The sequence below is a fragment of the Hibiscus syriacus genome, unplaced genomic scaffold (assembly GCF_006381635.1).
Source record: "Hibiscus syriacus cultivar Baekdansim isolate YM2019G1 unplaced genomic scaffold, ASM638163v2 tig00117016_pilon, whole genome shotgun sequence".
In the NCBI taxonomy this organism is placed as follows: domain Eukaryota; kingdom Viridiplantae; phylum Streptophyta; class Magnoliopsida; order Malvales; family Malvaceae; genus Hibiscus; species Hibiscus syriacus.
In genome coordinates this window covers 1,889,245-1,961,333 of record NW_024063525.1, presented here as the reverse complement: position 1 = coordinate 1,961,333, position 72,089 = coordinate 1,889,245, and the positions used below count along the sequence as shown (strand labels likewise).

At 34.1% G+C, this 72,089-nt stretch overlaps 2 protein-coding genes across 2 annotated transcripts; both read right to left on the bottom strand.

Annotated features, from left to right (window-relative positions):
• Positions 1-29,245: 29,245 nt before the first annotated feature.
• Positions 29,246-31,594, bottom strand: LOC120195606. The gene is made up of 8 exons (XM_039197577.1): positions 31,291-31,594; positions 31,082-31,218; positions 30,927-31,002; positions 30,748-30,831; positions 30,317-30,643; positions 30,200-30,226; positions 30,067-30,123; positions 29,246-29,370 (listed from the first exon to the last, which is right to left on the bottom strand). The coding sequence occupies exons 1-8, from the start codon at positions 31,592-31,594 to the stop codon at positions 29,246-29,248; spliced, it is 1,137 nt and encodes a 378-aa protein (XP_039053508.1).
• Positions 31,595-49,765: 18,171 nt separating this feature from the next.
• LOC120195604 (NDR1/HIN1-like protein 13) lies at positions 49,766-50,590 on the bottom strand. The gene has a single exon (XM_039197576.1). It carries the CDS (start codon positions 50,588-50,590, stop codon positions 49,778-49,780), a length of 813 nt encoding a protein of 270 aa, XP_039053507.1. The 3' UTR covers positions 49,766-49,777.
• Between the last annotated feature and the right edge of the window lie 21,499 nt (positions 50,591-72,089).

The window sequence follows — 72,089 nt, the reverse complement described above, 5'->3', positions numbered from 1 at the left end:
GTCGCAAGGATTGGAGCTTAAAATTAATTGATGTCTTATGGGCTTATCGAATTGCATATAAATGACCTATCGACATATCGCTATATCGCCTTGTATTCAGTAAGCCATGGCATTTTTCAGTCGAGCTGGAACACAAGGCATATTAGGTTGTAAAGCAATGCAATATGGAATTGGAAGTGGTTGGCGAAGCACGAAAGTTACATATAAAGGAACTTGAGAAATCCGAAGAGATGCTTACGACAATTTCGAAATATATAAGGACAAAACAAAAGAACTTCACGATCAAAAAATTGCTTTTAAATCTTTTTCTGTCGAACAAAATGTTATTCTCTTTAATTCAAAGTTGAAAATTTTCAAGTAAACTTCGATCAAAGTGGATTGGACCTTATACGGTAACTGAAATTTTTCCTCATGGCGCATTCGAACTTGAAGATGATTCGAGAACTCGATTTAAAGTCAATGGTCACTGATTAAAACCGTATTATGTGAATAGTCAGGCTTGCTTAATTGAACATCTCGACTTGGAAGAACATGTAGTCTAAACTAGGTTGTCGAGTTAACGACGTTAAACAAAAGCGCTTCGTGGGAGCTAACCCATTTTTTTTTAATTCCTTTGCATTTTTCTTATTTTATTTTATTTTATTTCGAATAAGTAAGCTTCATTTTATTTTTATTTTTATTTTTCATGGGCCAAATATTTTTGTTCAAGCTTAATCGATGAAGTTTCGCGCAAATTATATTCGAACAGTGCAAAAATGGACCCCAGGAGCAGTAAAAATCACGCAAAGCATTGGAAAAATATGTTCCAAGGCAATGCATACCGTTTCATTAAAGACGACTCACGTTAGCATTCCCCTTGATGGCCGACGCATGTTAGTCGATCCCAAATCAACATTCCCCCTTTTTGTGAGACATTATACCGTCGCACATTTCATCCTCACATCTTATTTCTTTTCTTTTCCCTATGGTACCACCTCTATCCTTATCATTTTCTTTTTAAATTTTAAACACTTTTTAGTTTTTTTCTTTATTTTATTAAACCCAATTTCACTCTAATCACAATACCCCCATGTGCCCTTTAAATACAAAAAAAAATCCCTATTCTCCAAACTGGTTACTCGATCTCATCGCACCACCTCCTTTGTGCTTCTATGCGTCCGGTGCAACTCACGATGGTGCACATAAGGAACCAAAAAAATAACGATGTTGCTCCTCCGCCAATCATCCAGAGGGATGCCGCCGCCTCAATGCGCCATCTTTTTTTGCCATACCATGAGACTCTGACTCTATTCCGTCGCCACCTGCTCCTCGTCGGACGCGAGGTCGAGGCCAAGCACCAAACGATCCACCCTCGTCTTATTACTAGGCGTTTGCACCTAGCGCTTCACTTCGCCCCAGGCCGAGCTCTACTAGTCGTTCCTCTCCGTCGTTCCTGTCTATGCCAACTGTAGACACTTCTTTGGTGTCATCCGACAATACACTGAAGGTAAATTCCGCTCCAATTTTGATTCAACCATTGCTAATGTACCACCAAATTTATGGTTTTACAGAATATTTTGATGCTGGTTTTTTGCCCTTGGAACCATCTTCTGTAACCACTAGTTCTCGGCATCAACACGGACAGCCCACTTCACCTACCTATTCCTCTAGCCCAGGTGATTTCCCTGCTTCTAGAAGTTCGCCGCCTGACATGAGAATCTTGAACGTAACCGACGTGATCGATCGTATGATGTTCCTGTCGAAGATACTTTGGAAGGTTACTTATAGTTCACTAACGAGGAGTTGGTACGTTTTGAGTCGATAAGACATCGTCCGTTTCATGTAGGTAAATATATTCTGACTCGAACCTTAGAAACTTTGCACTTACGTGAATTTGTACATGCTTATTTTACTTTCATTGGTTAGATGTTATATCTGATGATTAATTGTGACATTGAGATTGATGAATGAATGGATGTCACAACTATATTTACCTTGTTCCAATTAGTGTTGTTCAATTTATTGGTGTCTTGACTTGGATGATTAATGTGGTCTCTACTTACATTGCTTCCTTTGATGTGAGACTTGAAAAAGTAAGGTAAATTGAGTTTTTAGTTGATTTGATTGAAACATACTTGAGGACTAGCATGAGACAAGTGAGGGGGAATTTGATGAGTGTTCTAAATCGATAGAATTTGCTCGTTAATTCTTCGATCTTATGGATTTATTATTGCTGATTTGGTTGTATTGTGCTTATTTTTGTGCAAGATCTTTTTTTTCCAGAATTGTGAGTAAAAAGGGTGCATTCTATATTTTTTTATTAATTGGTCACGGATGGAGACATGTGCACGACTCTAGGAATGACATGGTCTGACGTGGCAGTTTTTAGAAGGTCCATTCAGCAGTAGTTTTCTAGAAGATCTAGTCAGCACCTTCTGGAAGGTGGATGGACAGATATATCTTAGGAGACTTTTTTTTTAATTTTAAAGTTTGAATTTGGAAAATATTTGGAATTATCTTTAGGATTATTTTTCTTTTAATTTCTATGTTTATCTCTAGGTTTTTAGAGGCTATAAATACCCTCTTGAGGTAAACCTAAACACAACTCAGAATTTACTCTTCTTTTTCTTTTTAGTTTTATAAAGTTATTTCTTTTATTTTCTTTTCAAGTTTTCATTTTTATTTTATTTTAAGTTTTATTTTTAAACATGCTAAGTATGAATTTTTTCATGCTTAGCTAATTTTCTCATAAGCCAAGAGCTAAAGCGATGACCCAATTCCAAAGTGAGAATTAAAAAGCACCTTAATAACTTTGGAATATCTCTCTCAATCTATGTACTTATTTTCAAAATCAAAACAACTTTCAAAATCAAAGATTGACTTTGGTCAAGATGTTGTTGCGATTAAATGTGTAGGATGAAGGATCAGCTTATTGAAAGTACACTCGACTTCCTGGGAACACATTTGGCAAGATTGTCTTGCCAAGAGGGAATTGATAACGAAATTAGTAGTTATTGAAACAACAATCTGAGTCGGTCTTCACAAACTTAAATGGTTATTGATCTATGACAATTGATGTTGATCATATCAATTTTCGAAGTTGGAATCAAAGATTACCTTGGGTATTTGATATACAAAGAAGAGTCACGAGGATTGCCTTTGTAGACAAAGTAACCGACGTAAATTCCGAAGGAAAAATCTAATTCGATTATCTGAAGGAAATTGAGTCAAAATGAGGGTTGAGGCTATTTTTACCATATTCATTTTCAACATTCAATTTTTATTTTCTTTATTTTTCTTTAAATCACTTTTTATTATTTAATACTTTTTACCAAAACCCCCATTTTACTACTTATCGCCTGATTTAAGCAATTCAAACAGAAATTTGAAATTTTCTAAGTCCTTGAGGATCGACCTTTACTTCTCTTTAGTATGTATTTCATTTATTTATTAACTAAGAATAATAAATTTATTTTGACATCAAAACGACATTTGTGAAGGTGAGATCCATCTAGTTTGTATTCTGTCCGCAGTGGCTACATGTGACTTATTAATCCTGATTTAGGATCCTCCGGTGATCCTAATGCTCTTGAGGAGAACTGGTACAATAAATTGTGTAAATCTCTCTGGTCTCTTTCTCTACCCGCCAAGATGAATTTTTTTTTTTGGCGCTTCATGCACAATTTACTTCCCACTTCTATGAACCTGCGATTGAGACATATTAATGTTACTCCTCAATGCCTACTTTTCCATTCTAACGAAGAATCTACTACACACTTTGTTCTTGATTGTGTTTTTGTGCAACAAACTCTTTTGGGATTGAATCTTTCTATAAATGATATTCCTGATGATCAATACTTCATCTTATGGATCGCCAACCTTTTTGAGTCTTTTTGTTCGACTAAACAACGAAAGTTCGTAGTGATTTTATGGGCTATTTGGGGCGCCAGAAATAAGCTATTACATGATGGGATTTCTCAATCTGTGGCAGAGATTGTTAGATTCTCTAATATTTTTATTCAAGAACTGCATGTCTCAAAACCGTCTCTATCAATAGGTCCCACTTTTAGACTAGATCGTTGCTCACCTCGTACTGCAAATTTATTAAAAGCGAATTTTGATGCTAGTTTTGATAATACATTCTTAACTTCTGTTTCAGGAATAATTATTCGTAATTCAGAAGGCTTGATTATGGCTGCAGGAACTTACCCAAATTCTTATGTGGCAAATCCGGAACAAGCTGAAGCAATTGCTTGTGAGCAGGCCCTTATCCTTTCGAAGGATCTTGGTTCAAAATGGTTATCGTTGAAGGAGATTCCTCATCTGTTATCTCTAAACTACGGCTTCCTACAAAAGATCGCTCTATTCTTAATATCCATCTGGGTAACATTATCAGAAGAGTGAGTGATTTTGATTACCTCCTGTTTCTGCATGTTTATCGCGGAAGGAATAAAGCTGTTCATATCCTCGCTCGTGTTAGTAGATCTTTTTCCAAGCCTAGATTTTGGCTTGAAGAAGCTCCGTCGGTAGTTGAAGCGGCGGTGTTGCAGGATCGATGGTGGGTTGATCCCCCAGATTGATTTTCATTTTCCTTGTTTTTATCGAAGTATTCTAGATTTTTGAACTCCGATTATATCAAGGCGTTACCCCTTCACCCTCATCTTCTTTATCCAGACCTGTTGGTTTGCTTCAAAGGGGTTTCGATTGGTTCAGATGATACCTTATTTATCTAGCTTTTATTTTGTTCTTAAGGAGCTGGTTTATAAGTTCATGCAGGGATTTAAATAGCGTTCGTGGTCGCGTTTTCGATCGTGTTACGTTTATTGCGGTTGCAGACATAACGGATATCATCGCGGTCACTGCGGGTGCCGCCGTCGTAAATTATTTTAAATTTCACACAACTTATCATAAAACATAATAATTATAATTATAATTATAATTATAAGGAGTCATTTTTAATGATTTTTTAGAATGTTTTCTAAACTAAAATGACATATATATATATATATAATATAGTTTAATCATATAGAAGACTTTAAAATTCCGGTAATAGGATAAGATAATAATTCATGATAACATTGTGAACACATTATTATTTAAATTACTGAAATTAGGACTAAATTAAGCAAAAATTAAAGTTTACATTCTAAACTATAGATTAAACTATAAATTTTAAAAAGTGGAAGTATGACAAATTAGTATATTCCTTAAAGATATATTATATAAATTACTAAAAAAAATAGGCCCAAAATGTTTTGTTTTAAGCCTAATAAATCCTAAAATATTTTAATCCTCATATAAAGTAAGAATTGCCACATTCCCTTTCGCTCGCCACAGCCTCCCTACTCAAGAATTAGCCTAACGTTCTCTCCTTTCTTCCTCATTTCTTCCCACTCTCTTTTCTCAACACTCAACATGCATATCTCAAAAAACAGGTAAAAAACCCCAAAATCATAACATGTTCTAGCCTAAATTCAGGGCATGAATTCTTTTCTCTTTTTCTTCAACAATCTTAAGCTCCGACGAAGATTCCTTTCTCTGATTACAGTGAATTCCATTATGGCGAGACCCACAAAACAAGTTCGTTCTGCCTTTTTACCATTCCATTTTCTTTTTCCTTTTGAATCTCAACATGCATGTATAAAAAACATGAATTTGAAAAGAAAGAAAAAAAATAGGCTTGGTGGCAATGAACACAAAATAATCATCTTTCCTTAGTTTTTTTTTTTTTTGCAGTAACGGTTGGATTAACTATGATTGCGTCCCGTTATCGGTGCAATCGTCAGTATCCCGTTAAATTGTGGGCGCAATCGACCGCGATCTGTGTGAATCTGTGACCCATCGCAAAAACTATAAATAAAGGTTTCGGACGGTGAAGCGACCACAATATTGCGACCGCTATAGCGTTTTCGGAACGCTATTTGATACCCTGAGTTCCAATTTTACTTTTTCATTTGTAATGTTATTTTGTTTTCTCATTAGTAAATATCAGCTTTACCGGTTAAAAAAAAGTCACTAAAACTTCTTTTTTAAAAAATATACTACTAAAAATTATTAATTTTAATTCAGTAAGTATGATTGGTAACACAACATTCAGGAGAACGTAACTTCGAGGATAGGAGTGACAAATTTCGAATAGAATCGATATATTTTTGACTCGATTCAATTTGAAAAATTTTGAACATCTTGATTCGACTAAAATTTATAAATTCGACTAAAATTTTTTTAAAATAAATTTTGAATTATAAAATATAACTTAAACTCAAAATTTTCTAAATCGAAGGAATCTCAATGTATGACTCTCTTCAACCCTTGCCTGAATCCGTCGCAACCAAGAAAGTGAAACTCAAGGAGGCCGCTGATGATCCCCTCAGGATTTCCAGTTGGTCATCGATGGTCAAGAGGTTCCTCAACCTACTTATGCAGACATACTTGCGGGTCTAGCGATCAATAAACCCATCTGTGCGGAGGAAGAAGTGGACATGGCTGATTCTTTTGACCTTGAGGATAAAGACTTCATTACCGATACTAGGCTTGGTGTTTCGTCAATCCAATTCTCAGAACATGCATACAAGAAGATGGAATTGAGTATGACTCGGACCGTGGTTCTTAAACTCCTCGGGCGTAATATCGGTTTAAATGTCTTATTAAACAGAACTTTTACCTTGTGAAAGCCGGTTAAACCCTTCACCCTTATGGATCTTGAGAACGGCTACTTTCTTGTCCGGTTCCAATCCGGTACTGATTATATGAAGGTCCTGGCGGAGTGACTCTGGATAATCTATGGACAATATTTGACGGTTCAACCGTGGTCGTTTGAATTCAGCACATCACAACCTTATCCTTCCATGGTGATTGCCTGGATACGGTTTCCTAGACTTCCGGAGTACAAGTATCATGAAAAGATCCTCTATAGTATTGGAAAGCTTGTAGGAAAGGTTGCTAAAATTGACTTTCAGAAAGGGACGAGCAATAGGCGACAATATGCGAAGGTGGCAATCTATGTGAACCTAAATGCTCTTCTCGTATCTCAGTGTTCATAGGTAATCGCTTACAAAACGTGGAGTATGAGAATTTACCGACCATTTGTTTTGCTTGTGGCAAGTTCGAATATCTTCAAAACGCATGTAGCCACAATGGTCATTCGCAAGTTCACTCTGATACAAATCAAGCTCCAAAGAATAAAAAGTCTTCCAGTTCTACTTGTAATCCCACCAAGACATCTGATAACAATGTTTCTGATCCAGAGGAGGGCGCTTATGGCCCGTAGATGGTGGTGGAGAGAAGGCGTCAACGAATGCAGGGGAAGGATACAAAAAAACAAGGAAATTTCTGCGATCCCTAGAGAATCCTGCTCAAGATTTGCTGCCTTGAGTGTGGACTGGAGCAATAATGGAAAGGATAGCAATCCTGGTGGTGGGAATACAGGAGGAAATAAAGTTGAACTAGCCGTTAAAACAACTTCCAAAAACACAAATAATCACAAAATTTCAGCCAGTCTCCTGCCGTTGTAATACAAGGAGTCAGCTCTCTGCCACGTGGAAACTCGCGCAGCATGTACAAAGATCCACTTGTCACACGGTGATCAAGCTGCGCATGAGGTTTGCAACCCATGGGTCAACACACCTTTTTCGTCCTACTAGGATTCAAACTCTAAAAAATAGGATAGAATTCTGTTAGGATTCAACTCCTAAAATAGGATAGAATTTTGCTATGTTTTAAACTCCTAAAGATAGGATCCACAAGTACTATAAATAGCCATTGTAGCTCACTATTGTAACACACTATGGGCATACGAAATTACCAGGAAAAAAAATACGAGCAAATAGATTGTTTTGAAACTATTATAAACAATTCAGGAGCAATAAAAGGTGAAAGCTTTTACCTTTCGCATTCTTTTCTTCACTTGCATGTGTTGTTATTCGTCTTTGTGCTTGGAAAAAAAACAGTTTTGGCCGAGGAAAAGGGGTTGTCGTTCGAAACTTTTGTTTTAGATCTACACAACCCCAAGGCCGTTTTGGAAAAATACTAGAATATTTAAAGCGAGGGAAGGAAAGGCTTTTAAAAATCAATTTTTTTTTCGAGGTTTGCCGCCGATGAACGGTCCCTTATGTATTATTTTTATATTTTTATTTATTTCTTTTTGATAATTCGTATTATTAAGTATATATATATATATTAATTATTTTTATTCTATATTTTAATATTTTTTAAAGTTATTATATATATATTTATAACTATTATATTATTACTATTTTACTATTAACGTATATAAATATATTTTCTCTTTTGCTACTATTATTATCATTATATGTATATTTTTTATTGTATTTTATTTTTTATTTATACTTTTTTTTAAAACATATGCATATATATACATTTAATTATATTTTATATTTTATAATTCTTTATTTTTTTATTTTCATGTATTTATATTATATACATTATTATTATTTTACTTTATTAAATTATTTTTTTCGTTATTATAATTATATATATATATATTATATCATAATGTTTTTTTGTTTATTCATTCTTACTATATTATAGGGATACATCACACTCATTTATTAACTACGGTCCTACCCCTTATCGTCTTTTTCCTTCCCGACAGTTATACTTTACCAAACCTTGACTTTCTTTTTTTACTTTCTTTTGGTGTGATTGCTTTTTTTTTTATTTTACTACTTATTATCATTATTATTATTTTGCAATTAATATTTATATATTTTATTCCTATTTTAGTTTTTCATCATTTTTTTATTTTTTCCCTTCTATTTTCTTTATTTCATTTACTCTTATTTCCTTTTTCCTTTAACGCGTTTCTCGACTTTTTAAGGGTACTCTTTCAAATTGATCGGAGGTAAGTAATTTTGGATCATATGTTACCTTTAAATTTTAACTTTCGATTTTCTTAATTAAAAACAACTGGAAATTACGTAGTACCGAAAGGGTGGTTCAAGGGTGCTAATCATTCCTTGACCGTAATCGACTCCCGAATCCGATATATCTTTGGTAAGACGCAGATCAGGTAAGATATAAGGTATCCGATTAACCTATTTTTTTAAAATAAATAATCGGTGGCTACTCCAATCACATTTTTCAAGTCGAAGCCCAATTCCGTGGCCCAACCGAAAGACGGTTACGACAGCTTGGCGACTCCGCTGGGGACACAGATAAGTGAGTCAGACTAAGGTAATTTCCAGTTGTCTTTTTAACAAAAAGGTAAGTTTAAATTTTAAGGTAACATTTCGATCCTTATTACTTACATTTGATTATATTTTTTTTTTGAGTAAATAGTTGAACTGACCGTTTTCTAGTGATTTCAGCTTTCCAAACTTTTTCATTCAAGGCTCTAAACCCGAGCTCCGAACCCGTTTTAAGTGGGGGTGAAAGCGACGCATTCGTGTGAATTTATTCACCGCATATGCCAAGCAAGTAGCCTTCGGGATTCATATACCTTATGTTTTCGTGTGAATTTATTCTCCGCATAGACATAAGGGAATGTGTCCTCTCGAGTTTAACGTAGTCCACACAAGCCTGTGATGAGTTTAGGACTAAGGGTCTGGTAAGCCCAAAGGGGCACCAGCAAGGAGAACTCGGGTACCATTTTTTTTAGAATTTAAACCGGGAGACTATGGAGAATTAGAGCCCACCCCAAAACCTCACTTTAAACCCTAGGCTGCTTTATTTCATGCTTTACTTTCTGTTCAAAGCATGCGAACTAGACAAATATGCGGTTAGGATTTGTTTGAAATTAGCATGCGGGATAGAGATCATGTCCGGGTAGGAATAATAAGCATGTGGGGTAGATATCATGTGGGGTAGGACTTTCATTTTTATGATCGTTTTTTATTATTTTTCACCTCACTAACTCTTTTGATCTTTATTTTATTTTATTTTATTTTCATCACTTGCATCATTAAAAACAGGGCATTGATCCACTAAAACGTTTTTGTTAAAACTCGAATAATCTGAATCCATGGACAAAGGTGTTGTAATACAAGAGATGAAAATACAGAGGATAGTCTACAAGGCGACTATGTGTCACATTCAATCCAGAAGACATGGTGCCCACAATTGAAGAGTATATCACTCTGCTGCATTATAAAAGACTCAAAATGAACCGGGTCTACATCAAGCACAATGAAAGCTTATCTTTGAAGAACTGACTGATAGAGGTTGCAGGGGCAAGATGAAGGTTATGTATCTCGGAAGTCCCTTTGAACACAACAATGTCAAAATGATAGCTGAAATTGGAGACCATTGCTGGCGAATTCAAGAAACAGATTAATGAACTTCACATAGTTCCTATCAATTAAGGGCTCCAATGACGAATTCGATGGGAACAGGCTCAACAAAAGTAAATGCTCGAGATGCGATCATTCGAGACTTCTTGGACCAGTACAAAAAACAACTCAACATTTTCACTGTTCATCCAGAGACGCCGGAGCGATTCGACAGGTTATTCAACCGATGAAAGACGAAACCAGAAGACTAGTCAACATGTCAGAAGCTGTCAGGATATTTTTGTCTCTTAAAAGACAAAACATTTTTGTCCCCAATAAGGATTATTCATAATAACAATCATATTTCTTGGATCAATGCCTCGAACATTTCATGCATTCTTGCATTTTTTTGCATCTTCATCTACATTTTTAAGCATTTTCATAAACATGAAATTAAATCACGGAGGATTCGATGAAGTGGTCTTAACCACATTACACCACATGGAAGCCAAATTTTAACAATTAAAGAAAAACTGAAATCAGTACAGGGGGAGCTGGATCAGCTGATTGTAGGACTAAGCCTGCCAGGATGATCTGAGAAAAGAGTACCCATCTCCTAAGGGCTACGATGTTGAAGTTGTTGCCACATAAGGATTCCCAAACATTCTTCTGAAAACTGTAAGGCGCTTGCCGAAGAAGGGGGCATGACATATACTATTTGCACTTAGAGGATTATTTTGTTTGAACACATCTTTTAAACGATTGAATTCATGTTACTTTCTAAGGTGGAGCAATTGAACAAATTTTAATCTTTAGTTCTTTGAATATTAAATTAATTAAGGATTCTTTCAAGAATTATAGATTTTTGACATATGACAAGATTAGACCTTTCTTACCCTGTCTCAAACCCTAGAATAAAACACCTTGATTCTTTACCCAAAATAACTCATGGTCATTATCAAAAAACCAAATTTTGACATTACCTCCATTTGAAATTCTTGAACATTACCTTTATATTTTGATACACCACACCTTTCTTTGAGTCAATAAGATCACACAACTGTCTTTTAGACTCAAAATTAACCTTTTTTACCATTAAACCAAGGCATTGAGTTGTTCATTTGAACATGAGCATTCTTCCAAGATACAGTTTGGGGCATCTCGCCAGGAGCCTGAACATTGAGACATGTTGGGAGCAAGGAGCAGAAAAAATAATTCATTCGAAATAATTCTATCATGCATTAATTGCACTGTTTTCATGTGAATAGAATTAATCCTGAAAATCTATCCCCCTGGGGATACTCTTCTGTGAAGACCTACATGTATGAAAATGAACGGCTTCTTTCTTTATCCCTCACAACAGAAAATATATATCCCTTGCGTCCCTTTTGAGCCTATAGTATTTTTTTTTCTTCTGATTCAACCCTAACCAATGATCACCCTCCACACTGGGGGGCAAGGTGGAGAAAATCTGCTCACATGAGTAAAGACATTGATTCAAATGAGATACCGTAATGTGAACCAAATGCCAAGTGCGATGATTCAATCAAAACAAAAGGGGCAAAAGAAAAAAGAAAAGAAGCAAAAAAGAAAAAAGAACAAAAATAAAAAAGGAACAAAAAGCACATGCAAAATTCCCTAAAGACAAATGGTGCATCAAGCTTCAATGAGATTGATCAAGCACAATCATTCCGAATCACTGAATCCCTTCACTCGAAGATCATAGAGCATCAAGAGAAAGAGACATTTTGAGCAAGACAAGATCGATGGCATCAGAATGAATTGATCATTGGTTCAATACCCTGAAACACTTGTTTGGGCCTATTATCCTTTTCTTTCATAACACGAACCTGGCTACATTACGTGCCTAAAAGTCCCTTCTAATCATACATGGATTTCTAAACGAAGAGATTATCTTCATATTTCATCCCGCCCATCAGGATTAATTTGTTTGCAAAAAAATAATGTAATTAATGTATGGTAGAGAAAAATAACAAAGGGGGTTCAAGACGTAATCCTGTATAACGTCTTGAACCAAAGGAGGATTCGAGTTGAAAACCTGAAAGGCGGCTCGAATATAAAAATTGTGCAACTGAGGCGATCACACAAATTCCTTGATAAGACTTTTTATCCTTTCCTTACTTGACCAATCACACATTCCTTGATAAGGCATCGCACAATCCGAGTGTGGGTTGGAGTCAGAGAACACTTCCAGTAGGAAGCATGCAAGATACCCCATCAATCCTTTGAGCATCAAATGCCAAACCTTTGACCAAAACACAATGACCGAGACTTTTTATCCTTTCCTTACTTGACCATCTCTCAAAGATAGCTTGATCTTGACACTTGTCAAATAGCTATAATTTATTGAAGGATTAACATTGTAATTAATTCTTTGATCCAAACTCTAGTTTTATGATTTGTCTCAATTGTAAAACCGTGAAAGGGGATATTTTTAAAACTTGGGATTAAACTTTTTTTGAAACTCTTTTAATTGATATAAAGAGAAAGAAAAACATTTTTTTCAAACAAGACAGTCTCTCTAGAGTGGATCTTGGTAAATGACCATGTGACTCTTAGATACAAAACTCATGCTCAGAATCATGCTGAAGCAAGAAATGAGGAACATTTGGGCATCTTTGAAGATTCAACATGAATATTGGAGCATTTATTTGGGCATCTTTGGGATTCAACATCCTAATGTGAATTATCAGGCCTTTTTCAAGAGATAAAATAACCAATTCATGTTATATGCATCTTATGCATATATTTTAGAGCATCATTTTTTCCCACATACATAATTTTTGCAGCTTTTAGAGTCAAGTTTCGACTTCAAGATTAAGGATACTCGAATCAAAAGCACCTTTAAAGATGATGTTGGTTGCTTTCAGCAGCAAGAAGCTACACTTCAACCAATTTGACATATTGAAAGATCGACATCTTAGAATCAACTTCAGACGAGTTCGAGAATTCAGAGAACCGATCCAGTTCGCATTTTCAAGTTGGATTTCAACTTCACGATGAAGGATCCAATTCCTGGCTCACTTCACGACGAAGGGGCCACCCACGATTTCAACTTCACGACGAAGGGAATCGTGCTCACCATTGTCTCTCTTGAGACAGTTTCCCTTGAAACAAAATTTTTCTCCCTTGAGACAGTTTCTCTTGAAACATAAACATTGAAAACATTTTCCTTGAAATGAGTTTTGTCTCTCTTGAGATAGTTTCCCTTGAAACAAAATTTTTTCTCCCTTGAGACAGTTCTCTTGAAACATAAACATTGGAAACATTTCCCTTGAAATGAATTTTGTCTCTCTTGAGATAGTTTCCCTTGAACAAAATTTTGTCTCCTTGAGACAGTTTCTCCTGAAACATAAACATTGAAAACATTTCCCTTGAAATGAATTTCGTCTCTCTTGAGATAATTTCCCTTGAACAATTTTGTCCCTTGAGTTTCTTTGAAACACAAAACCTTTGAGATTGTTTCCCTCGAAACAAATTTGTCCCCATGAGACAGTTCTCTTGAAACACAAATCTTTGATTTATCTCCCTTAAAAAAAATATCGTTTCTCATGAACAACAGATATCTTTGAAATCGTTTCCCTTGAAACGAATTATGTCGCTTTTGAGGCAATTTCTCTTGAAGCATCTTTGAATATGTTTCCTTGGAACTAATTTCATCTCCCCGTGAGACAATTTCTTTGGAACTAAGTTTTGTCTCTCTTGAGACAGTTTTTCTTAAAACAAAATTTTGTCTCCCTTAAGACCGTTTCCCTTGAAGCAACAAATATCTTTGAGATCGTTTCCCTTGAAACGAGTCTGTCTCTTTTGAGACAATTTCTCTTGAAGCATCATCTGAATCGTTACACTCAGTTCAGGCACATATTTGGGATGCATTTCTCAAATCAAAAATAGAATGTGCACATCAGATTTGAACATTTGAAGAATTGAGACCAGGATCAGAACTTGAAGATTCCAGAGCCAAGATTCCAGAAAAACAACGGAGATCGAGATTTTCTCTCCTGAGCCCAAAAATAACATATGTTGCATATGCATTTTAGGCATACCTAAGAGCATTGCATCCATCTCATCACATATATGCATAACTTTTTCAGTTTTAGCTAGAGTCAAGTTCAACTTCACAACGAAGGGACGTCTAGTGCCAACAACAATTTCCCAATTTCGGAACCGATTTCAACTCCACGACGGAGGATATCGTGCTACCGAGACAACACAAGTTCAACTTCACAACGAAGGGACGGCTGGTTGTCAACGAACAACTTCCCAATTCCAGAACCAATTTCAACTCCACGACGGAGGATATCGTGCTACCCGAGGAAAACACAAGTTCAACTTCACACGAAGGGACGACTGGTTGTCAACGAACAACTTTTCAGTTTCATCCGCGATTTTAACTCCACGACGGAGGATATCGTGCCACTCGAGACAACACAAGTTCAACTCACAACGAGGGACGGCTGGTTGTCAATAAATATTTTTCAAATTTCAGAAACTTCGCAGCGAAGGATATTGGACTCGAGACAACACGAGTCAATTTCATCTTCACAGCGAAGGATATTAGACTCGAGACAGCACAAGCTCAACTTCACAGCGAAGGGCGGCTGACTGTCAACAAACAATTTCCCAGTTCCAACCAATTTCAACTTCACAGCGAGATATTGGACTCGGAAAATATTTGGATTTCAACTTCATGGCGACGGATATCCAATTCTCAGGCTCAACTTCACGACGAAGGGCCCTGTACGATTCCAATTTCACAAACGATTGACCCAACTTCACGACGAATGAGTCATCTGTAACGCATCAACACCGAAGTCTTCAGTCAAGTTTCACCTTCACGACGAAGTATCTTGATCCAGAAGACGATTCAAAGGCCACTCGCCAAAAGCTTTGAGTTCGATTCCAACTTCACGACGAAGGATATAGTGCTCAGAAGCTTCCAGATGAACTCGACTTCACGACGGAGGAGTCATCCGTAACTCAATTCGACAGGGAGTTATTGAAACATCATAGTCAATTTTCAACTCCACCGAACGAAAAGTGTGTCTTTCAATCTTTGCCCTATCCCCGTTACACGACTATGGGCAAAGAGTGGCAGCTGTCAACACACCTTTTTCGTCCTACTAGGATTCAAACTCTCAAAAATATGATAGAATTATGCTAGGATTCAACTCCTAAAATAGGATAGAATTTTGCTATGTTTTAAACTCCTAAAGATAGGATCCACAAGCACTATAAATAGCCATTGTAGCTCACTATTGTAACACACTATAGGCATACGAAATTACCAGGAAAAAAATACGAGCAAATAGATTGTTTTGAAACTATTATAAACAATTCAGGAGCAATAAAAGGTGAAAGCTTTTACCTTTCGCATTCTTTTCTTCACTTGCATGTGTTGTTATTCGTCTTTGTGCTTGGAAAAAAAATAGTTTTGGCCGAGGAAAAGGGGTTGTCGTTCGAAACTTTTGTTTTAGATCTACACAACCCCGAGGCCGTTTTGGAAAAATACTAGAATATTTAAAGCGAGGGAAGGAAAGGCTTTTAAAAATCAATTTTTTTTCGAGGTTTGCCGCCGATGAACGGTTCCTTATATATTATTTTTATATTTTTATTTATTTCTTTTTGATAATTCGTATTATTAAGTATATATATATATTAATTATTTTATTCTAATATATTTTAATATTTTTTAAAGTTATTATATATATATATTATAACTATTATATTTATTATTATTTTACTATTAACGTATATAAATATATTTTTCTCTTTTGCTACTATATTATCATTATATGTATATTTTTATTGTATTTATTTTTTATTTTTACTTTTTTTAAAACATATGCATATATATACATTTAATATATTTTATATTTTATAATTCTTTATTTTTTTATTTTCATGTATTTATATTATATTACTTTTATTATTTTACTTTATTAAATTATTTTTTTTCGTTATTATATTATTATATATATATATTATATCATAATGTTTTTTTGTTTATTCATTCTTACTATTATAGGGATACATCACACTCATTAACTACGGTCTTACCCCTTATCGTCTTTTTCCTTCCCGACAGTATACTTCACCAAACCTTTACTTTCTTTTTTTACTTTCTTTTGGTGTGATTGCGTTTTTTTATTTTACTACTTATTATTATTATTATTTACACTTAATAATTATATATTTTTATTCCTCTTTTAGTTTTTCATCATTTTTTAATTTTTTCTCTTCTATTTTCTTTATTTCATTTACTCTTATTTCTTTTTTCCTTTAACGCGTTTCTCGACTTTTTAAGGGTACTCTTTCAAATTGATCGGAGGTAAGTAATTTTGGATCATATGTTACCTTTAAATTTTAACTTTCGATTTTCTTAATTAAAAACAACTGGAAATTACGTAGTACCGAAAGGGTGGTTCAAGGGTGCTAATCCTTCTTTGACCGTAACGACTCCCGAATCCGACATATCTTTGGTAAGACGCAGATCTGGTAAGATATAAGGTATCCGATTAACCTATTTTTTTTAAATAAATAATCGGTGGCGACTCCAATCACATTTTTCAAGTCGAAGCCCAATTCCGTGACTCAACCGAAAGACGGTTACGACACCATGCAATGTAACCAAATAGCTGGAAGCAAAGAATCGGGGCAACCTCCGGAAGCTTATCACGTGCCTGGCCCTAGTTTGAAACCGATGATGAAAAATACTGTAAGTCTTAATGGAACTGAGTTTTCTTTGAGTCATAATCCTATATTTGATAGTTCCACAGGTTTATCGGCCCAATTATCACTTCTCTGGACCCGAAGATAAATAAGGTTGTTATCTTCTGTGATGGACAACCACTAAAAGATGGCAACGCTTCTCACTCTAACTAGAACCAAAGTAATCGTTCTATGTCAAAAACTAAAGAACGTCCCTCTCCCAATGGCATATGTAACAAAGGGCTTAAAATAAAGAACAAGCCTACTTGAAAGCCTAATCTTAAAGACAAAATGCAAGAATTAGCCCATAATATTGAGGTTCAAGCCGGTTCTAATCCCGGCGGCCTTGTTTTTACGACAGACAACAATGTAGTTAACCAATAGAGGTATGTTCTATCTCCTCGGTTTTATTATGGATTTCTTTTTAATAATGTGGAATTGTCAATGGTATGGAGGGAGTAAATTCCCGAAAGTGTTTTAGTAGTATATGCAGGACTACAAGCCGAACATGGTTGCCATTCCGAAACCCCGTATAAGTTGCTATAAAGTTGATCAAGTTATTTCGAAGCTGGGATTCTCTAATTCCTACCGTGTGGAAACGACTGGGTTTTCTAGGGGTATTTTGCTCATTTGGAAAGATACCTTAATGGTTGAGGTTCTTGCGATTCATCCTCAATATATTCACACTAAAGTTTCCAACAACATGTTTCTTTCTCCTATTATGGTTATTGTCGTTTATGGTAGCCCGAAGAGGGCTAAGTAGGTGAAACTTTGGCAAGACCTTGATACCCGCCCGAAACCGAATATAATTCCCTAGGTTTTGGTAGGCGACTTCAATACCTTACTGTCCAGATCTGAGAAGCTTGGTGGAGTCCAAAGTGGCGTTGGATGTCATCACTTTCAGAATTTTCTTTTTCGGCATAATCTCATGGACCTCGGTTTTAAAGGCCACCAGTTTACCTGGTACCGTAGGGAGTCTCTGAAAGACTTGACCGTATGATCATCAATGAGGACTGGAATAGACTATTTCCTTCTTCCTCTGTCCATCATATTCCTAGAATCAAATTGGATCATAGACAAGAGGCGGACCCAGGAAAAAAATTCAAGGGTTGCACAAAAATTCAGGATTCATAGGTTTAAAGTTTGTTTTTTTGGGTTTTATCTCTTTTTTTTAATTTTAAATAGGATATTAATTTTTTCCTATAATAAAGAGCAATAGTTACACACAATATTAGAGGTGACACTTGTATTAATTAAAAAAATTAGAAAAAATTAACATTAAGTAGATAATTTTAAAGGGTTGCCTAGGATACTCAGGGTAACTATAAGGTCCGCCCCTATCACAAACCTATCTTCCTCCCCACTCAGGACAATCACAACAGAGTCAATAGTCCAAGACTCTTTCCGTTTTAACGCTGGGTGGACAAGTGTAGTTTTGAGTCCTTTGTCCGAGAAGCATGGAATTACGAGGGGAATATGTCTTAACTCTATCCATAAGTTTACGAACTCTCTCAGGGTTTGGAATAGAGATGTGTATATGGCCATACCATCCAAAAGAAAAGAAAACTCAAGGGCCAACTTGCCAGGGTAAAAGCGGATGTTCATGCTTATGGATCGAATCATTTTAGAGCTAAAGAACTGGACATTCGTATTGAGCTTGAAAAGGTCCTGGAACATGAGGAAATACTTTGGAACCAGAAATCCGAAAGCACGTGGTTGATTGAAAGTGACTGCAATACTAAGTACTTTCATAGGACAGCTCTTATTCGTTGAAAGTGTACTCGCATTCAAGCCCTTAAGGTTGGTAATAAGGAGTGGTGCTACGAGGAGGAGACTTTCTGCTCTGAAGCCTTGGCTTTCTTCAAAAAGCTTTATCATGAGGGTAACCATTGTGAGGACCGTTATTCCATTAGAGGAGAGTTTCCCGGATTATCAACTGAGGATATCAATTTACTTAGTGCTTCGGTAACCACGAAGGTAATAAAAAATTCTCTCTTTGAGATGAGTCATCTCAAGTCGCTGGGTGCGGATGGGTTTAATGCCTTATTTTTCCAGAACTAGTGGAATACTATTAGTCCTTCGGTTTGCGAGTGGGTTAAAGGTATATTCAGTGGCGACAGACTGGACCCTGACCTGAATAAAACTCTTCTTGTCTTGATCCTTAAAGTGGAGCATCCTGAGACATTTGCTGAGTTCTGTCGGTTCCCTCAAATGTTTGCTTTTCGCATGGAGCGTCTTAGCCAATGTATCCATCATGATATGAAGGTGAACTTGTAGAATCTGATGACTCTCTCTAGAGGTGGCCCTCTCCTCTTCCACCTATTCGTTGCAGACGACTTGTTTCTCCTTTGTAAAGCTACCCCGAGACAAGCCACCTTGCTTTGGACTATTGACAACTGTGGTTTTGATGTCAAAATAAATTTCTTCTTCTCAATTAATAATTAAAGGAAATACGTAGTAAAGAGAAGTAAGGGTCGATCCTCAGAGACTAAGAAAATTCCAAATTTCTGTTTGAATTGCTTAAACCATGCAATAAGTAGTAAAAAATGGGGTTTTGGTAAAAATGATTAAATACTAAAAAGTGATTTAAAGTAAAAATAAGAAAATAAAAATTAAAGTTTGAAAAATGAATATGGTAAAAACACCCTTAAGTCTGGCTTTGACTCAATTTCTTTTGGATCATCGAATTAGATTTTCCTTTCGGGATTCACGTCGGTTACTTTGTCTACAAGGGCAATCCTCGCGACTCTATTTTGTATACCGAATACCCAAGGCAATCTTTGATTCTGGGTTCGGAAATTGATCTGATCAACATCAATTGCAATAGATCAATAACCATTTAAGTTCGTGAAGACCGACTCGGATTGTTGTTTCAATAACTACTAATTTCGATCTCAATTCCCTCTTGAAAAGGCAATCTCACCAAGTGTGTTCTCAGGAAGTCGAATTTGCTTTCAATAAGCCGATCCTTCCTCCCATACATTTAATCGCAAGAGCATCTTGACCAAAGTCAATCTTTGATTTTGAAAATAAGCACAGAGATTGAGAGAAATATTCCGAAGTTATTTAGGTGCTTTTCGATTCTCACGTTGGAATTGAGTCATCTCTTCAGCTCTCGGCTTATGAGAAAATTAGCTAAGCATGACAAAAGTCATACTTAGCTTGTTTAAAAATAAAACTTATAATAAAGTAAAAATGAAAACTTGAAAAGAAAAGAAAATAAATAACTGTATAAAATTATAAAAAAGAAGAAAAGTAAATTCTGAGTTGTTAGTTTAAGCTTACCCCAAGAGGGTATTTATAGCCTCTAATACCCTAAAGATAAACATAAATATAGTCCTAAAGATAATCCAAATGCTTTCTAAATTCAAACTTTAAAATTTAAAAATAAATCTCCTTAGATATCTCTGTCTGTCCATATTCCAGAAGGCGCTGACTAGATCTTCTAACAAACTGTTGTTGACTGGACCTTCTAGAAATTGCCACGTAAGACCGTGTCATGCCCAGAGTCGTACCCATGTCTCTAGCCATGACCAAATAATAAAAAAATACAGAATGCGCCCGTTTTACTTCTAGTTTTGGAAAGTAAGATCCTGCAACAAAATAAGCATAACACAACCAAATCAGCAACAATAAATCCATAAGATCGAAGATTTAACAAGCAAATATTATCGATTTAGAACACTCATCAAATTCCCCCTCATTTATTTCATGTTTATCCTCAAGTATGATATAATCAAATCAATCAAAAAATTTCATTTACCTTTCTTTGTCCAGTCTCACATTCGAGGAAGCAAAGTAGAGACCACAATAATCATCCAAGTCAAGACACCAATCAATTGAACATCACCAATCGAAACAAGTTAAATACAATTGTATCATTCATTCATTCATCAATCTCAATGCTCATAACTCAACAATTTACCGGGATTCACTCAAAGCACTCAATGTCAGAACTGACATGATATTACCAAAGGCATGCAAATAAATCAAATATCCACTACTAAAAAGAACAAGATGCATAAATCAAAGGGTCTTTTATTGGTTGTAACGAGGCTTAGGTAAAGGTGGGAAAAAGACTAAATATATGGCTAACAATTCAAGACAAGGAACTACAAATAATAAGTTCAACTCCATCAATTTAATAAGTATAGCAAGATAAGAAGACAATAACCATCAAACAACACATTTTCTTTTCAAATTGATTTTGATTGTTCCGTACTTTTGTTTTTTTTTCATTTTTTATGTTTTTGTTTTCGAACAACTTCTTTTCTTCTTTTTTTTCAAACTACTGCTGTATTTTTTTCAAAACAAAGAAGAACTTTTTTTCTCGCATGACTTCCTTTCTAACATATACAAAATTCTCCTATTTATGTAGCATGATCATACACTGATAAATTGTTCACTTGTCCTGAAAAGGGTAGAAAAGAGGATAAAATAAAAAAGCTCGGGTTTATAAATGTGGTGAAAACAAAGAATGGGAATAGTATCAAGAGTGGTTAACTAGGGGAAAATGCATGGGTAGGCAATTTTAGTGGGGAAAACGGAGTGGTTAATCATAAGGTGCCCAAATCATTTTTAAGCATCATGTTCGTGTGTAATCTCGACAGTATTTAAATGCAGGTTCTACACACTCAATCTCAATGAGCAAAATAGGCTGCTCGTAAGGCTCAATCTCACCAAATTGTTTTCATGCATTGAGCTAAGCACATTTCAACCAACAAAATCATGGAATATCACAAGAAATCTAACTTGATCACAATTCATGATATCCCCTATCAAGAATATCCCAACCTAAATAATTATGTGTTCTCAAACAATCATGGCATTCCAAAAACATTTAACAGGATAAAGTAATTCAATGAAATTTTCCGCAAATCCAATTAACACATACTAGCATCAAAACATAGAGACAAGCAAATTGAAATTCAACCTAGACTCTACTCCCCTCACTTAAAGCATTTGTCCCACAAACATAGAGACAAGCAAATTGAAATTCAACCTAGACTCTACTCCCCTCACTTAAAGCATTTTGTCCCAAAACGTAAAATTAAAGTATGAGAGAAGGAATAGAGACTCCTTGGATTCACTGTTAGCCACGGCCACGGCCGCAGCGGGAGGCGCTAGGACAAAAAATTGGGCTCCCCGAGTTGATGGAGTGAACTAGAAACATCATCAGGTATACGATATATAGAAAACCTGCAACTAAATCCCCGGTAAAACCATAAACGGGATAGTACATTAGTAATGGTTGAACGAAAACAGAATTGGAGTTTACCTTAGGAGTGTTATTCGATGCCACCGAGTGATTGGACATGAGGGGAATACCGATTGTCGAAAGAAGTCGCCACAGGTGACATGGATTGGAATGATGGAGGACGATTGAGATGTACGATAAATAGTGCTTAGTTCGGGGTGAACAGAGGCGGTGGGTACGAATGTCAAATGGTACGATGTGGGCAGAGAGTTGGGTGTGTGGCCTCGTACTCACATCGGGCGCAGTGTGGGTGACGGTAGGAGTGAGTCGGAATCACTAAGAAATTCAACAAACACCGACGTGTTGAACCGATGACGGTTTGTGGTGGTGCGACGTCATGGTGTTGTTGGTTCCTTGTATGAACCATTGTGAGCAGCAGCGGATGGGTAAAAGCACATCGATTGGTTTGAAGAGGGAAGTGATCGGGCAGTGGAGAACAGCGGTAAGGTCGGCGATGATAATTGATAGAGAAGGGCGTAACGGTTTGGGGAAGATAAATGTGTTTCGATTTTCAAATTGTTTTGGTACGATTTCAAAAACACGTGGGGGAAAAGAGATTTAATTTGGGTGAAATTAGGGTGTAAAAATAAGGATTTAAAATTGAAAAAGAAAAGGAAATATAAGATAGGTGGGGCCCATTGTCAAAGAAAGAAAGAATGGTAGAGGTGTGGTGAGCAGCGGCAGAAATGTTACATAAATGGTGAAATATTTTAAAGGGTTTGGCTAATGTGCACCGATCAGCTTTAAGGAATGCTAACGTGCGCCGTTTAATAAAAAGGTGCACACGAAACTGGAACAGAATTACTTCGCGTGAAAAAATTACTACTGCTTCTGGAGACCGAATATTGCCATTGTTCGAATATAAATTCTATAAATTTTCCTTGTTTAAGCTCGATTGAAAATATTTTGTTCCTAAAGCGCTTTTGTTTAACGTTGTTAGCTCGAAAACCTGGTTCAGACTACAGGTTCTAAGAGAAATACTTCATCCACTTCATGCGCTTTTTCCAACTAAGAATTTCCTTATGAGAAATTCTACGATCATATAATTTTTTATTTTCTCCTTGTAGAATTTGGTGTTCTCATAGGTTATTCTTTGGATCTTTTTTAGCTTTGAAAGCTTATCCCAAATAACTGGTGAAGTAGCATTTTCTCCTAAAAAGGTACTCTTTAAGTTTTTCGGCATTTGTTTCTGTTCTATCTCTGGTGCCTGCAAAATAGAAGGTAGAACTTTAGACTTAAAAAGAATCAATTTTAAATCAGCACAATCTAAAAATATTTTTTCAACTTTCTAATTTCCTCAACATGATCTTCTAATTCCCTGCATAGGTCAAAAGAAAAATTAGTTTACACAAACCTATTTTCCAAAGGATCAATAATACCAACATAATTTATGCTTGCACTTTGTATGGGTGTTTCATTTTCTTATACACATCAAATTTAACGATTTCACCATCAAACTCCATGGTTGTAATCCCGCTTCTTACGTCATTTTTGTGTGCGCTATATTTAGAAATGGAAGCCCCAAAAGAATATTGGAAGAAGTACTGGTGGGATTATTCTCCATGTCAATTACATAAAAGTCAGCTGGAAATATTAAGCCGTTTACCTCCACCAGCAAATTTTCCAATAGTCCTTCCGGGTAAATGATAGATCTGTCGGCAAGCTGAATTGATATTTTTGTATCCTTCAAGGGCTTGTTAGTGATCATATTATAAACAGAGAGAGGCATCACATTAATTAAGGCGCCAAGATCACACATGGCTCGATTTATCCTAACTTTACCAAATTTACAGGGTATTGCAAACATACCTTGGTCTTTCAATTTTGGTGGCAAATTTTGTTGGAATACAACTGAGACATGTTCTCCTAGATTTACCTTCTCATTCCTGGTAAGCTTCCTATTTGTTTACAAAGGTCCTTTACATACCTTGGAACTTTTTGAATAACCTCAAGGAGAGGTATATTTCCACCTTCCGAAATACGTCTAGTATTTCTTTTTCCTCAGGTTGTTTATCCCCTTTTACTAACCTCGATGGAAAAGGTGGTGGAACGTCATATGGAGATGGTGTTGGATCAGTTTTTACTTCGTTACTCTTCTTTTCGGATCCTGAGTCAACAATTTTTTTTCTTTTTTGGATTGATTCATCTTTTGGAACAGGTGGCACAACCTTTGTACCACTCCGAAGAGTGATAGCACTAACATTCTCCCTTGTATTTACCTCAGTTTCGGATGAAAGTTTACCTTATGATTCCAAGCGTCCCACGGTCTGAGCCAGTTGGCTTATCTGCTTGTCTACCTCTTGTAAGTGAGCTTCAGTACGAATCTGAAACTTTTCCTGGGAAAGAGCTAATCTTTAAACGATTGATTCTAACGATGACTTCTGCTGCTGTTGGAGTGGTGGCGCTGACATTGGTTGATAAGCTTGATTTGGCCTTGAATTTTGAACGTACCTTAAATTTGGATGATCCCTCCATCTTGAGTTGTAAGTGTTGTTGTAGGGATTATAAGGCCTCTAAGGAGGTCCTGGAAAGTTTCCTACTGCATTAACTTAAGTCATTGTGTCATTTTGAATCAGTGGACAACCATCTATTGGATGATCAAGTAATGCACATATTCCACATAATCTATTGGGTCATGTCTTTCTTGCAATAAGAGAGTTGACTACTTCAGTTAATTTATCTATCTTACTTTCTAAAGAAGATGAACTTATGAACCATTCGAGGAGGTTCATTGGTTAGGTGGAACTGTTGGGAATTTGCGGCCATTGTGGAAATTAAATCCCTAGCCTTGGTAGGAGTCATGTTCACCAAGGCTTCTCCGATGGAAGCATCGATCATATTCATTTTCAGGGGAATTAATCCTTCATAAAAATATTGAAGGAGTGTTTGTTCGGTTAACCCATGTTGTGGGAAACTAGCACATAATTTTTTAAATCTCTCCAGTAGTCATAGAGTGACTCTCCATCAAGTTGCTTGATTCCAAGTATTCTTCTTCGTAACTCACTTGCTTTCACCACAGGAAAAAACCTGTTAAGAAAAAGGCGAGTCATTTGAGCCCATGTAGTAATAGAATTTGGTGGTAAAAAAATAACCACTCCTTAGCCGAATACTCACTGTGGTATCATACTGGAACAGACCATGTGAAATTTCATGAGATGTTTATGTGGATTCTCGTTTGCTAATCCGCGAAAGGTAGGGAGGAGATGAATAAGACTAGTTTTTAACTGGTATGGAGTTTCTTGTTGGGGAAAATCAATGCACAAAGGCTCTTGTTCAGTAGAAGCTACGGCTAACTCTCTTGTAGTAGGATCGGCCATCGGATTTGGTTCTATATTAACGGCTTCGCCTGAACTTGATTCTAAATTCGATTATAGATTTGATTGTTGTCACCTTCTTTCCCGAAGCGTCTGTACGTGAAGTCTCCTAGCTCTGGCTTCAATTTTTGGGTTGTACTCCACAAATTCGCCCGGGTTTGTCATGGTCATAAATCAAAAGCAAACAAAAATTAGTAACTTTGGCGAAGTCCCCGACAATGGCGCCAATTTAAAAACTGTCGTTTTGATGTCAAAATAAATTCCTTCTTCTCAATTAATAATTAAAGGAAATACGTAGTAAAGAGAAGTAAGAGTTGATCCTCAGTGAATTAGAAAATTCCAAATTTCTGTTTGAATTTCTTAAATCAGGCGGTAATTAGTAAAAAAAAAGGGTTTTGATAAAAATGATTAAATAATAAAAAGTGATTTAAAGTAAAAATAAGAAAATAAAAATTAAAGGTTGAAAAATGAATATGGTAAAAATAGCCTTAAGTCTGACTTTGACTCAATTTCCTTCGGATCATCGAATTAGATTTTCCCTTCAGGATTCACGTCGGTTATTTTGTCTACAAGGGCAATCCTCGTGACTCTATTCTGTATATTGAATACCTAAGGCAATATTTGATTCTGGCTTCAGAAATTGATCTGATCAACACTAATTGCTGTATATCAATAATCGTTTAAGTTGGTGAAGTCTGACTCAGATTGTTGTTTCAGTAACTACTAATTCCGATCTTAATTCCCTCTTGGCAGCGCAATCTCGCCAAGTGTTTTCCCAGGAAGTAGAATGTGCATTCAATAAGCCGATCCTAACTCCCACGCATTTAATCACAACAACATCTTGACCAAAGTCAATCTTTGATTTTGAAAACTGTTTTGATTTTGAAAATAAGCGCAAAGATTGAGAGAGATATTCCGAAGTTATTAAGGTGATTTTCAATTCTCACGTTGGAATTGAGTCATCGCTTCAGCTCTCGACTTATGAGAAAATTAGCTAAGCATGACAAAAGTCATAATTATCATGTTTAAAAATAAAACTTAAAATAAAGTAAAACCAAAAACTTGAAAATAAAATAAAAGAAATAATTTTATAAAACTAGAAAGAAAAAGAGAAATTCTGAGTTGTGAGTTTAGGCTTACCCCGAGAGGGTATTTATAGCCTCTAAAACCCTAGAAATAAACATAAAAATAATCCTAAAGATAATTCCAAATGTTTTTAAATTCAAACTTTAAAATTTAAAAATAAATCTCCTAAGATATCTCTTTCCGTCCACTTTCCAAAAGGCACTGACTAGCTTTTCTAGAAAATTGTTGTTGAATTGACCTTCTAGAAATTGTCACGCCATACCGTGTCATGCCCACAGTCGTGCCCATGTCTCCAACTGTGACCAAATAATAAAAAAATACAGAATGCGCACGTTTTACTGCTAATTCTGAAAAGTAAGATCCTACACAAAAATAAGCATAACACAACCAAATCAGCAGCAATAAATCTATAAGATCAAAGATTTAACAAGAAAATAATATCGATTTAGAACACTCATCAACCATCCTTGATCATTTTAGTCTCTACTCAGGACACAAGGTCAACTTGAGCAAAACCATAATCTTCTACTTTGCTAATGTATCTAAGGAGGAAGCCGATTCTCTATGCGCCCGTATGGGGTTCACTCATACCAAAGATCTCGGAAGGTATTTGGGTATGCCCCTGTTTCATAAGAGAGTTACTAAGGACACCATTCATTTTATAATCGACAAGGTGAACATCAAATTGAATGGGTGGACGACCTCCATTCTATCCTAAACTATTTCATGCAAACGGTGCAAATTCTCAGGTACATTTGTGACAAAATTAATCAAACATCCATCGTTTTATATGGTGTAGGTTGAACAGTTGTCCTTAATTGTCCCTCGTTAATTGGAATCAGTGCTGTCAACCTAGGCAGTGTGGTGGTCTAGAATTTCGGAAGATCTGAAATCAAAATGAAGTTTTTCTTGCTAAAATGGGATTTAACCTTCTTAGGAAGAGTGATGTTCTCTGGGTTCAAGTCCTCTGCACCAAGTCTAATTTGGGAGAGCAAATTCTTGACCAAGTCTAATTGTTGTCATTCGTCGTATGTTTTGCGATCCCTTAGCCACGTGCGGGACTTCATCCGTGAGAATATCTGTTGGTCTTTGGGAAATGGTAGCACTACCCGATTCTGGATTGATTCCAGGATACCGGAGTTTAAGCCTATTATTGAAACCCAACGACTAATCATATTGTTGATACACAAACGAAAATAATGGATGCTGGAATTTATCGCTTTTGCTTCAGGTTTGGACGAGGGTGTTGTCCAAAGAATTGCAGCGGTTCCACCCCCTGACATGGATGGCGATGATAGGCCTACGTGGTTCTGGGAGAGTAATGGAAATTGCACAGTCAGGTCGGCCTTCAACTAGTTAAGTAGAATGGCCCGGGCTGATCGTAGTTCTGATTGGAGCATTGTTTGGGATTTTGATGGTCCGCAATGCATCAAACAGTTCATTTGGATCGTTGTTCACCGTAGATTAATGACTAACGCAGAGAAAAATCGGAGAGGGATAAACAACGACCAGCGGTGCCCAATTTATGGTTCACAAGAGGAGACAATTAATCACATTCTTCGGGACTGCACCATGGCTAAAATAGTTTGGCAACCTCTGGTACCGAATTCTATTACTTGCTTTTTCAATTCTAATCTTGATGCTTGGCTTGCCCATAACCTTAAGAATAATGCTACTCTTGATAAACCAGATTTTTATTGGAGGCATTTGTTTGGTATTATAATCTAGCGAATTTGGAAATAGCGTAATGAGTTTGTTTTCCAGGGTAGGATTTGATCCGCGGCTGATATTGTTCACTCTGCTATATCGTCGACTAAGATGCTCCGGCATCACAAGGCTGCTAACACGTGCAAGTTCCCCTTCGACAAAGGCAGCGGTGGCACCCTCTCCTCACGATGTCCTTAAGATTAATACCGATGATGTTGTTAGCAACGGGCGGAGGCATTCTTCGGGATAGTGAAGGAAGATGAAAAATTGGTTTTACTTGAAATGTCGGTCGATGTAATGTCTTACACGCGGAACTCTGCGCAATTTTGAATGGTTTGACTATCGCTTGGGAAAGGGGAGACCGTGCCATTGAGGTGGAATCTGACAACAGGGAGACAGCCGTATGTTGAATTCTCTGGCACAGCCGTACGATGTTACCTTAGTTCGTCGTGTTCAGGCGATAATTAGACTTTAGTGGAGCGTGAAGTTTTTCTACATTGGACGTGCTGATAATGTTGCTGCTGATGCGCTCGCCAAACTAGGGCTTTCGAAAGATCTTGGTCTTACAGTGGTGAGGAGTCCCCCGCATGGTCTTTAACTCTTGCTGGATCAGGACATGGAGAACAACAACTTCGTTTAAATTTCTAATTTGCAGTCTTTTGGTAACCAAAAAAAAAATCTCAATCGACTCAATTAAATGCTCACATGTGCATTTAATTTAAATGTATGTATCATCATCGTACGTGTAGATAGTGGAGTTTTAGATGATTTAAGTATCGTATAAAAATTAGGGTAAACTATATAAATAGTCCCCAAACTTTTAGGACAATTGCATTTTGGTCATCCAATTTTTGAAACTTGCAATACAATCGTTGAACTTTTAATTTATTTTCAATAAGGTCGATGCCGTTACCTACCATTAGTTTTTGCTGACGTGACACTTAATTGCCGTTAACTTTTTGATGTGGAAGCAAGTTCTTCTTCTTCTTCTTCCTCCCTTCCTTTCTTACTTCCTTCAATTCTTTCCTTTCATCTTCCTGTGTATTGATCCAAGCAGTATATATGCCTATACTTACAAGAAAGTGACCCATCAACCATCCCCCATAAACCCCACAAATATATTTTTCCGGTGATGGTGGTTACTTCCACCCACCCACTGCAACAACAACCATACTTATTAATTGTGTATGAAGCATAGTATAAAATAGTGGTTGCGGCATCTGTTGCGGTTGTGGTGTCGCGGTTGCGGATGCTATGGATGTTACGTAACGTGTTGCAGCTGTAGCGGGCGTGATTTCTTCCTCAAAAATCACAATACTTCTAAAATATTATATTTATACATTTTACAACTACATTTTAATATAGTGGTATCATTTGACTCTCCAGCATGGTAGATAATAACAATAGGTAGGAGACATATAAATAATCTCATTAAAAAACATATCAAAGTTCTCATATTTTAACTTAAGAGAATTCATTTTACATAACTTAAAGAGAAAAAAATACATAAATACAAATAAAAAGTTTTATTTCTTCACCACCAAAATGAATGGTGCGGTGGATCTAAAGCATTTTTATCTTCATCATTGTCATGGTTTTGATTCATTCTTATTCAATGTGAAGACATCACATTGTGTGCATCATAAGATGCATTATTGGTAGGTAACATGTTGTATGATAAATGATGATCAAAATATCCATAACTTGGATTTTTTTTCAAGGTAAGGTGGATAATATGCATTTTGTTGGTTGGAATGAGAACCCTGAGATGATTCACTAATCTCATTATCATTTATAGCTAAACTATATGATGATGAACCTGCAAATGAATCATAAAAGTGTTCTATCGCCCTTTTTATGAGTTCTATCATCCTCATCTCTTCTATTTTACAAACCAGTAGATGTATTTGTTCCATACAAACCTGAATCATCAACATAAGGATATTTAGACGTACCTTGATCTCCATAAAAAGTATTGGAATAAGTGTGCACATATTCTGGTTGGTACATACCTTCATTATCACCACCATGATCATCACCACCACCGCCATCACCGCCATCATCACCACCACCACTTGACGTCGATAGTTGAACACTTTCATCATTAGATGGAGTAGGTGAAATGTCATGCATATCTTCACCTTGAATTTCTTCATCTGCTTCATTAATTAACTCTTCAGGCAACCATGAGAAATTTTGTTCACTATTGAGCATAGCATCTTGTCTTTCTTCAGCCCATGAATTTAGTGGATCGTCTTCAAAAATATTTTCAAGATTGATTGGATTAAAACCCATTTCTAGCTCTTGTGCACTTTTTTTTTCATGTGTCTTAGCTTCAACTTCATATTATAATTGACATAAACCAATTTTTGAAGCTTGTTATGCTTGAGCCTATTTCTCTTCTTTGTATGGATCATACTAAATGTTCTCCAATTGCACTTACAATTTGAAAAAGAGGTTATTTGACTTAGAACTCTGACAACAATACGTTGAAGTGCACAATTTCCATAATTGGTCCACCATTCAGCTAAAAACACAAATATTAAGATATAATTCATAAAGTATTTATAAATATATCATCATTATCTACAAAACTATAAAGATTGAATTGTTTTTATTTACCAGGGTTAGTCTTTAAAATTGCAGCTTGAGCTAATGGTGTTCCAAAAGAATCCGTTTTATCTCGATATAACAATAACTGTAAATAAATGAAGTAGTAGTTCAAACATGATAATATACAAGTTCTCTTAATAATTTAAAGTATATAAAATACATACTTGCTTCATTTCCAAACTTTGATCATTCAAGTTGGGCTCTATCCTTTGTATGACATTTCTCACCCCATTCATGATTCCATAAATCATATCACTTGTGGAATTGCCTCCGTATAGAAATTGTGGATTTAAGAAATATCCTATATAAAAAACAATATAATAAATATTTAAACAACATATCACAATTTAAATTTAAAAGTTTTATAACGTACCAGTTGAATGCAAATCATTGTGAAGTTGATTGCTCCATCGCCTATCAATTACTTCCCAATATTTCTGGTAATATCGATAATCTCTTCGAATCGCCAATTTTGCTCTATCCATAGCTTCATAAATACAAACCCATAGTTGGTTTTCATCACCATCACACATCCTCAACACTTTAACCAACGGTTCTTGGATCTTTAAGACATCACCCACCTTTTCCCAAAACTGAGTGGAGTTAATGACTTCCATCATCTCTAATTCAGCTATTTTTCTTGCATACTTGGACCTTTTCCATTCTGCAGAAGTCATCATTTATTTGAGTGCTTGTTTGCTTCTAAAAAGTCATTCCAAAGCAATAAAATTGGTAGCAAATCTAGTAATCCCCGGCGTTAAGAGTTCTATACCTTTGTTATACCTCTTCATTTAATCAATTGTCCATGTATGATTGTGTATTAAAAAAGTCATCCTTTTTGCTTGATCTAAGACATTTTTCACACCTTTTTTGTTAAAAATTTCTTCCAAAATAAGATCCAAACAATGAGCAGAACATGTTGACCAATACACTTCCTTCTCTTTTGCATCAACATCTTAGCACTGGCTTTGATTGCTGCTTCATTATCTGTGATATGCGCTTAATTTAGTTAATATTTTGCTCTTAAATTACTCCTTAATCATTGGTTTTTGTGGCTTAATTGTTTGTTTTCATTCATTTTCTGTGCTGGATGTTAGATTTTTGAAATTGCACTAAAAGGACGAAATTCTACAGTTTTTTTTATTTTCGGAATCAAAGCTGGATGGAATTCGGATTTGGATTAAACTCAAGTTTTAGAATAATATTTTAAACATTATATTTTATCTTTGTTTTAGGTATTTTAGTTCAAATAGGTTTTAGTATTTTAATTAAGTTTTAGGATATTATTTTTATATTTTATCTTTGTTTTAGATATTTTTGTTTAAATAGGTTTTAGTATTTTAATTAGGATTTAAAATATTATTATTTTTTTAGGTATTTTAGTTATATAGTTTTAAGTGTTTTAATTAGGATTTAAGATGATTTAGCTTGTTTTTAGGAATTTAAATGCTATAAATACCCTCCTAGGGTAAGCCTATAAATATATCTCTATCATATGAGAATAAAACCTTCTTTTTCTCTCTATTTTCGCGTACTTTTCAATAATGCTAAGTATGACTTTAGACATGCTTAGCTAATTTACTCTCAAGCCGAAGACTGAAGTGAATGTTCAATTCCAAACGTGAGAATTGTAAGGTACTTAAATCGATTCGAAATTTTTCTCTCTATTTTTTGAGCTTGCTTTTCAAATTAAAACAATTCAACATTGGTCCGGATATTGTTATGGTTAACGTTTGAAGAAGGATTTGCTTATTGAACCATATTCGACTTCCCGATAATATACTTAGAAAAATTATTTGCTAAGAGGAAACTGATATCAGAATCAGTTATTGTTAAAACAACATAATCTGAGTTGGCAACAAAGAATTGTCCTTGTAAGTCGACGTGAATCTTGAAGTAAAAATCTGTTTCGATGATCCGAGGAATTTGAGGCAAATCTGAAGTATGTGGCTACTTTCACAATAAGTTTCTCTTTATCTCAATCTCTTTAATTTGTTTATTTAATTATTTTCATTTATTTAATTATTATATTTTATTTTAAAAACAACTTTTAAAAATCTCCCTTTTATATTTATTACTATTACTATTTATTATTTTATTATTTTCCTTTTATATAATTATTTTTTATTATACATTTTCTACTTTACCTGTAATTCTATCTTTTCCTAAAATCAAGAAATAGTTTTATTAAATAAAAAAACCATAGTCCCTATGGATCGGTCCTGCTTCTCTATACTACATTTTCCTTTCTATTTAATTAAGAAGCTAGGAATTATTTTGATAGCAAAACGACGGTTATCAAATTGGCGCCGTTGCCGAGAACTAACGACACGTACTGATTTATTTTTCTAGTTTTTGATTTATGACCAGAAGGAACCCAGGTGAATTAACAGATCTAGATTCAGAGACAAACTCTAAAGTAGACGCATACAACCAAGATTAAATCCTGATGGTAAAAGAAGAACAAACAATCCGAGAGCTAGCCACAACTTCTGTCACTCAGACGCCATTATGTATTAATTTTCCTAGCAGCGGGACTCCGTTTCAATGAAAGACGAGGCTCATTCATCTTCTTCCCACCTTCCATGGCTTTCCCACTGAAGATCCGCACAAACACTTGTTGGAATTCAACATGGTTTGCACTAGCATGAAACCACAAGGAGTTACTGAGGATCAAATTAAATTGAGAGCTTTCCCTTTCTCTTTAGCCGATTTGGCTAAAAATTGGTTATTTTATTTACCTCCAAATTTAGTTAATTCATGGGCTAACATGAATAGAATTTTCCTTGACATGTTCTTTCTAGTGGCTAAATCAAGCAAATAACGAAGGAGCATTCTTTCCATTCAACAAAACAAAAGAAAGTCTTTATGACTATTGGGAACGATTTAAAAAACTTTGCGCACGTTATCCGCAACACGGATTAAGTGAGAAAATGTTACTTCAATACTTTTATGAAGGCCTTTTACCAATGGAGATGAAAATGGTGGATGCCACCAATGGACGAGCATTAGTCAACATGACCCCAACAACAACAAGGAATTGATTTCAACCATGGTAGCCAACTCTCAACAGTTTTCAAGTAAACCCAGCCGACGGGTTCACGAGATAGGTACGTTTTCCCTTGAAAATAAGTTAGATAAATCAACTAAAATAGTTAATTCACTTGTTGTAGGAAAATCTGGAGCAACAAGAGCATGTGGGATATGCAGAAAATCTAGATCATCCGATAGATTGATGCCCGCTGATACAAGATGGAGGCAATGCAGAAATCAATACAGTAGGGAACTTTCCAAGTCCTCCACAAAGACAATACAACCCATGCAGCAATACTTACAATCCAGGATGGCGAGACCACCCAAATTTTAGCTATGTGGCAAATCAAAGACCATCGTTAGTGGAACTCATTGGAAAGTTAGCAATTTCACAAGAAAAGATTGTTGTATCCCAGGAAAAATTCCAAAGCCGAACCGAAATACATATTCAAGAGTTAGATAACCAAGTAAGCCGACTAGCTCAAACTATGGGAAAATTGTAATCACAAGGAAGACTACATTCTCAAACAGAGTTAAATCCAAGAAAGAATATTAGTGCCATCACACTCCAAAGTGGAAAAGTTATCTCACCCGTAGTTCCAGCAGAAAAAGTAGCATATCAGAAAGAACAAGAGAACACACCACCTTAAGAAATACAAGGTACGTCTAACACCCATCCTTCTCTTTCTTCTCATGAAATCACACCACTACACTTCTCATCAAGATTGATGAAGCGTGATAAAAGAGTTGAAGAAAATGAGATCTTAGAGGTGTTTCAAAAAGTTCAAGTCAACATACCTATTCTTGAAGTAATTCGACAAGTACCAAGGTATGCTCGATTTTTAAAATAACTTTGCACCAAAAAGAGGACATTAATGGGGCATGAAAAGGTAAATTTGGGAGAACATGTCTCTGTAATTTTTCAACGAAAGCTCCCACCAAAGATGAAGGATCAAGGTATGTTCGCTATACCTTTCAAAATAATCGATTTTAAAATTAAACGTGCAATGTGTAACTTAGGAGCTTCAATTAATGTTATGTCATTTTCTATATATAAAATGATTACTAACGAGCCTTTGAAGGAAACAGGAATAACCATACAGTTGGCTCATCGATTTGTGATCTATCCAGTGGGAGTAATGGAAAACGTCTTAGTAAAGGTTGATGTATTATTTTTTCTTGCAGATTTCTATGTCATTGACATGGAACATGACAGGTCGGATACTTATTCCGAGGTACTTTTAGGCCAACCCTTCCTAAGCATCGCACATACAAAGATCGATGTTATAAGTGGTATAGTGATAATGGAATTTGATGGTGAGATCGTTGAATTTGATGTTTACAAAGCAATGAAATGCCCTGATCATGTTGAAAGAATTAATTCTATTGATATTATAGATCCTTTAATTGATGAATATATTGAATATAATTTTTCTTATGACCTTTTTAAGGATCCTGAACTTTGCCACGAATATGAAGAAAGGGAGTTTAAAAATATTAATTCAATCAATTCTGATTTATTTTTATCTTCTTTTAAAACTAAAATTTTACCTTCTGTTTTGCAGGCACCAGAGGTAGAATTGAAGCAATTACCAGAGCATTTGAAATATGCCTTTTTGGGCAAGAATGAAACTTTTCCAGTGATCATCTCAAGTAAATTATCCGAAAAAGAAAAGAAAGCTTTGGTAGCAGTGTTGCGCTCTTACAAATAAGCCATAGGATGGACCATTACCAAAATTAAATTATTATGTCCCTCAACTTGCATGAACAAGATCAAAGTCGAAGAAGAAGCAAAGCCATCACGAGAAGGACAACTTCGATTAAATCCACCGATGATGGAAGTAGTGAAGAAGGAAATTCAGAAACTCTTTGATGCTGATGTAATCTATCCGATATCAAATAGTAATTGGGTAAGTCTGATTCATGTGGTTCCCAAGAAAACGGGAGTCACAGTGGTCGAAAATCAAGAAGGGGAGTTAGTGCCAATAAGAGTTCAAAATGGATGGCGAGTTTGTATTGATTACAGGAAGTTGAACTCTCTTACTCGAAAAGTTCATTTTCCTCTTCATTTTATAGACCAAATGATTAAAATATTAGCTGGGAAAACTCATTATTGTTGCCTTGATGGTTTTTCAGGTTTTTTCCAAATCTAGTAGCACCAGAGGATAAAAAAAATGATTTTTTACTTGTACCTTTAGTACATTTGCATATAGACGAATGCCCTTTGGTCTTTGTAACGTGCCAGCCACCTTCAAAAGATGCATGTTAAGTATATTTTCCGACTATGTGGAGAAAAGCATCGAAGTCTTTATGGATGACTTCACAGTTTATGGTAATTCTTTTAATGAATGTCTTGATAATTTAACTAATGTGCTTAAAAGATGCTTAAAATATAACCTTGTTTTAAACTATGAAAATGTTATTTTATGGTTGATAAATGGTTAATTTTATGTCATATTGTTTCCTCAAAAGGGATTACGATTAATAAAGCTAAAACAGATGTTATACGCTCACTTCCTTACCCCATAACTATGAGGGAAATTCGTTCTTTTCTTGGCCATGCATGATTTTACAGCAGGTCTATTAAGGACTTTTCGAAGATAGCACAACCTTTATGCAATCTACTTTAAAAGGATCAAGACTTTGACTTTAATTCAAAATGCAAGGAGTCTTTTGATTCATTAAAGGAAAAGCTTATTTCAGCTCTAATTGTTTAGCCGCCAGATTGGAATTATCCCTTTGAACTTATGTGTGATGCATCGGTTACAAGCGTTATAGGTGTTCTTGGCCAAAAAATAGGGAAAGAGCCACATGTCATAGCCTATGCATCCCGAACTTTGGACTCGGCTCAGAAACATTATTCAACTACGGAAAAAGAGCTTTTTCTATATTTTTTTCTTTAGAAAAATTTAGATCCTATTTGCTTGGCATGAAAATTATTGTTTTTTTCTGATCATGCAACTATAAGGTATTTGATGAGAAAAAAGGAGGCAAAACCAAGGCTTATCCGATGGATCCTGCTTTTACAAGAGTTTAACTTGGGAATTAAAGGCAAAAAGGGATGTGAAAATCTGGTAGCAGATCACTTGAGTTGAATTTCCCTTTCTACATCTGAACCACCACTTAGAGAACAATTTCCTGAAGAAAAACTGACGGTGGCGCAAAGCATAACCCCATGGTTTGCGGACATGGTTAATTATTTAGCCACAGGTAAGTTACCATTAGATTTGTCGGGAGCTGAAATCAATCAAATTAAGCGAGAATCCCAATACTATATTTGGGGCGATCCTTATTTATGGAAGCACTACTCGGATCAGGTAATTTGACGATGTATTGCCAAAAGCGAGGTAAATTCAATTTTATAATTTTGTCATTCTTACTCTTGCAGTGGTCATTTTGGGCCAAAACGTACAACCCATAAAATTCTTGAATGTGGTTTCTATTGGCCTAACATCTTTCGGGACTCTTATATGTTTTGTAAAACTTGTGAAAGATGTCAACGTACAGGTAATTTAAGCCGTATGAATGAAACGCCACTTAATTCTATATAAGTTCGTGAAATTTTTTATGTTTGGGAAATCAACAATATGGATCCTTTTACTTCGTCATTTGGAAATATTTATATTATTTTAGCTGTAGATTATTTTTCTAAATGGGTGGAAGCTAAGGCCACTCGGAATAATGATGCTAAAACTACATTTAATTTTTTGAAAAATATTTTTCCAGGTTTGGACGCCACGGGCTATAATAAGCGACAGATGAACACATTTCATAAACCGAGTGATCGAGTCGCTAATGAAAAAATTTGGAGTAACTCAAAGAATTGCTACCGCTTACCATCCACAAACAAATAGACAGGCAGAAGTATCAAATCGGGAAATTAAAACAATTCTTGAGAAAATTGTTAAACCGGACAGAAAGGATTGGAGTTTAAAATTAACCGATACACTTTGGGCATATCAAACTGCTTATAAAAGTCCCATTGGGATGTCGCCATACCGGCTTGTTTTCGGTAAACCATGTCATTTACCAGTTGAGTTAGAACATCATGCTTATTGGGTCATTAAACAATGTAACATGGACATGGATGTAATTGGTGAAGCTCGGAAATTACACATTCAAGAACTTGAGGAAATCCAAAGAAATGCCTATAATAATGCTCGATTATTTTAAAAAAACAAAAGAATTTCACGATAGTAGAATTTCTTTTAAAACTTTTTTTGTTGGTCAAAAGGTTTTATTATTTAACTTCAAATTTAAAATTTTTGTAGGAAAGCTCAAATGAAAATGGCTTTGACCGTTTTCAGTAACTCAAGTATTTCCTCACGGTGTTATTGAAGTTAAAGATAACTCAGGAGTTTGATTTATAGTTAATAGTCAAAGATTGAAGTCTTATTATGAAAATTCTCCGGTTGGTCTAATCAAAGAAATCAATATAGAGGAACCCACACTTTGAAAAATCAAGTCGTCGAGCTAACAACGTTAAACAAAAATGCTTGATGGGAGGTAACCCATTTCGTTCTATTTTTTATTTTCGTTTTATTTTATTTTTTTAGCAAACTTCATTTTCAATCTATTTATTTTATTTTTATTTTATTTTTCTCTGAACAGATCCGAATTCCAAACGAATATTTAACAAAAAAATAGTGCAGAAAAACTGACTTGGTTCGAACTGTACAAAAAAATTCAAACATAACAGTGCAGAAAAATACACAGCATATTCGAACAAAGCAATGCAAAAAAAAAATCAGTGCAGAAAAAACCGATTTGGTTCGAACTGTGCAGAAAAGTTCGAACAGAACAGTGCAATATCGGACATTCTACTCTACAACAGCTCGTCTCAACGTGGCCACGGATAAGCATGTGTCAAATATTTCCTTGACTTGTTTAATTGTTTGAAATTGAGTTATTCTGATGTTGATATGTTGGGATCGTTGGTTGTTAGTCTTGAATTTCGCTTTATACTCTTGCTTCCTTTTAGATTATGACCATGTTTTTGATCGAATCTAATTTGCATGATTGGTGATTGATATAGTTGGTGAATTTTTTGTTTAGTATTGATATTTCATGCTTTTGTCAATAGAGATGAACTTGACTCAATGCATATGAACTTTTCTTATGAGATTTGAGCCTAACGAGCATACATTTTCTTTCTTGCTCATTGTTTGACTTGTGTGTGCCAAACTAATTAGGATATTCTAGAATTTGTAATCACAATGCATATTGAGACTACATGTTGAATGTAATGTTTTAATGTGACAGGGACACCTAGGATAAACCCACTTCAACCAAAAAGCCTACCCATTTATATATCCACTAGTGAACCAAATTTGAGTCTATTTCCCTTTCTTTGTTTTACACCTCATAAGTAAACCCGAAGCCTTTATTTTTATTTTTCTCTCTTTTCACAGCCTTATCGAGACTTGTGATCTTGTATCATTGTTGTTCCACGAAAAAAATCAATTTTTCAAAAAAAAAACAAGTTGTTCACTATTTCGAACAACAAAACAAAAGACCATTTGTTTGGAAAAAAAAGGGAAGGAAAAATCGATCGCTTCAATTTTCTTTCATCTATTCTTTTTCCTTGTTTTGTTCTTCATTGCGCTTTATGTTAATTCATGGATTGTTCTTAATTATTTTGATATCTTGTTTCAGTATTTTAAACCTTTCTTTTCAGCCTTTTCCCTACCCTACCCTAAGCCCCGTTACACCTTGTTTAAAGACCCATTGATTATTGCATTATGTTCATTTTTCGTAGTGGAGACTTGATTGGATTCCAAGCCTATGGTAATATTTTGGTTAGTTTCGGTTTGAGCAATTTCATTTACCCCAAACATTTTGAGCGGATATGTGTGAATCTTTGTGAGGTATTGAGTCATGTTTCATTGAAGTTGGCAATTAATTATGATATCTTGCTTACTTTAAATCTTCTTGGTTGTATCTTTGCTAGATTGTAACTTGAATTCGACAAAAATCATGGACTTAGTTCGATTGGAAGTTTGAGGAATAAATTGAAATTGAAGATGAAAACTTATGATTTTGATATGTTAATTGATGAATGCTTGAGGACAAGCATTGAATAAGTGAGGGGGAATTTGATAAGTGCTTAATTTAGTTAATATTTTGCTTTTAAATTACTCATTAATCATTGGTTTTTGTGGCTTAACTGTTCGTTTTCATTCATTTTCTGTACAGGACGTTAGATTTTGTAAATTGCACTAAAAGGACGAAATTCTGCAGTTTTTTTATTTTCGGAATCATAGCTGGCTAGAATTCAAATTTGGATTAAACTCAAGTTTTAGGATAGTATTTTAAAAATTATATTTTATCTTTGTTTTAGGTATTTTAGTTTAAATAGGTTTTAGTATTTTAATTAAGTTTTAAGATATTATTTTTATATTTTATCTTTGTTTTAGATATTTTAGTTTAAATAGGTTTTAGTATTTTAATTAGGATTTAGAATATTATTTTAAATGTTATTTTTTTAGGTATTTTAGTTTATATAGTTTTAAGTGTTTTAATTAGGATTTAAGATATTTTAGCTTGTTTTTAGGAATTTGAAGGCTATAAATACCCTCTCAGGATAAGCCTAGAAACATATCTCTCTCATCTGAGAATAAAATCTTCTTTTTCTCTCTATTTTTTGTATACTTTTCAATTATGCTAAGTATGACTTTAGTCATGCTTAGCTAATTTTCTCTCAAGCCGAAGACTGAACTGAATGCTCAATTCCAAACGTGAGAATTGTACGGTACTTAAATCTCTTCGGATTTTTTCTTTGTTTTCTAAGCTTACTTTTCAAATCAAAACGATTCGACATTGTCTGAATATTGTTATAGTTAACGTTTGAAGAAGGATTTGCTTATTGAAGAATATTCGACTTCCCGAAAACACACTTAGCAAAATTGTTTGCTAAGAGGAAACTAAGATCGGAATCAGTTATTGTTGAAACAACATAATCCGAGTTGTCAACAAAGAATTGTCCTTGTAAGTCGACGTGAATCTTGAAGTAAAAATCTGTTTTGATGATCCGAGGAATTTGAGGTAAAGCTGAAGTCTGAGGCTACTTTCACAATAAGTTTCTCTTTATCTCAATATCTTTAATTTGTTTATTTAATTATTTTCTTTTATTTTAAAAACAACTTTTAAAAATCCCCCTTTTATATTTATTACTATTAATATTTATTATTTTATTATTTTTCTTTTTTTTATAATTATTTATTTTATTATACTTTTTCTACTTTACCTGGAATTCTATCTTTTCCTAAAATCAAGAAACAATTTTATTATATCACGAAAACCATAGTCCCTCTGGATCGACCCTGCTTCTCTATGCTACATTTTCCTTTCTATTTAATTAAGAAGCTAAGAATTATTTTGATAGCAAAACGATGATTATCAATCTGTAACAAATTGAACAATAAATTATTCACCAATTTCATCCACCATTTTTTACATTATATCAAAATAATACTCAACAATACGAGAGGTGACACTGCTAGCATCAATTGATTTTCTAAATATGGTACCTCTAGGACTATAAATCAAGAAATTGATTATATGTTGATTTCTAGACCCTTTCCACCCATCACACATGATGATCACACATTTTTCTTCCCATATAGGCTTAAAACTCTTTCCCCCATTCTTGTATTTATTTGTACTCTTCTTCCAAATACACTCATGTCACCTCATAAGCAGAAGGACCCCTAACTGATTTTCCAACTTCAACTGCAACTTGAAGTACGGGCTGTAGAAATGATGACTTTGTAATTCTTACCGGTAAAGCTTCTTGCAATATTAATTTTGAAATTAATTTTCCTAGATTTGCTTTTGCATTTTTCAAAAAGCTTGCAGCGAGTTTTGGTTGCTTCGAACTCTTTGATTTTTCAAGAATGAGATCCATATTTGCCAATCTAGCTCTAGGAGAGTTAGAATTACTCCACTGATGTTCCCTCACACTTCTTTTGTAATCAATGGTATTGAATGACCTTCTGAATTCTTGAGATCCATAAGTACTACCTCCCCCAGGTTCAGTAACTGAATCTTCACCAGTTCTTGCTCTTCGACATTGTCTTTCTTCCCATTCCATTTTGGATATTATACTTTCTTGTCTTGCAATAGTCAACTCTTCATCCTCAGAATCATTGTTATAATAATTTCCATGATCTCTTAATCTTATTCTTCTTTCCTCTTCTGCTTCAAAGCTTTTTCATTGTGAAATTCTTGCAGTTGTTGAGTAATGCTTTTTCTAACTTCGACCGAGACATTTTGACAAGGTGTTACATTCCTATTTTTGCAGCCAAATGCTCTTTCAATCTCGTTATTCCTCCTTTAATAACTTTATCACAAAATTTGCATCTAACATTATTACGATGACCTTCAACAAGTTCTCCCTACCTCTAACCATAATCATCACTAAGAGCTTCGCCTTCTTTACTTTTTGAACGTGGCATTTTTTCTTATACCTGCACATAAACCAATTTGATAGAAAGGCTTAATGACCAATTGGACCTTCTTTATATAATTTTAAACAAATAAAATAAATTTATAACTAACACCAAAAGATATAATAATTTCATAACAATCATATAATAATCCTAAATTCAACTAATAAGATAAATTTAATTTTTAAACTAAATAATGAACAAAATAATGATGATATAACTTACTTGTTCACTTCAATGTTGAGTTAAGATGAACCACGAACAAGACTTGAATTTGGAATGAAAAGGGAAAATTTATCTCTTAAAATGGTGGAGAAAAAAAATAATTTTTTTGAAGAACTTATCTCTTGAAAATGTGGAGAAGATGAAGATGAAAGGTTTACACTTTGAAACTAAAGTTTCTCTGATTCCTTAGTTGCCTTCTTTACTTCTTACTTTGGTTGTGATTTTTTTAATATTTTGATATTTAAATTCATTTTTTCAATTATTTTTAACACTTCCAAACAAATTCTCTAATATTTTCTTTAGTACTTTCTTACACACCTACATCATCTACTACATGATTTACTACTTTTACTTACACTTTGAAACTGGAGTTTCAAAGATTCCTCCCGTTGCTTTCTTTATTTCTTACTTTGATTGTGATTTATTTTTTAAATATTTTGATTTTTAAATTCATTTTTTTCAAATATTTTTAACACTTCCAAAAAAAATTCTACTATTTACTTTAATACTTTCTTACACATCTACATCATCTACTACATGCTTTACTACTTTTACTTACACCTTTTTTTGGTCAAATTTATTTGTTTGTCCAAGAATCATATTTTTTTAATTTTATTTTTTATATACATGTATTTTTTATCTTTTATTGTTTTGTATTGTGAATAGGTAATCAATCCAACCCAACGTTCTGGTTTTTATGGCTGAGCAATCCATTTTATAATATAGAATAAGAAGAAATATTTTTGTTACTTCTTTAAATTCAATTTAAAAATATAGTATCATGAAATAAAATTTTCTTTTATGTTAAATTTTTATAATAATAAATAAACATAAAATTTTTATTCTTAATGTTAATTTAATAATTTAATTTAAAATTAATTCAATCAATTTTAACTTTGAGAAATGATTCAATTTAAAGCAAAAGTTGCTTAATTTTAAAATGTGTAAATAATTTAAATAATTCATATTTAAGTTACTAGTTTTAAACATAACTATTTCAATATTACTAATGATATATATTTATAATCCATTTTTAAGGATTAAATGAAAATATTTCATCTATGTAATTTTATACTTCAGATAATTTAAACGTTTGTTGCAGTTTTGCGGCGTTGCGGTGTAATTTATAACTCGTTGTGGTGTTACTTAACGGTTTTAGACAGCAACAGTCTTGATGCAGTTTTTTTTATCGCGTTGCGCTAATATTGCATCATGGTGACCCTCAAAACTGTTACGATGTGGTCGTTACACTGGGTTGCGGCCGCAATTTAATACCATGGTATGAAATGAACTTCACAGAACTTCTCTTCCATGGAAAAATAGTATGCTTTCAAGCTAACCAAATAAGGATGCCTTAATCTTCCCACAACTTTCATTTGTTGCTCAAATTCTATAATTCCACCCACGTTTGCATCTTTCAATCTCTTCATGGTCAGCACGTTACAATCGTCGAGTACCTCTTTATACGCCGTATCAAGCCCACCTTTCCCCAACATTTTCGTCAAAGATCTCAAAAAACCTCCATATCAAACCTCTAGACCCTTTGGAAGAACATCATTCTTCCCCTCTCGAAACCTGACTGTGCGGGATATGGTCTCAAGGAGTAAACGATCTTCTCTCCTTCGAGAACCTTGGACCCTTTCCCCTCTCTTATTTTCGTAACATAGATTCGCCAGAAGTAACAGTAAAGCAAGAGGGAAACAAAAGCAAGAATCAAAACATCACCTAAATTGATGGCTATTAAAGCCAGTAGGCTTATTTTGGTTGCATTGTGCTGACGTTGAGAGTTTGGAGTTTTGTTAGGGTTTCCAGTCACTAGCAATTATTAAAAAGTCAGTCAAAGTTTGGTGCAGTTCAAAGTCCTAGTTTGCTGCAAATTTGATTTTCAAAGTTGGCAACATATTTGATTGAAAGTTAGCAGCTGAAATGGTAGAAAATTAGTAAGGGAAAATTACCAAATTTAGTCTCTTACTTTAGGGTATTTACAAGATTAGTCTTTAAGATTCAACTATAAATACCCTAACCCATTTAGCTTCAAAATCACCCCAAATCATTTCTTTCTCCCAATACTAAATAATTTAGAGAGTTTTCTTGTGAGTTATGAGTGTTTTGTAAACACTAGTACATTTTCTCTCTTTAGTAAAAGATCTGCAGCAGTCTGGAGACATAGGCATAATTGGCCGAACTCCGTTATCAATTTCGGGTATTATTTTTTCGCTTTTATTTCACATTCTCACTATTCTGGTTATCGGGAAATTACTCATTTATTTCCCAACAACTGGTACCAAGAGCTTTTCGTTGTGAATTTTGTCAGTTTTTCTGCGAAGTTACTATTTACGTTAATAGTAAATTTCATGAATAGTAAAATTTGGTTGGCGATACGAGTTTGTCGACGGAGGTGTTCTAATACACGGTGGTTCGCAAGAATTTTCAGAAATAATCCAAAAGAAGCCATATTCGAGTGGAAGCGATGGCTGCAGAAGAAGGGAATATGAAAATTGAGAAGTTCAATGGTGCGGACTTTGGCTTTTGGAAGATGCAGATTGAAGAGTTTTTGTACTAGAAAAATCTATAACAACCTCTCTCAAGAAAGCAACCAGAGGGCATGAAGGATGAAGACTGGGCTCTTCTCGACAGACAAGACCTCGGAGTTATCCGACTGACATTATCCCGCAATGTTGCTTTCACCATAGCAAAGGAAAAACCCACGACGGGTCTTATGGCGGCTCTCTTCAGTATGTATGAGAAGCCATCGGCCTCAAACAAAGTTCACTTGATGAGGCGATTATTCAATTTACGAATAGCGGAAGGGGCATCAGTGGCTCAACATCTAAATGAACTTAACACAATCACAACCCAGTTGAGTTCCGTGGAAATTAAATTTGATGATGAAGTTCGAGCTTTAATTCTCTTATCATCTCTACTAGACAGTTGGAATGCTACTGTTACAGAAATCAGTAGCTCGTCGGGAAATAATAAATTGAAATTCGACGATTTTCGGGATCTTGTATTGAGTAAAAAAATTTGACAGAGAGAATCAGGTGAAGCATCAAGCTCCTCAACCTTGCATACGGTGTCTAGAGGGAGAACTTCAGAAAGAAATTCAAATTGTGGCAGATCGAAATCCAAAAGGGGAAAATCAAGAACGAAAAAGAAAGATTATAACTTTTATAATTGTGGCAAAAAGAGTCACTTTAAAAGAGATTGTCGAGCACCGAAGAAAGATATCGGCGCACATGAATCTGCCAATATGACAGTGGAGATAGGTGATGTCATGATTCTAAGCGTCAATAGCCCGATTGAATCATGGATCTTAGATTCAGGGGCATCTTTCCACTCCACCCCATGCCAAGAAATCATGGAGAACTATGTCAGTGGTGATTTTGGGAAGGTTCATCTAGCTAATGATGAACCTTGAAGATCATCGGAAAAGGAGACATCCGATTAAAGTTGCCAAACCAGACCACCTGGAAGCTGAAAAGAGTGAGACATATTCCTGGCCTCAAAAGAAATTTAATTTCTGTAGAACAGCTTGATGGAGAAGGATATAGTACAACCTTTTCAGGCTGTGAATGGAAGATTACCAAAGGAGCACTCGTCATTTCTCATGGTAAGAAAATTAGTACTCTGTATATAACCTCAAACTTGGAGAATATCATTGCAATAGAAGATCCTGATGGAAAATCAAACCTATGGCACCAAAGGCTTGGCCATATGAGCGAGAAAGAAATGAAGAGACTTTTATGAAAACAAAAACTGCTGTATCTAAAGAATATAGATGTCGGACTATGTGAGGATTACATCTTTGGAAAACAAAAGAAAGTCAGTTTTGCAAAGATTGGCAAGACACCCAAGACTGAAAAGTTAGAGTTGGTTCATACTGATGTATGGGGACCATCTCCAACTCCATCTCTTGTAGGCTCACTATATTATGTCACCTTCATCGATGATTCTTCAAGGAAGTTGTTGGTTTATTTTCTGAAGAAGAAATCAATAGTCTTTGATACCTTCAGAAAATTGAAGGTCATGGTGGAAAATGAGACTGGTTTAAAAGTCAAGTGGTTGAGGTCTGATAATGGAGGAGAGTACAGAAATAGTAGATTCAGAGATTTCTGCTCAAATAATGGGATCAATATGGAGACAACAGTTCCCATGACACCACAGTAGAATAGCGTAGTAAAGTGCATGAACAGAACTCTGAATGAACGTGCCAGAAGCATGAAGATACAAGTCAGATTGCCCAAATTGCTATGGGATGAAGTTATCAACACTTCAGCTTACCTGATCAACCATGGGCCCTCAGTTCCCTTGGATGGTGGAATACCAGAGGAAGTTTGGAGCAAGAAAGAAATAAACCTTTCACACTTAAGAGTGTTTGGTTGTATTTCTTATGTACACATAAATTCTGTTGAAAGAAGTAAACTTGATGCTAAGTCCAACAAATGTGTCTTTGTTGGTTATGGTGGTGATGAGTTTGGTTACCAGTTTTGGGACTATGAAAATCAAAAGATCATCAGAAGTAGAGATGTTATTCTCAATGAAAATGTGATGTACAAAGACAGGTCAACCATAGAATCAAGTAACTCCAATACCGAAGCTGAAACAAATAAATTTGCTAAGTTTGAGGAGATTTATGGAAATGTTGTTCAGATCAGTCCTGAAGCAGTTTAAGAAGAATCAGACACACCAAAACTGAGACGCTCCTCCAGAATTCCTAAACCAACCCAGCGTTATTTTCCTTCTATGCACTACTTGTTGTTGACTGACAATGGTGAACCAGAGTGCTATGATGAAGCAATGCAGGTGGAGGATTCAATCAAGTGGGAGTCTCCCGTGAAAGATGAGATAGACTTGCTTATGTCAAATCAGATATGGGAATTAGCTGAATTACCACCATGCAAGAAAGCGCTCCACAACAAGTGGGTTTACAGGACAATGACTACGGACAAACTGAAGTTGTGTTCAGCTTCAGTTGGCATGCTATAGTAACAAGACCATAAATGTTGTTTCATTGATCGAGGTGTGAAGATAGATTAAAATAAGTCTTCAAGTGGGAGATTGTTGAAAAGTCAGTCAAAGTTTAGTGAAAAGTTTGGTGCAGTTCAAAGTCCTAGTTTACTGCAAATTTGATTTTCAAAGTTGGCAGCGTATTTGGTTGAAAGTTGACAGTTGAAATAGTGGAAAATTGGTAAGGGAAAATTACCAAATTTAGTCCTTTACTTTAGGGTATTTACAAGATTAGTCCTTAAGCTTCAACTATAAATACCCTAACCCATTTAGCTTTAAAATCATCCCAAATCATTTCTTTCTCTCAATACTAAAGAGTTTATAGAGTTTTCTTGTGAGTTGTGAGTGTTTTGTAAACACCAATAAATTTTCTCTCTTTAGTAAAAGATCTGCAACAGTCTGGAGACGTAGGCATAATTGGTCAAATTCCGTTATCAATTTCGGGTATTAATTTTTCGCTTTTATTTTGCATTCTCACTAATCTGGTTATATGGAAATTACTCATTTATTTCCCAACAACAATGATCTTGGGGATAAAGCTATAACAGTTGGGTTTTGACATGACATTACCAGCGATGTTAATGCCCTGTTGGATCCGGGTTTTGTCGGGTTACTCTCAATGCTCTTACATTTCTCCAATGGAGCTATGCATTTTGAACCTAAGGTCGTAACTAAGAAACCAGATAGAGACTGTGGTATTTCACCGAAAGCTTGTTGACACCCGAATTCAGCCAGTAGGCCTTGGTTTGCGGTTACAACCTATCGTTGGAAGATGTAGAAAGCAATGTTTAGCCATTGGGTGTGCTGCTACTCAAATAAATGTAGTGAAACATATCAAAACTTGTGTGGATATGGGTTATGAACATGTGTTCACTTTACGCATGCTCAAACTAGACTTTTAACAATGTTGGAGTTTGGATTTTCTTACATGGTTTCTTCTTCTTGCAGAATGCAACTTGTAGTGCTTTAGGACAAGCTCAAACTGTGACTTAGGAAGCACCAACGATCACCCTTCAATAGTTTGCCAAAAGTCGTTAGATGTATTCCTTTGTGATTTTCTAGCGACTTTAGTCCCGTCTAAAGTTTGATTGTGGTTAGGAAGGTTATAGTGGGCTAAGTGATATTTTCTTGAGTACTTGAAAAAAGAAGGAAGGAAGAAGAACAACAACAAGAAGAAGAACTTGCTGCCACTCAAAACGTTAATGTCAGTTAAGTGTCACGTCAGCAAAAACTAAGGACATGTAATAGTAGGACCTTACAAAAAAATGAATTAAAAATTCAATGACTGTATTATAAGTTTCAAAAGTTGGCTGACCAAAATACAAGAGTTCTAAAAACTTGGGGACTATTTATATAGTTTACCCTAAAAATTATTATTCGTTATATTCAAAGCGTATGTTTTTTAATAAAAGAAGTTAGATTACAAATCTCCTTCTGGTTTAAATCTCTACTTTTTTATAAAAAAAACCCTTAAATTCGATTGAAATTATATGGGATATATCTTTGATCCACCGAAAATGCCAAAACTAGGTTGATCGAACAGCTCAAACCCACATATAATCAATACCAACGTAGTAATAACAAGGGGAAAACTAGTGCATTATTCTGCAAAGTTTTCAACCAGGAAAAGTAAAAGTAGAAGAAGATTCAACAAGTATTAGCATGGAGCGATCTCAAGAGGTCGTTGGTTGTACCTAAATGCAAAATTTTAACAAAAGTCAGAAAGTGCACTTAACAAGAAAAGTAAAGCAAAGCAATGAATCTATTCACCAAACCCAATAATAAATATATATAAAGAAATTGAGGCATGATCTATTTACCAATAATTTTTTTAGTTTTACACTATTTTAAAATCATTGAGTCATTGGATAAATAGAAAATAGTTGAATTGGATGAATATAAATAGGCGAATAGAAAATACGAAAATATTCAATAAAAAAACAAAACAAGAAAATTAATCTTTATTTTAATTTTTTCAACTACATTAAAAATGTAAAATTAAAAGTTTTACCTAAACCTATGAAATTTTATGTATGAATTTAAAATTATAATTTATAATATAAGATAATGATTCTCAAATCCCGACGCATTAAACCCATAATAATATATTATATTTATTACAGATTAATTTACCTTGTGCATCAATCTTTAAGACAATTTGGTCTTACACTTTTGGGACAGAATTTTTGTTCCTTGTCCCATGGTGCTCACCCTAAAGTCGCAATTGACATCCAAGTCTTTCTTCCAAAGCTTCAAGATCCAAACGTTAAACAACAACGGAGATTCGAGTTTCAGCTTCAAAGAAATTTGGCGTTTCGTCTTTTTGTCGCTGATGCTCTTCTGAATTATAGTCGGCACCTGTTTTCCTTTCAGGCCACGGATTTTAATATTGACGTTGTTCGAATCTCCCACGTTTTGTTTGAGGTCGGGAAAGTTTCCGAATCCGAGGTTCTTCGTCCAGAAAATGAGACTCGCACCGTCTTCGTCTGATTTGTATTCGATCCCCATCTTCTCGTTCAGATTCTTGGCTTTCAACGTAATGTCATACGTAGGTGGGATGCCTTGTTTCGTTTGCTTAACCAGAAGCTTTGTGACAGAGAATCTGGGGGCTAAGGGGGTGAAGGTGAAGTGAATCGCCGTTAGGGTTCCGCCTACAATAACACACAAGAGGAGAAAAACAATCAGGAACCATATCATGAAGATGGAGCAGTTCCATTTGCTTTTCTTTCCGCCAGCCTTGGCCGCCTTGCGGTGGCGTTCGACGAACGCGGCGTTCTCGGGCGGCGGGACGCGGTAGATTTGGTCCTTAGGGACTTGGACGACGTAGGTGGCTAAAGGGTGTCCTGGAGGAGGAGGTAAATTTATGAGATGGTTGTTGGTGGTGGTGGGGGTGACGGCATGGGGTGTCGACGACAGCAATCGGGTACCAGCAGAAGACGCGACGACCGGCTCATCCTCCATGGGAGAGATGGGGTGCGAAAGAAATGGTTGTGGTGAGGAAAAACAAGGGTGAGGAGTAATTTAGGGCATGCATGGGAGGAGGTTGTTTCTTTGAAGTTGAGTGGTTGGTTTTGCGTTGAGATTGATTGTTTCTATTTGGTAAAGACAACACATTTCTTTCTTTTTTTTCTCGTTTTTTTCGACAAAAACTTTTTGTACCATTACTTTTCTATTTAGGTCGAACAACATGGTCCTATTTTTGGATGTGTGATCATTATAGAGGTGGAAAATGGGTCATTCAGATCGGGTTTATATCATGTCATTTCAAGTAGGGTAATTTTAGGTCTAGATTTAAATTTTTTAGATCGAATCGGATCAGATCTAGTTTGGGTGTACGATGAATCGAATTGGGTATCGTGTTGGGTCAATTTTAAGGTCGGGTGATTATTGGATCGGTTGTTTTCTAGTTTGAATCAATATCAGATCGGTTGATTTTTGAGTTGGGTTAATAATTGATCAGTTAGATTTCGGGTCGGATCAACATCAGATCGGTTGATTTTTTATTTAGGTCAACATTTAGATCATGTCAATTCGGTTTGAATTGGTTATGAGTCTAATCAAAATCAAGTATATATATAATAATTGACATATACTTGTAAAAATATGTCTTCTTATTTGTTAATTTTAATATTTAGGTTTAATTTCAATTTTCAATCGTTTAATATTTTGAATTAAACCATCATTTAGATATGATAAATCGATAATTTGACACAAATACGATCCTATAATACGTGTTAAAATTTGTTAACAAAATTTTATATTGATATCGTATGAAAAGTTTATAATGAAAACTATTTGATAAAGAAATAATTTTTATTAAAAATTTTATTTTCAATTATAAATTTAATATTTTTATTAAATTTTAAAAAATAATACATAACATTATTTGTTAAGTTTTAGTCGTAATACAAGTAAACTTCATATTATTTTTATTATAAATTTAATATTATTTCCTTTGTTATAGTTGTTTTCTATTATTTTTATTATAAATCTAATATTTTATAACAAATAAGATAAGTAAACTTTATTTATTACTATTTTCAATTATTACAATTAGATTTTTACCTTTATATTCCTCTTAAACTTTTTATTATTTTATTATAAATCTAATATTTTTAATAAATTATCAATTTTTTTAAAATTAATTTATTGTTGAAAATAACTTTTATCGTTTAATAATTTTATCAATTTCAATCTGTTCGGATTTCTTTTAGGTCGGGTTAAATTTAGTTCGGGTTGCTTTCGGATTGGGTTAAAATTTGGTTTTGGGTTTCTTTCGGTTCGGGTTAATTTCAGTTTTGGTTGCTTTTGTTTCAGGTTGCTTTTGTTTCGGGTTAATTTCGGTTCTCGTTGATTTCGGTTTCGCTAAATTTTGGATCGAGTATGGTTCGGGTTGGGTACGAGTCGGGTATCAGATCAAATTTAATTATCATGTTCAGATTAATATCGAGTATTGGATCGAGTAAATTGGTTAGGATAATCGGATGCGAGTCTAGTTTACCAGGTCTAGTGATCAACGAAATACACATTGCATTGGAATTTGTCTTGTGTATCTTCTAAAATATTTATAAAATTATATATATTTTAAATGGCATAATTTTCAAAAGGTTTATACAACTTTTTAGATAAATAAATCTAAAATATAAAAATTTTAATCTCCTATGATATGATTTATGTTATTTTTTGTTTAATTAGTATTTCTATTTTAGAATGTAGATGATGAATGTTTTGTTAGTTCTTGTATCGCATATTTGTTAGGGTTAAATTTGATATTGTCTTTCTAAATGATGTTTATTTAATTATTATGTTGATCTATTTCTGCTTTGGACCCTTGAGCTTGATACTAATAGTTGTTGGTAACCACTAAAAACAGGTAATAATTAAGTTGTGATATGCATTCGTCAATGAATCGTCATTATTATATATATTTTTATTTTGTTGTTTATGGTGTCTATCCTTCAACACCAAGAATGATATTTATTTCTATACATCATTTGTATGAGTTGTTTGGTTGGATATTAACAATTTTTTTACATGGTGTTTTTTGTTCTTTAGTGTCTATATTGTGTACATTAATAGTTTTTGGAGAAATATTTGACTTATATGATTAGTTTACTCTTGTTTTGTATTTTCTTTCTGTAATTTGAGTATTTTGTAGCACCCTAATATCTCGAAGTAGATGTAACACCCTTAGATTGGTACGAGTGGCCTGATCTGAGGTGTTACATTAGGCCCACTGGAGTGACCCATAATAAAAATACCAGAAAAATAAAATAAGTTTTGACAAACCGGTTAAAAATCGTAAAACAATTTATAAATAAATAGTACAAGTTCAGAAATAATTTAGAAACTCAAAACAAAATTCAACTATATACAATATCAAACAAGTTTAAGACATTGATATAAAAACAAGATTGACCTACATGCCCTCAATCAGTAACACTGAATGAACTCCCATTGATGTCGATGTTGCACAAGGCCAAATCCTTTAACCTTAAATGGTGAATAATAGAGTGAGCTTTAGAAAAGCTCGGTAATACAGAACTACCAGATAATGATAAAGGACAAGCAAATATAGGAAACATCATGAAAATTTTCTTAGTTATCCAGGCATATTTAGATCCTAGTGATGAGTTGAGGTTTCATAATTATTTCTTCAGATAAGAGTCAGGAAATATACAATTCGGAAGAAACATTCAGAGAGGCAGATTCAAAAAATGAAATTGGGGAGTCTAGTGTATTCCAACAAAAACCAAAAATAGTAGTTTATTGAGTAAAACAGATTTTTAAAAACACAATAATACCCTCCACCTGAACACACCATATGTAGTTCCACATAACCGCATCATAATGACTTACCCTAGGCTCATTGGACGTTGGTGTCAACCTAAGGGAGCACCTTATGCCCTTAGAGCCTACCCAATGAATACCTTAAGGCCTTAGAGCCTACCCAAGGGAGTACCTTAGGGCCTAAGAGTCTACCCAAGGAAGTATCTCGTGGCCTAAGAGCCTACCCAAGGGTCACTTTAAGTCCGTAAGGAATTACCAACTTGATCAGAGTTGAATCTCAAAACTCTAGAATATATCCCAAAAGTAACCCAATATAAATCAGATCAATAGTAACTAGTAATATCAGAGATCAGGAGCCATATATGTTATATATCAGTAAACAGAGATCAGAAGTCAGATTTTATTTTAGATATCCAAGTTAAATTTTTTATAAATTAGAGAAAACATCTTTATGCATATAGAACACACGAGAGGATTTAGATATTTTTCGGAGGCACTTGGTGGTTATTAGGGATAGAAAACATGAAACTTACATAAATTGGGAATTTTATGAACAAGGCCCCTATTAAAAATGGCTCGATTATTATTGAATCTAATCATACATTTAGAAATTGATGCTTCAGGACCATTTAGGATTTTGGGTGCATCATAATAGGATTCAGGGACCTTATAATAAGATTATTTAAGATTCGAATATAACAAAATTGTTTCCATTACTCAGTCCATTAAGAGTATATTTTTTCATTATGATTCTAGAAAAACTCTTAGTAACTTCAACCAATGATGGTAAAACGATAATGTGTAATATTCAGGATTTATATAGAACTATCAGAATTCAGGATCAACAAATTAAATAGATCACATCACTATGGTACTCATTAATCATTCAGATGATATCCTTCAGAATATTCACTTCTTAATATTGATTGCACTAGTTGAACTGATCACCATCTAATTACCATTGAAAAGGAGCTCGAGATGAACATGTATTCCGATGATATTATTTATTTCTATATTACAATTGTATCTAGAATGACTGTCGTGCTTGGTTCTTGCTCCAAACCTCAAGGGATGACACAACACTTAGGTTTATCAGTGTTTACAGGATTTATCCAATGATATTTACTTGTTTTAAGGTCATGAAAGTATTTAAGTTATTTCAAGGTCATAAGGGTTTAAATCATTTCAATGCTTAAGGTATTTAAGTCATTTTAGAGCTCGATGATATTTTGATCATTTTCTTTGATTTAGTCATATGCATTATTTCTAGTAATTTAGTTATCAGATACTTGTTCCAGAAATCAGAAATTCTAAGTCTTTTATCATCTCTAAGGTTAGAAACCAACTATTAAACTTTTCCAAATATATCATAATATCAACAAGTGAATAAAAAAATTTATTAGGTCATTTCATGCCATTTTTATCTCTCAAGGGTAATTACGTAATTTATTATTCCCGTAATTCTGGCATTTAAAATTTTAGCGAGAATTATCATAATTTAATAATTTTAGGGTTAAATACTTTATTAATTCATCATTAATCCTTGGAATTATTCCGTATCAGTCTTATAGTTTCTTATCTGAATCAATCGAGTCTTAACCAATCAACACCTATTCCCATATTCGGTACGAGTTTAAAATAATCATCGAAATTTACATGATCAAACATTTCAATCATGCATTAACTAGTTACTAACATTTATCGTAAAGCATGCATAGGGTTATAAAGTATTACCTTGATTTACGTGTCAAATTGGTCAGCCATTTAAACTCCATTTGATCACCCTAGAACTTGAATTCAACGTCCCATAATATCTCGGATACAAAGCAAAATCAATTATGTCAGAAACAGAACTTAATCAGGAAAACTATTTGAATTAGAAGATAAAATGTTGAAAACAACTTACCGGGTTTGAATTTGGTGAAATGGACTCCAGATTAAGACTCAAGAGATCGAAAAAAATAAAATATGACTTTTTGAAACTTTGACTGAAGTCAAAGTCAATAATCAAGTCAACAGTCAGGTTAAATTCAACGATCTAAGTCAAAGTCAACGGGTCAGACCAATTCAAGATAACTCGATTCGGTTCGATCTGAATTGACTTAATCTAGTTTGTTCCGAGTTTATTCAGTTTCTAGAAGTTTCAGGTCGACCGAGAAGAACTATGCGCAGAGGCAGCACGTGTGGCGATAACAGGACCCATAATCGGGCGAAAATTGTGAAAAATATCGACGGGGAGTTATTTCAATGATGAGGCTTCAAATGTCTCTCCACGACGAACTACGGTGATTCTCGATGGATGATCACTAGGGTTTCGATCATAAGGTACCGATAAACACGCTGGTGCAAGTGGTGCACGACACCGCTGGACTATGAACAAGATCGGAGGTGGGCTCTTGAACGATCTTTTCTTATTTTATAAAGAACAATTGTGAGTTTTGGTGGCTGGTTGGCAGGGTTGGTATCACAAGACGGTGGTGGTGGTATATGCCACTGCTGGGCAGAGACAGTGGATTGATGATGGAAGCAGTTGAGAGACTAAAAGATTATGGGAGAAGTTTTTCAAAGGGAAGGGTTGAATCGAATAAACAAAAGAAAGTGTCTGATGGTTTTAATTTTAATTGGTTTAACATATAATTACAACATGTCTCATTAAACATAGCCTAGATGGTTGAGGCATGTGCGCCTATATTGTTGGGAGTGGGTTCAAGCCTCCAAAATCATAAAATTATTTTATTCCCCCTCTTTAAACATTCAAGGGTCAAAAAAAATTGGTGAACTTGGTTCTAAGTTCCTAAATTAAATGAGAACTTGAAAACTAATCTATTATTTCAATAACTCACAATTTAGTACTCAAATTAATTTACTTTAATCTCATAATTAAACATTAATATTTTTTTGAGTGTGACAGTAAATCTTTGATATAACCTCTGAGAATGAGCTAATTTAGAACTCCCTTGATCCTTAGAATCTCGGGTCCTTTAGACTAATAATTGTTTTAACCCGATAGAATTAGAAGCTCTCTTACTAAAAGTATTGGACTCACCTATCAAACTTGAGCTCATATTATAAACTCTTTCCACTATTTTTTCTAGTCTCTTTAATTCAAAAAATACTTTGGGCTGATCTACCACCAATTGAGCATAAATATTGATAAGAAGCCCCTAAAAAACCTCTTGCACCTTAGAGATTCAGTTAACACTAACTCAGGAGCATATTAACTCAATTGAAGGAGATCCCTCTCATACTTGAAAACGGTTTGATCTCCTTGGAACAAATGAGAAAATTACATCCGTAGCTCATCCATCTGCACCTCTCTCTAATGAATTTATATTGAAACTCAATTCGAAAGTGCTCCCAAGTTAGTTGCTCTGACTGAGGAGCCATCTTCATTATTTTCCACCAATCGACCGCACCGCTCTTGAGAATTGACATGACACATTTTAAATTACCTCCGGAGGTAAGGTGCAACTATCTCAAGGTTTGTTGTATCTCTCGTAACCATTGAATTATAACTATTTGATCATCTTAATTTGACTCGTGGAATTCAACAGTCTTATACCTTCAAAGTCGTACTACCAGATTTTAACATCCCAACCACAGGGTTAGTGACCAATTTGTACAATTTTAAACTTTTGTGATCAAATTAGAATAATTGAAAAGTCCAGGGATTTAGCTGGAAAATTGTTTGTGTAGGATTGAATAGCAAAGAATGGAAGTTAAAAGGTCAAATTGGTTATTAGCAAGGAAATAATTTAAAAATTCATATGGATGCTTTATATCTACGTGGAAGAGGGGAGAAGGAAAAATCAGAGAACTCTGGAAGTCTTCATCTTTTCTTTCTTCTTCACCTTGAGTCTCCATAGCTAAGGTAAAGAATGTTCAAATTGGTTATTTCTTATAATTTATGATGGGTTTTGATTCTTGGGGTGTTAGGAAAGCTTAAGGAAGTTTAAAAATAATTTAAAAACTAAAGGATGAATAAGTTATGAGTGGTTAAGTAAAAAGGGTTTTTGATTGAATTGATGAGAAAGTATTAGTAAATAGATTTTGAAGTGAAATTTGACTTGTCATAAAATGAAATAAGAAATTTAAAGTGTTAGAAATGAATTCGGAACATGTTGAAAAATTGGTATGATTTTTTCGATTCAAGTAAGTATATAGGATTTTAGATGTTAAGATTAGCTAATATGATATAAGTTGATTTGGATAAGTGTAGTTGAGTTTAAAGGCTTTAAAGAAGAGTAAAGTGAGGAAGTTAACAAATTTTTGGAAAATTTTCGGGTTAAATGAACAGTACCGATACTCCAAAGTAAATATAGATGATAATTATGTCTGGGTATGGACACTGGACGAACAATATCGATACCATAAGGTTAAAGTAAATTAAATCTTTAAGAAGTATCGATACCGAAGGAGTAGTATTGATACTATGGGTATCGATACCAATTTTTAAGTATCGGTACCATTTTAAGAGATGAATTCCAGTGTGTAAATAGGGTATCGATACTGAAGTATGGTATTGATACCATAGTAAGGAAGTATCGATATTGTACCTTGGGTACTGATACTACTTGTATGGAAATTGTGAATTAAGTACTTTATATAACTTATGTTATGTACGATTGATTAATAGTAATTCAAATTAAGACATTCATATCAATTATATGTATCGTGTAGATATCGAATAGAAGCAGGTATCTGACGAGTCAACGGGATAAGATTGATCAAGTAAGAGATAAGAGTTATAAGTGTTGTTGTGATTAGTGAGGCCAAGGTGAGTGCATATTAATATGGTCTATAATTATATGGAAATTAAACTTGCGATGAGTCTGTTTCCAAGGTTTTTCTTTCATGATTACATGAATAATAGTATGTGTTAATATGATTTTTATGTGTATATAAATATAAGTATGGTTGGTAGTTGTTAGTATGTGAACATATATTGCTAGATTCGTTGTGATAAGATATTGATCTATGTGATATGATCTATGTAAGTATGTGCAAATGTGATGTAAACTATATGATCATGAGCTAGGTAAGTACATGACTATGTGATAATCTATGTGAATTGATCTAATGAAATTATAAGATTAAGTGAAAAAGTGAAATAAGCTATGTGTTATTGACCTAAGCTATTATATGAACATGTAATATAAGATTTGTGGAACTAAACTATGTGAATATATGAAAGTGATATAAGCTCTGTGATGAGGAGTTATTTGTTATATGATCTATGTGAATATATGAGAATAATATACTAGCTATGTGACATGACTTTGTACTATGTGAATATGCCTTGTTTGTATTACATGTTATGTGGAATAAACCTATATGATATGAGTTATATGATAATGATCTATGTGACCATATAAGAATGTGACATGAGCTATGTGATAATAAGCTATGTGATTCATGCCTATGTGATATAAGTTATGTGAACATGTGAAGTATATGAATGGTAAAGCCCATAGTATGTGATATGAGAATTAAGGGTATATTTACATGCCAAGAGTTGAGGGTTCTACGCGGTCATTCAGGATAATTCTACGTGGTCATTCAGGACATATATGTGGTCCTTTGGGACATTCTATATGGCACTTCGCTGCAATTTCTACGCGGCACTTTGGTGCATTTTATAGGAGCTGTGGTGACAACATTTGTGCACAACCTTAATGCACTCACATATCTTTAGTTCTCGAAAATGTACCATGGGCTATTAAAAGAAATAATATGATCCTCTGTCAGAAGATCAAATCCGATGAGAGCCAGGCAGACTCAAGTAGTAGGGTCTGGTGCTGGAAGGTTAAATAAGGAGCTAAGAATGGTTAATTGATATGAAGTTAAGTTTAAAAATAAGCTTGGTGGATTGGATTAAAAGTTCTGTTAGAAATTATGTAAATTGAAGTAGAAGAAGTATTTTAAATGGATTAGGCGAGTATTTGAATATGGTATTTGATGAATCAAGTGGAGAAAATGCAAATATAAGAAATGATAAATAATAAAGTTTGGGTTATGTTGCAAAGCAACTAGAGAATGATGAAATGAATCAACTTACTCATGATTTTGAGTGGCAAGGATCAGGTGGAAAATCGAAGAAGTGAAAAGATAGGAAATGGATGGAATTCCTAGGAGATTGAAGACAAGTTTATTAATTTCAACCACGAAAGGTCAAAGTAGTGACTGGTGTAGAAATTGAAAGACATTTCCATTGTTAAAGTTCTGAAGATGTAATTGTTAAGATAGATAGTGTTTTGTATAGTTAAATTAAAGCTTTTGTTACTAGAATGATTTAAGGATCTTGAGAGTAAGATCAAAAGTTCATATGGGTCAAGTATGAAAGAGATAGGAAATGGGAGAACTAAAAACATAAAGTCGGATGAATGTTATCATGTCACAAAAAGAGTTATCATTAAGGTTGGTTGTAATGTGTAGTATGTCAGCAAGTTAATAAAGGTATCAAGATAGTTTTAAGTGAAGTTTTATGAGAAATCATAAAGTTGAAGAAACAACATGGGAACATGAAGAGGATATGCGTAAACAGTACCCCCCCCATCTTTTTGTGCAGTGAAAATTCAAGGACAAATTTTCTTAAGGGGGAGAATTGTAACATCCCAACCACCGGGTTAGTGACCAATTTGTAAAATTTTAAACTTTTGTGATCAAATTAGAAAAATTCAAAAGTTCAAGGATTTAGCTGGAAAATTGTTTGTGTAGGATTGAATAGAAAAGAATGGAAGTTGGAAGGGTAAATTAGTCATTAACAAGGAAATAATTTAAAAATTCATATGGATGCTTTATATCTATGTGGAAGAGGGGAGAAGGAATAATTAGAGAACTCTGGAAGTCTTCATCTTTTCTTTCTTCTTCACCATTGGTCTCCATAGCTAAGGTAAGAAATGTTCAAATCGGTTATTTCTTATAATTTATTATGGGTTTTAATTCTTGGGGTGTTAGGAAAGCTTACGAAAGTTTAAAGAGAAGTAAAAACTAAAGGATGGATAAGTTATGAGTGATTAAGTAAAAAGGGTTTTTGATTGAATTGATGAGAAATGGTTAGTAAATAGATTTTGAAGTGAAATTTGACTTGTCATCAGTTGAAATAAGAAATTTAAAGTGTTAGAAATTAATTTGGAACATGTTGATAAATTCATATGATTTTTTAGATTCAAGTGAGTATATGGGATATTGGATGTTAAAATTAGTTAAAATGATATAAGTTGATCTGGATAAGTGTAGTTGAGTTTAAAGGCTTTAAAGAAGAGTAAAGTGAGGAAGTTAACAAAGTTTTGGAAAATTTTCGGGTTAAATGAATAAGTTCTAGGCAAGGGGTATCGGTACTTGATGAATAGTATCGATACTCCAAAGTAAATATAGATGATAATTGGGTCTGGGTATCAATACTGGATGAACAGTATCGATACCATAATGTAAAAGTGAATTAAATCTTTAAGAAGTATCGATATCGAAGGAGTAGTATCGATACTAGGGGTATTGATACCAATGTTTAAGTATCAGTACCATTTTGAGAGACTAATTCTAGTATGAAAATAGAGTATCGATACCACAGTTAGGAAGTATCGGTATTGTACCTTGGGTACCAATACTACTTGTATGGAAATTGAGAATTAATTACTTTATATAACTTATGTATGTACGATTGATTAATAGTAATTTGAATTAAGACATTCATATCGATTATATGTATCGTCTAGATATCGAATGGAAGTAGGTATCTGACGAGTCAATAGGATAAGATTGATAAAGCGATGAGTTTGTTTCCAAGGCTTTGTTTTCATGATTACATGAATAATAGTATGTGTTAATATGATTTGTATGTGTACATAAATATAAGTATGGTTGGTAGTTGTTAGTATGTGAACATATATTGCTAGATTCGTTACGGTATGATATTGATCTATGTATATGGTCTATGTAAGTATGTGAAAATGTCATATAAACTATTTGATCATGAGCTAGGTAAGTACATGACTATATGATATTCTATGTGAATTGATATAATGAAATTATATGATTTAGTGAAAAAGTGAAATAAGCTATGTGTTATTAACCTAAGCTATTATATGAACATGTAATATAAGATTTGTGGAACTAAGTACGTGAATATATGAAACTGTGATATAAGCTCTGTGATGAGGAGTTATTTGTTATATGATCTATGTGAAGATATGAAAACAAGATACTAGCTATGTGATATGACTTTGTACTATGTGAATATGCCTTGTTTGCATTACATGTTATGTTGAATGAACCTATATGATATGAGTTATACGGTAATGATCTATGTGACCATATAAGAATGTGACATGAGCTATGTGATAATAAGCCATGTGATTACATGCCTATGTGATATAAGTTATGTGAACATGTAAAGTATATAAATGGTAAAGCCCATAGTATGTGATATGAGAGCTAAGTGTATAATTGGCATGTCAAGAGTCGAGTGTTCTACGAAGTCAATTGGGACAATTCTACGTGGTCTTTCGGGACAATTCTACGTGGTCTTTCGGGACAATTCTACGTGGTCCCTCGGGAAATATATGTGGTCCTTTAGGACATTCAATGTGGCATTTCAGTGCAATTTATACGCGGCACTTCGGTGCAGTTTATACGAGTTGTGGTGATAGTATTTGTGCACAACCTCAACGCACTCACATATCTTTAGTTCTCGGAAATGTACCATGACCTATTAAAAGAAATAATATGAATAAACAGTGTGTAATGTTATATGATTTGCTTTATGAAATGTATTGTGATTTTTTGTATTATATGATGGTTTACAAAGATCAAGTATACAAAAAATATATTAAATAGATTAATGATAAGGATGTTGATAATGATATTGATGATGATAATGTAAGTATATGTACATATATGCATTTTGTTATATGAAATTGTTCTATGATTTCTTTGATATGATGTTATGATATGTTTAGAATATGTTTAGATGATTCCATATTTTCTTTCTCAATAATGTACCATGAACTAATAAAAGAAATAACATGAATGAATCATGCATAAGGTTATATGTTATTGTTGGTGAAATGCATGATCATATATGCTCTGATTGATTAAATATATGTTGAATTTGTATGTTGCGAAAGTATGTAGTTACATGTTCCAATATGTCATTTATGCATTTTATGCTTCACTAAGTCTTCAACTTAGCATGTGAGTGTTTCACACGTAGGTATAGAGAAGCAGGAAGATCAAAGCTAAGTTCAGACAATACAGCATACCCATACAAGAAGATCATATCATAAATAATGTATATAGTATGTTATTTTGTTTAATTAAAGTAGTTGACATGGAATTCAAAGATTTGAAGCAGATATGCTCGGATAGGTTTTTGTAAAACCAATTGTTTTAATTTAATACAAATTATTTGGATTTTATTTTCAAATGTGAAATTAAATTTTTAGTATCTTGAAAAAGTAAAGAATTTGAAAAGTTAATTGACACATCGGATTCGTATCCGGGTCGGATACGGATTGGGGGTGTTACACAGATACTCTTGAATTACAATTGAATGATGGGAGCAATTAAGGTGGGCTAAGCTCTAGGAAGTGTTCTAGCTATCCTATGCATAATATGATTTATATTCTTTATGTTTCCTCATCCTCATTTATATCTCCACAGAGTCCTATGTTATTTGTATCTAGAATGAACCCATCTCTCGAGTCGTCTGCAAGAAAAGTAGAACTCTCATCTTGAGCCTGTATGATCAAGATGTCACGTAATAATGAATTCATGCAAATTAAGAATAAGGAAAAATACCATCAGAATTCCAATCTTAGAAGAGTACACTTGAACCTAAGAGTATGTATCCATTGATGTTCATTTAAATCGACCAATGAATCCTATGACCTATTGAACTTAAATTTTGATATCACTAAATATAATACTATAAACTCAACATGTTACAACAATAGACTTACAATATTATATTCGGACCCTTGACCCACAAATAGGATCTTAAAATTCAAAATTTAAAGATCAAAGCCCCAATTCAGATACATACGACTGATATTTCGCATTAAGAGCTCAAAACTTAAAAATGTAGGACCCGAATCTGATCTTTTCTACTACCATAATTATGTCTGAGATAAAATCTAATAATATTTAATTATTTATAAATGAAACGTAAATTTAAACACGTGATAAAAAGGATTGGACCAAAACGAATTTTCCCTGCTTCCTTAACGTCCGATTCTGGGGAATCTTCATTTGATCGTTTCAAATTAAAGAAGACCTCTAGGGACACTCTACATCACATCCTCGTATTTCATTTTTCTTATTTACTGTTACTAGAATATGATTACGCGTTTCCCCTTTTTCTCCTCAAATAAAAATTGAAAAACAATTATGGATTTATATTTAATTTAATCAATTTATATACTCCTAATTATTAGGGACTCTTTCCCTGTTCTTAAATTACAATAATGTCATTTAAATTTTGAGGTTTTATATTTTTTAAGTTTGATATTTTAGTCGTATTCCATGTGTCAGTTTTATTTCGAATTTATCATGATTTAAAAATGTAGACACTTATTTTAGTCCGAAATTTTTTTATTTTTTATTATATATATATATTAATATAGTATAATTTTTGAAAATATTTTTTAGAAAATTATTTTTGAAAACATATAATATATTCTTTAAAAATCGGTTTTCGAAAATATATAATATATAGTTTTGAAAACATTTTGAAAACATATATATAATATATGATTTTTGGAAATGTATATATTATATAGTTTTTGAAAATATTTTGAAAACTTATATAATATATAGTTTTTAAAAATTGAAAATATATATAATATATAGTTTTGAAAACATTTTAAAATAAATAAATATAATATATAGTTTTAAAATATTTTTGAAAATATATATTATATAGTTTTGGGAAATATTTTTTACATTATTATTATTATTATTATTATTATTATTATATTATATGATTTATGTATTTATTTATTTATTATTTTATTTTGGTCTTGGTCCAAGTCCAAAGTCTAGAAAAAGGCCTAACCGGGTAACCTGACCCAACAGACCCGGTTCAGCCCAAAGGAAATTAGGGTTTCATATTTTAGCAAGGGTGTTGCATGGGAGGAATATGTCACGCAAGTGAAAGCCACACGCCAGCAGATTCCAGTCATCGGCCGAAACGTACTGCCGAAGAACCCGAGACTGCACCATCCTGGGGTTCTCAGTCAACTCACGACCTCCACGAACCCATGCATTCTAGGGTTCAAAATAGCCAAAACTGGGGCTATTGAGGCCAAGCAATCACGAAACATCAACACAATGGAACCATAATACAATAGGGAGCGATCAGAGAGTAACCAAATACAACAACAATATGCAAAAACCACGAAACACAACCCACCATGGCAAGATCGAACCACAGAGCATCGAAACACAAAGGGATCTCACAACAAAAAAGCAAATCATACAAACCACGGAGACGGAAAGCATAAAAACATAAAGGGAGAAAAGGATCGTTTTCCTCGTCTTCATCGGAGTACTCAAAACATCGTCGGAGTCTCCACACGCTATCGAAGAACCGAGACATCGAAGGTAAGCATCCTAGATCTAGGAAATTTGAGGGATTTTTAGGAGAAAATAAGGTCAGATTATAGTTTAGGGCATAGTGATCTATGATTTGGGGGTAATTTATGAAATTCCACCCATCGTTCATAATGGTCAGTGGTGGTTGTCGGCGCCGGAGCGCGGTGACCAACGGTGGTCGGCTATTCCTCCGGCAAGGAAATTCTTAGAGAGAGAGTGAAAATGAATAAATGAGAGATTTAAGGCCTTTAGGGCCGAAGTTCGGGTATTTATACCCTCCCCGAAACTACGTCTTTTCGGGGAGGGATCTCTATGTAATTTCGAGAATGGGTAAATTATACCCAAAGTCTTCTGGTTTTGTAACTTTACATTTTAATCGCTGAAGTTAAGTTTCAGTATTTTTTAATTTAGATTTCAAATTTTATTATGTTTACGTTTTAGTCACTAATTTATGTTTAATATTTAGTGATATTTGAATCTAGCCTAGGAATTTATGCATGTTTTATTTTGGTCAATAATGTAAATTATTTTCTTTTATTTCGGTCTTTTAATTTTGAAATAATTTCATTTTAATCAATAATTTTTATGTATTCGTTGTTTTGATTAAGTACTGTGTGATTATTTAACATTTTTCCACTTTTTTATTCCATTTTGTTTTATTATTTTTTCCTCTTTTAACTTTTTATTTTATTTAATTTTTTTCTTTCTGAAATTTAACATTTTTTTTTTTCATTTTCCTTTTAACATTTTTTATACATAACATTTTTTATATTTTTTCCTTCTATGATTTATTTATTTTTCTTTTTATTTAGTTAATTTTTATTTGATATTTCTTTTATTTTACCATCTAACATATTTTTAACTTTTTTCAGTAGTAATTTTAATCAATCAAAGGTAAGCATTTCGAATCGAATTTTTAAATTTCAATTTTAATTTTCGCAACTAAGACAACCGGCAAATTAATTGGTACCGAAAGGGCAGTACAAGGGTGCTAATCCTTCCTTGACTGTAACCGACTCCCGAACCCGACACATTTCTGGTAAAATGCAAATCAGGTAAGATGGTGTTTGGTCCACCTAAATATTTTTAAAATGATCGGTGGTGACTCTAACGTTTTTATTCAAGTCGAAGCCCAATTTCAGGCCCAATTTCAGGCCCAACCGAAAAACGGTCATGACAGCTCGGCGACTCCGCTGGGGACAGGTAAGTGAGTTAGGCCAGAATTAATTTTTGGTTGTCTTTTTAAGCGAAAATAATAAAAAATAAATTTTAATTTATATATTCGATTCTAAATATTTACCTTTGATTATTTTTTCAAAAAAATAGTTGTAGTGACGTTTTCTTTCAATGGTTATAGCTTATTAAACTTTTTTCCATCTAAGGCTCTATACCCGAGCTTCAAACATGTTTTTAAGTCGGGGTGAAAGCGACGCTTTTGTGAGAATTTAGTCCCCGTATGGGCCTAGCAAGTAACTTTTAGGGTTCATATACCAATGTCTTCATGTGAATTTATTCTCCGTATGGGCATAAGGGAATGTATCATCTCGAGTTTAACTTAGTCCACATAAGCTTGTAATGGGCTTAGGACTAAGGGACTGGCAAGCCCAAAGGGGCACCTGCAAGGAGAATTCGAGTACCTTCTTTAGAACCTAAACCATGATACTACAGGGAATTAGAGCCCACCCCGAAACTCCATTTCAAAACCTAGGATGCTTGAATTATTTTCTACTTTACTTTCTATTCAAAGCATGTGAACTAGAAATTTATGTGGTTAGGACTTGTTCAAAAATTAACATGCAGGATAGAGATCATGTCCAAGTAGAAATAATAAGCATGTGGGGTAGATATCATATGAGGTAAGACTTTTTATTTTCATTATTGTTTTGATTTACCTCACTAACTCTTTTCGTTTTTTTATCTTTCATTTTATTTTCATCATTTACATCATTCAAAAGAGGTGTTGATCCACAAAAATGTGTTCGTTAAACATAAATAATTTGCATTAATAGGAAAAGGGGTTGTAATACAAGAGATGAAAAACACAAAAGTCTAACTATAGTCAGAAAAGACTCAGAATTGACTGGATTTACACCAAGCACATCAAAAGTCAACTTTTTGAGCTGGCAAAGGCTACAGGGACAGACGAGAAAAATGTTACTCACCTGGAAAGTCCCTTAAAAGGCAACAAGAACAAGATGACAAAGTGACTACTGAAATTGGAGGCCATTATTGACGATGTGATGATCGATTATCATCCATGAATAGCTAATATGGTAGCTAATGCACTTAGTCAAAAGACTTTTGCAGCTCTACGAGCTTTGGATACACGTATGTCAGTAAAGGAAAATGGTACCTTAATTGCTAAGCTTAAGCTAAATTCGATGCTTTTGGATCGGATAAAAGAGCTGCAAGGACAAGATGGAGCATGTTTGACTAAAATTGCTTAAGTAGAAAAATATGAGGCTAAAGACTTAGAGATAAGAAGTTATGGATGCTTGTATTATCGTGGAAGACTTTGCATTCCAGATAATGAAAAATTGAAGAAATATATTCTTTCCGAGGCACATTATAGTCCTTTGACGATGTACCCAGGTGGAATTAAGATGTATCAGGATATAAAGAGTTGTTATTGGAGGCCTGGTATGAAAAGAGTTGTATCAGAGTTTGTTGCAAAATGTTTGACATGTCAGCAAGTGAAAGCTGAACATCAATTGCCTTCCAGATTTCTACAACCGATATCCATTTCCGAGTGGAAGTGGGAACGAGTTACAACGGATTTTGTTTCAGGGCTACCTTTGTCATCCGGTAAAAAAATCAATATGGGTAATTGTGGATAGATTGACAAAGATAACTCACTTTATTCCTGTTCGGGTGGATTACTCGATGGATAAATATGCGGAATTGTATATAAAAGAGATAGTTTGACTTCAAGGAGTGCCTATATCGATAGTGTTCGATCGAGACCCAAGGTTTACTTCAAGATTCTGGAAGTTTTTGCATGAGTTATTTGGTACTCGATTAAATTTCAGCACATTTTTCATCCGTAAATAGATGGGCAGTCAGAGTGAACTATTCAGGTATTGGAGGATATACTAGGGGCATGTGTAATTGAGTTCAAATGATCATGGGAAAGGTATTTACCTTTAGCGGAATTGGCTTATAACAACAGTTACCAATCAAGTATTAAGATGGCTCCGTATGAAGCTTTGTAAGGGAGAAAGTGTCAAACACCATTAAATTGGTTTGAACTAAAAGAACGAGACCTAGTTGGCCCGGATTTGATGAAAGAAATGGAAGAGAAAGTGAGAGTTATCCAGGATAATATTAAGATAGCCTCCAATCGAAAAAAGTCTTATGTTGATTTGAAAAGAAAAGAGATTGAATTTCAAGTAGGAGATAATATATTTATGAAAGTATCGCCTTGGAAGAAAGTATTGAGATTTGGGCACAAAGGAAAGCTGAGTCCGAGATTCATTGGACCTTATGAGATTTTGAAAATGGTCGAACCAGTAGTTTATCAATTAGCTGTGCCTCCTGATATGGACAAGATCCACAATGTATTTCACGTGTCGATGCTCAGAAGGTACCGATCATATCCATCCCATATTATCACACCAGAGGAAATAGAGATCCGACCAGATCTGACTTGCGAGGAAGAACCAGTGCGGATCTTGGCTCGAGAAAGAAAAGAACTGTGTAACAAGAAGATTCGTATAGTTAAAGTACTTTGGCAAAACCATAAGGTAGAAGAAGCTACTTGGTAAAGAGAGGAGGACACGAGGAAACATTTTCCACACCTCTTCGTATAAGGTATTTCTTAAAATTCGAGGACAAATTTTCTTACTGGGGGGAGAATTATAATCCCCCAAATATCGGGTAGGTGACCATAATGAAAGGATTTAAAATTTAGTGGATTTAATTTGAATAAATGGTAAAGTACAAGAAATGAATTAGGAAATTGTGTTTAAGACCTATTAGTTATAATTGATGAATGAAGGGGTATTTTGGTCATTTAGGGGAAATGGATTTAAAATTTTATTTTATTAGGGATATTTCAGAAAAGAAAAAGGGGAAAGTTAGCTAAGTTATCTTCTTCTTCTCTTTTGCTCGTCACGTGCTCTCCTCCATAGCCAAAAGTAAGTTTTCTTCAAGTTGGGTTTTCCTTTAGTTTATTTGCTAGTTTTGAAACCTTAAATGATATAAATGCTTAAGGATAGTTCAAGGAGGATTAAAACTAAGAGATGAATGATTTATTTGAGATTGAAGAAAATGAGTTTTTGAGTGATATGTTTAAATATGAGTTTTTATTGAGGTTTACAAGTATTTTTGACTTGTCAAAGAAGTAACTAAGAGATTATAAGCCTTGAAAGTGATTAAAAACATGTATGAAAAAGTAGTGTGATTCTTAGTTTGGGATGTTCTTTGGAGATTTCTAATGTTATAAAAAGCTAAATGGAGGAAAGTTAGTTAGGTTTAATGATGATAAGTTTAAGGGTATTGTTGGAGGTAAAAGAAAGAGAATTAAACGAAATTTGGGTAAAAATTCGAATTGAAAAATGAAAAATTTGGGTAAGGGTATCGGTACTGGAAGAACAGTACCGATACTATAGGTTTAAATTTGAGGAAATTCGATGAACAATATCGATATATTAATGCAAGTAGTATCGATACTGCTATGGGTATCGATACTAAGAGAAAGTTATTGATACTATGGATTCCAGAATGCAAAAATGGTATCGATACTGAAAGGAGTATCGGTACCATAGTATAGAAGTATCAATACCATAGTAGGGGTACCGATACTGTTGAGCCTTGAATTTTAAGATATGATGAATTTTAATAGAAATTGAAAATAATAGTACTTTTTAAGTATTAGTAAAAGAATAAATGTTAGAAAGTATACTAACATTTGTATTGTATTTGTAATAATGGTTGCTTGTGTAAATTGTAACCAAGCTCTAGATTCAATTAAGAAAAAGGGCAAAGATAAAGTTGTTGAATAGTTGGACATCCTTAAAGAATACTAGTGAGGCATATCTGGTTAGTGCATTTATTGCACTTATATGACAGGAGGAAGACTCGCGATGAGTAAACCTCGAAGCTCTTGTTAAATGTATGTTTTACAGTATTTTGATATATTTTTCATAATGTGTATGGGAATGATATGATGAATAAGTTTTAGAGTATGAACTGCACTAAAATGAATAGATGAATGTTGATGTTGTTTAATGGTTATCGATGTTGCAGAAATAAATGTTTAAATATATGGATTTGACTTAAAAGCCCATTGTATGTGCATTGAAGTTTATAGGTGCATTTTAACACACTTTGTGTATGATAGTATCGATCGATTTTGTTTAATGCATACCGGTGCATTTTCGGCATAAAATGTCCCACCCATGGTATTCATAATTAGGTGAATTACCATTTCGGTGCTTTGTTGCAACGCATGTACCTTGCATTCTTAGTTGACATACATTGGGCAAAATAAAAGATAATTGGAAAAATACAAATAGATAGGTTTGCTGGTTATACTAAGAATAGTTTTGATAACTATATGAAAGAAACTTGGTTTAACTGAGATGGTTTTTTAAATGATTCTTATGAAGTATACGATTTATTTCATATTTTGATAGTCATGATATACTTGTGTATAAATTACATTTCCTTTACGTTATTATGTCTCACTAAGTAAATACTTAGTATGTGTTGATTTCACATGTAGGAAATAACAAAGACTAGCAGAGTATGGAGTGCAACAAAGATCATCAATCCAAGGTTAACTCATCAGTAATTGTAGGACATTTATTTCTTCTTTTGATAATTAGATGGCATGTATTTGAATTTAAGAAAATGCTCTGGAATGTATTAAAGTTATAATTTTGTAATATGTTACAACGAATGTTTTATTTTATATTAAAATGTTTTGTTTTATTTTTGAAACACAATTTTATGGGTTTACAAATAAGAAAATGTTTTTAAAAGTCATGTGACACTTGTGACTTGTGTACGGAAACATATACGGGAAATGTGTGTTACATCCTAAGTTACCTGTCCGGATATCAGTTCCGAGACACGCTTTTAGCGGTGTGATCCCCTAAGCTGAATTTGATTGGCAAGTCTATAATGGGCCAGAATCGGAGAGAACCTTAACATGTTTTCAAGATGGCTTGGGAACCCTTTGCTGGAAACCAGCCTCATGTAGAAAATTTAGTAAATCTACCCCGCTATAGCCATGTGGATAACCTAGGAGAACTATAACGCATGTTGTTAGGACTATTAATTTCCTTTGTATGCTTTTATTTTTCAGTCTCAACTTTGAGTAGTATTTAATTATTTTTACTAAGATTACATTTCTTTAAATAATCATTTTAACTAAACTTGAATCTTTTTTTCTTGTTTGTACTAACATGATTTTTTTGTCTTGTCTTGTGTTGTATTTTTGGATGAACATGACATATCGTTCAAAGGTATTGACCCCTGAATAATTGATCTTTTAGAAGGTTCTTGAAAAATAATGCCTACTGCAATGCCTTTCATTGGGTTAGATAGAATTTCTAAGATGCTCTACGTAAATCGAGTAGCATCAAGAGAGAGTCTACATAATGAGGAGACAAGCCAGACATCTGTATGCTATGGTAACAAGTCAGACTCAAGAAGATTTGACGATGAAGCCAACAGTTGAAGGTAACAAACCAGCTTAAAAAAATTCTGAAAGTATGAGATGAAGTAGAAGATTTAAAGACAATGCAATACCCAAACGCTTGCAGGAGTTGGATAACGTGAAGATGGACCATATTCGCACTTTCCTAGTGTACTGACACATTGTCAATTTCTCAAGAATTGTTCAAGGAACAATTATTTTCTGGATCAATTAGCCCAAGTATCAACACTTAACTCCTAAATGTAATTCCTTGTAAAACATACTAAATTAATCCTAAAATGATCATAAAAATGTAGGAGTTCAAGCTAAAGCTAAGTATAAAGGTCCTAAATGATAACTCTTTTGGAGAGTTATCAGTCCTCTAAATGCAACAGATGTCGATAACATATCATAAATAACTCAGACATGCATAAA

Coding starts and splice junctions, on each gene's coding strand:
- LOC120195606 (XM_039197577.1), bottom strand. CDS start 31,594: ATGACTTCTGCAGAATGGAAAAGGTCCAAGTATGCAAGAAAAATAGCT. Junction 30,832..30,926: donor AATTTTAAAGACTAACCCTG/GTAAATAAAAAC, acceptor TTGTGTTTTTAG/CTGAATGGTGGACCAATTAT. Junction 30,227..30,316: donor TCATGGTGGTGATAATGAAG/GTATGTACCAAC, acceptor TTGATGATTCAG/GTTTGTATGGAACAAATACA.
- LOC120195604 (XM_039197576.1), bottom strand. CDS start 50,590: ATGGAGGATGAGCCGGTCGTCGCGTCTTCTGCTGGTACCCGATTGCTG.